Consider the following 72,089-nt stretch of genomic DNA (forward strand, 5'->3'; position numbering starts at 1 on the left):
CAAGAAGCTATAAACTCAGTTGCCTCTTGAATCACATCTTCAAGTAGTGATGTCTTATTTCCAAGCTTTTGAAGCTCCTTCCCACTTTGTAGTACTTTCATTGCCTTCTGCTTTCCAATGCCATAGAGAGTAGGAATTGTATCGCAGCCAGAAAGAGAATGAAGTGCTAGTAAGTTTGAAACAATACCACGGTGTTTGAACACAGACAATCCAATGTCAATAACTCCTCTATGACTTTGAGTTGCCTCCATAAAAATGTTACAAGTAAGTTTTTTGTATGTGGTAGTGGTGCATCAGGAGGACAAGAACATCCGTGTCATCACTAATTACATTTATTGTACAATTTCTGTCCAGCTGATTGGCTACCATCACTACTTGTGTGATAATTATGACATCAGCCTCTTCGTGAGTGTTTTTCATATCTGGACGTTCCTTGATACAATCAACAGTTATTTCTGTTGTAACATCTTCTGGTCCAGTGATGAATAGGCTTTTGGTGGAATCTGATGGCAACCCTTCTGTCATTAGATAATTGCAGATCAGCTGTACTAGTTGTACCTGATTCTTCGTAACATTCAGCACAACTTGTTGGGAGGGCAAGGACGTGTTGAAAGACAATTATGATACCAGCTACATGTTGATCCTGTTCTGACGCTTCTTATTCCTCCTTTGGTGCTGTACTCCTTATATTAGTCAAATATCAGGTACACGTTGCATTTGTTCAATTTTTCAAGCACATATGACCGATACAATTTTATGAAGTCAAGAACAGTTTCGTTAGATGGCCAGTTGATCACCCACAAAACAGCACAACCAAGTATGATAGCATCTTCGTGCTTGTACGATCTCATAGACTTCTCTACCTGTAATATTTGTTTCAGTTTTGAATTACTTTTGCAGAACCTGGGAGTCCCATATTCATCAAACAAAGATGTGAGGACAGCGGCAAGCTCATATGAAATCACTCCTTTAGCTTGAATATCTCTTGTAGATGTGAGTCACATTGCACGCGTGTACAAGAGTTCTGTGTCAATGACACCAATACTAGCTGTTCTTTTGACGTCATGGCAGGAAACATTACGAACCGTTGTTTAGATTGGATCGTGAAAATCAGTTGGTAGTTTTTCTTCGTAAGAACACAACGCTTTCTTACCTATCTCAACATTCACTTTCTGGGAACAAATTTTCCCTGTCACAATATTCACAATAGTTTTTGGGTGATCATCGGTCTTCAGAGGATCTATACAATGAGGCAGCTTTTCCTTTAACTTAATTCGGTCTGCAGCATCTCCTTTTACTCGAGATGGCATTCCTTCCTTATGCTTAGTTATTTTCATATCTCGTCCAGCATCTCTCATGACATAAATGTCATTTACTAAACGACTGCAGATGTGAAGGCTGAAAGCCCATCGCTTCACTGCTGATGGATTTAGTGTAAGTCCGATTATTCCTCCTGGTCCATGACCATAACGCATAAATGTATTCTCAATGAACATGTCTGACCATATAGCATTCTAGATACCTGGTTTGTGACGCAGAATATGTTCGCCTTTCATAAATCGTTCTAGTATTTCACTTGGAAGTATCTCTTATTTTGTTTCTGAGATATTTTCCTAAATTCTATGAAAATGCTGCCATCTGTGAGCACAAAATTAAGATTTTACGATTTATTATTACTCATGTCAGTAATTTTTTTTTTCAAAAATAGGTTTCAGAAATGACAACATAAACTTCTTTTGCAGCCGCCATATTGGGCGCCATATTGAATATCTCGATTAGTATCAATTTCATAACATTTTTGACATTATTATTGGAATCTACAACCCCAAAAACATATAATTTGATACCCATCTTGATAAAATATACAAAAATATTCCTATCACTTTTACAGCCGCCATATTGACCGCCATCTTGAATTACTCAAAATGCTCAAGGTGTACATTTGTACACCCGGCGGATTCAGATTCAGCACCCTCAAATGAGCTAAAAAACGCTGAAAAACATTAGACATACTGAAATTTTTGGTTTGGTCCAAAAGTAGGGTTTTTCCTCCAGACTACTTATTTTATTTGATGGTATTCTTGTCTCATTTTCTTCAATTCCTCTCGGATCTCTTCAAGAGTGCTTAAAGCTTTCTCAAGGCCAATTAGTTTAGTTTGGAGAAGTTGCGATGCGATGTTCAGTTGTGAAAATATTTTTGACAGTACCACAGTCAGAAACACAAAATCGAAGGAACCCATGACTTTCGCCAATTGCTCTGCTTCTGATATCTCGTTAGCTTCTTACTTGTCAGTGAAAGTTTTCGGAGAATGTAAAAGTCCTAAAAGAACTTCTTTAATCTTGACCCGTCTAGAAACTTTGTTTCTAAGCTACCGTTTGCTTCTGTAAAATTTGCATAGCGAATAATGAAACTCATTTTATCTTTCTTTGATAAATCTTGAGTTGCATCAATGTTAATGAGTAAAATGGCACTCTTTTAATTTCTTTCAACAAATTATCTTGTAAGTTTGAAAACAGGCAATGGATGATATGATTTTGAATATCATGGCTGAGATACTTAATCTGACCTTTGGGTAGACTGATTACCTGTGCCATTGTAGGATCATATTTAGGTAACAACTGTACGAGAGATAAACAATTTCCATCGTAGCTTCCATCATGGTCTTTACTGTCTATAAATGCTAATGTGTGTGTAATATCGAAAAGTCCCTCTAGAACCTGGGCCCAAAACTTTGTTTTAAATTTCCTTTCACTCTCCAGTGAATCATCAATGGTTTAATCCATTTTTCGCTTATCAAAAACAAACATGCTGAAATGTGATTTTGAGATTTGCTGTGCTGCTTTATTTTTTTGATAATCCTTGCCAAGTCTCTGATTTCTGTTGCCCACCCACTTTAACTTCTACAACCGAGAATAACCAACATGGGAAGAAATATGCATAATCCAGTTTCTTTGAATAATTCAGTCATTTTACCTGCAATAACTGCCCAGTTTTTGTAATTGTTTTGTAATATGCAGAGGAAAATTCTCTATTCTTTTCATTTTCCGGAAATGGGCCACTAGGTTGACAGGATCCAGACTTCGCAATGAAATGCTTAACTACTTCAGCAGTGTTGCAACTCTTTCAAGAGGCACAATGTGCGGATAAGCTTATTTTTAAATCCCTCAAAAGTAAGACATCTCGTGCATCGTTGTCAGTTCTGGTAGCTCATTACTTGTTTCAAGTAATTAAACTATTGTGAAAATATCATTCTTTTTCAAGTGTTTTAAAAATTAGTATTTACCGACAATGTGCAGGGGAACATTTAAAAACCCTTGGGCCCCTTAGGGTCCCCCCCCCTGCACCGCGGGGTCTTGCGGTTTATAGATCCAGCACTGGTAATAACAATTTTCTAAGAAAGTTGGACATGTGGAGCTGGATTGATTTGGTGCATCCTCCTCTTAACTGATCTTACCTGAAAAGCATACGAGAAATGTATTGGTGTTTCATTCACATAATAGAAATTGAAGGAATCATGCTTTTGAGACTATCAGTTATATACGAAGAGGTACTGGAACTTCCATGGCCTACCTCATTTCCCTTTATTAATTTTAACTTTTTATTATTATATCTTAATATGATCTAACCTTAAAATGTTACAATTCAAATAGAGTTTCCTTCTTGTTCAATGATATGATCTAGATAAAACGCCATTAACAACTGTCCAAGAAGCTTTTATTATTATTATTTATTTATTTATTTATTTAAATGTGCAAGACAACAGTTCCGTACATAAAGCGTATGTTGTGATGAATAATTTGTACTACCTGGGCACTGGATTGGTATCAGCACCTCCTATTTGTTTGACCTAGTCATCTCTGATTATTTCTGGTTTTCCAATTTGTAAAGGCACCTCAATTTCCGATTTACAGGAGTTCAACTGACATCAAAGCAACGGAAAAAGGATTTGAGATACAACAATTTTTCTTTTTTTACATTATTGATTTAATTATTTGTAGAGGTTACAGGAAATACAGGAGCGATATAGAAAATGCTTGACATATTTATAGCACTGACGCTTTATATAAATTATTTTCAAGATAAAGCTAATAACTTAACAGCATCTTCTAACATGAACAACGGGGATAGCAAACATTTAGTTTATTTTGTAAAATGAATTGCAATAGTATACTAGAAAATTCCTATCTATCTTGAAACAAATGGTCAGAACTAGCACAATATGTTTTTCAATCCATGGCAAATCAACGCAGTAGTAGTCCATTCTTCTATCTCTATAATATCGTATAATATTGGTCTTCAAATAAAATATTATATGACGTTATGTCTATGTTAACTCCTTCTTTCATCCAATACACAGCCACGAAGCATTTTTTTACTTGCGGTATGAATTGCATCGGGCAAAATGAAGGAGAATTGAAGAAACCATTCGATGACGAATTTCATTACTTGTCGAAAGAAATTTGTAAAATTTATTTTTTGCTTTTCTGAGAGGAACAGAAGTGGAATCCCATCCGTTGAATGCATTACTTTCTCATATGATCTAATTGGCTCTATATTTCCAATGTCTTATATCCGATCTTCTTTGCCAGCTATACCAGACATTAACATGAATTTTTAATCTGTCGCATGTATGATCAGCAGTAGAAGGAGACTCATATCTTCTCTAAGAAGCATTAATGAACCTGTTGCTATTACTTTAATGGCTCTTGCTGTCTGCATCATCAGCAACTGCTTTGTATACGTAGCATCTAGAAGCTTTTTCAGAAGATGTTGCAGAAGATTTGTGATGCTTGCTTTGTTCGTGTGGTTTGAAAGAAGTTCATCTTTAGATATGGAATTTTAGCATGGTCTTCGGCATTCACCTTAATAGAAGTATGAAAATTTATTATTTGTAAATGGGTCATATCTTTTATGCTGGGTTCTCCTTCATATCCATCAAATACTATGTGGTATCTTCAGTATTGCTGTATGATGTACGTCACATAATGCATTAACATATTTCTTTAATTTTCTGGGCGTTGTCAAGTAACTGCTATAAATGACCACTGTCAATTGTATATGTTGCATAAAATAATAATATGTTGCTTGTTCAAAAAAAATAATTTAATAATATATTAACAAAAAGATGATTTAATGCTCTTCCTAATCGAGATCTTGTTAAACATGATGGTGGTTGTACTGCCAATTCGTAAGGCAAAATTTTTTCAAATCTTCATCACTACGTACAATATAGAACATTTTGAGAAAATTTGTTCCGGGTAGCTAAAAAAAATGATCATGTTCTTGCCCCGGAAATGAACTTCACTGAAAAGCTTACTAACAGTATTCTTGAGAGAAGCAAGTCCAATTTCTAACGTTTTGCAATTTACGGAGTTGTCACCAATGATTCTGCTAGAAAGAGATAAAAGATCAATTGATGATTTGTTGAAAGACTGGTACACACGGAGCAACTCTAACGACTTGTATTCATCTGCTATCTCTCGTTCCTATTTTGACAATCTTAGTTCAACGTGTTGCTCTGATTATGTGTTTGTGTTTTATACTCCGTCGATCTTTTTAATAGCACCCACTACTCTAGATCTTACTGGCATTGTATATATACCTACTTTGTACTCATCGGATATGGTTCTCCTGCTTGTTTCAGAACAAAAAAAAAAAAAAAAAAAAAAAAAAAAAAAAAAAAAAAAAAGAGGGAGGGAGAGATAGCTTACATATTACTTTCAACAGATAGTGAGCTATGTCATCAAATGGATATCTTCAATTTTCGTTCTTCCTCGATGCGATTGATGCTGCGGTTACAAATTAATCCCGAACATTATTGGAAGAAAGAGGAAACAAATATTGAGAAAGGAAGATATCGTTATTTGAAAACTGTTGCCAAGAAGAGAATCGGTAGAAATTTCACCCTTGCAAGTACTTCCTCCCACCTCAAGTGCTTTATGTCAGCATTCCTTGTACGTATACTGTTTGTTTATTGAAGTTTAAGTTTCTTTCAGCACCGAGGGTAAATAAGGCATGGAGTTACAGTTTAAGTTGGAATCCGCATTAGCGTAATGCTCTCCCACCGGCAATCAAACCCGATATTACGTGCACCATAGACGCACGCGTTGACAACTAGACCAGCGAAGAGGGATCATTGTGTGTATACTTGTACTTACATGTGCAATGGGGACATATTGAACTACCACCCACTCAATGGGATTTAAAACTTCAAAATAACGAACTTATATACCAGTTACAACACTGGAAGCAGCTGTTCCTGAAACCTTCTAAAGGTAGTGATGTGGAATTGTAAAACGTCATGTGAAAAAAAATGGTCTTCAGTGTTAATCTATGCGGTCTTTGGATGTAGTAATGGATAATAACGATTGAAGAATGTGAATACTACAAAACATTTTTTCAATAAATGTTAAATTCAACATATACTAATGAAAAAAGCATTGTCGATAGAAGTGAGGAAAGTTCACCTGCATAACGTAAGCGTACGAAATTAAATGTGAAACAACAGTAGTTATTGTACAGGTATCATATATATTTATCGGGTGTTATAAAAATAGCGCCGACGAACAACAAAGCGCTTTCTTCAGATCAAAATAAAGCAAAAATCCTATATAATTGTATACTCTCCAGGAGCTCCTTCGGCCGCTATATGGAATGAATACTATATGGCAAGGCCGCAGATTAATTTGGAACCATTACCATTGCTCCACGAATTCATCAAGCACTTATATCGATTATTACGCTAATAAATGGTGCCAGTGTCAAGGTATATCGACTTTAATTTCCATCTGGAAAGAATCGATGTAACCATTTGATAGATGGTAGATCTTCTCTGCGGTTCTTTATCTGCGACGTTGCCACATAGTGCAATTAGAGTCTCCAAAGGGTGTACAATAATATATATTTTTCGCTTTATTTCGACTTGTAGAATAGTGCTCTGTAGTCCATGGGCGCTTTTTTTAGAACACCATATATATATATATATATATATATATATATATATATATACACTGGTGCCACAGGTCAACTCCATTATGAGTAGGGGCCGCAGTGGCTCAGTGGTAGAGCGTTCACCACTGGTGCATGGGGTCCTTGGTTCGATCCCAGCTCGCTCCAAGTGAGATTTGTAGTGGACAAACACCGTGTGCGTGGGTTTTTTCAGGGTTCTCCTGCTTCCTCTCACTTTCTTCATTCCAGCATTTCATTCATTTCTCATCATCATAGTCTCCTTTAGCCTAGCCAGCATAATCATGGGATGTAAAACTTAAAGAATCCATTTTTCCGTTATGAGTAAAAAATTCAAAATAAATAAATAAAATAAAAAGAGGAAAGTTGTTGAAAATTGGTAGTTTTCAATCTGATATGATGAAATTTTTCAAATCGCACCAGCCGTTCTGGATCCACACAGGCAGAGCATTTGATGTTAAATGAAAAAGCAACGTTGTTAGTTCAGCAGGCTTTCATTGAGCATACCAACTATACGGCATTGGTGGGAAACGAGTTCGACGTAGTTTAAGGTTCCATCATATAACTATGTGCACGTTCCCCCGTGTCATTCCTGCGTGCTCTTACGTTCTGTTCGAAGAGCCTGCTGAACTGGAAACGTTGCTTTTACATTTAACATAGGACTTCTTACAATTGTGGAGCCCAAAAAGCTGTGCGATTGGAAAAAATCCACAATTTTAGATTGAAATAATCTATTTCCCATAACTTTCATTTTCTTGTATTTTTACTCATAACAGAATTGGCCTTTATTATCAGTATTTTTTTTAAAGTTATAATACACTGTAACTTGACATATTTTTAATAAGATTTAAAGAAACAAAACGAGAATGATACCTATTAATTCTCCAAAACATAAAATCAAATAATTCTCTTATTTTTTGAGATAGACAAATAAAACATATGTCCTTATAAAATTACTAGAATGATCTAGAATATTAATGCATGAAAACTTATTAGTCCTCTATAGTCAGGGAAATATTTACGTTTAAACTTTAAAATATATATATTCAAAAAAAAGTAAATTTTTGCATTTATGTGGAAATATTTCAAAGAAAACGTGCGGATTAAATGTTGGAATTTATTCCACACAATTTTATTCATTTCCTTCATTTTATCATAAAAATGAACTTTCTAGCTTCATTGCATGAAGAGTAAATATGCATTTAAAAGTTTCGTTATGAATTTTGGTGGCAGCCATGTTGATGATGTCATAACTCGAAAATCCACAACGGGAATCTTGGGGTATTTTTTTTAGTAGGAAGTACTACATATTCAAACAACTTTCGTTTTGTTATTTTAAATGTCTTGGTTTACTCCCAATTTAGCCTAAGTTTATCTAACCAGAAGCCACTACAAATTTGGAATTAAGTGATTAGTAAAAAATGATCTAGTGATAGGAAATACTATATGGGTCAATTTAAAATTTTAGAACTGTCGATGATTGTAACTATAAATAGGATGTACGACCTGATAGGAATATACAGGGTGTTTCAAAATAACACCGAGAAAGTTTGGGAGGTGATTTCTGACACCAAGATAAGACGAAAAGTATAGACCAACCTGGTGCACAAATGCTTCCTTTCGGAGTTATAGGCTGCCGAAAACATGAAAAAAAATTAAGTTTAAAAGTCGATAGCTCCAAAACTATGGGGTGTACCGTAGTCGGTTCAAGTCTTTACTAAGGAACTAATATGAATTAATATGTGTGCTATCCAAAAATACATGTTTCAGAATCCTAGGGTACTCATGCAACAATTTTTATAAAGGAAGTTTGGCTACGGGTATATAATTTGAAGTACTCACCAACTACCTCTATAAAAATTGTTGCGGAAGTACCGCAGGATTTTGAAACTTGAATATTTGGATAGGGCACATATTAGTTCCTAAGTGCGATAGCTCCCATAGTATTGGAGCTATGGACCTTTAAAGTTAATTTTTTCATGTTTTCGGCAGCCTATAACTCCGAAAGGAAGCATTTGTGCAAACAGCTTGGTCTATACTTTTCGTTTTATCTTGGTATCAGGAATCACTTCCCAAACGTTGCCGGTGTTGTTTTGAAACACCTTGTATATGTTACTGTTAGAAGTATGTGCCCCACTGTTAGGACAAATCGAATAACAATAGATACAAAATACTACTTAACAGTAAATATATAGTACATAAATAAATGAATTGGCAACGAACGACATACTTTTTAACGCCACCAAATTTGTTTCCTTGTTTTCTCTATAACCACAAATGAGAATTTACTTTCACATATGGTATTTTGTTCAGTTTGATGTAGTTTACCGTTTCACAGTATTATTATCAATTATCAGCAACGCACGGCATACGTTTTAACGCCCTATTCTCGATTTACTCGTAAACTATATATGAGAATGTACTCCCACTTCTCCCATTTTGTTCAGTTTGATGTAATCTGTCGATTGATAATGTCTCATCTTTGGGTAACACTACCACTAAAAGAAAATTAAAGTTTAAGAGGCAATCATAATTTTGGACTATATTTAATATGAAACATACTGTGTATTGTCGTCTATCTAGTGTTACAATGAAAAGCTTGATAAGGATATACACTTCAATATTAGTTTCAACGCAATAGATGGCATTGTTCTTGTGCAATATCAATTTTTGGTTTAGGAAAAAGTTCGATTTTCTCAAAAACTACGCATGTGCATTTACATGTAATTTTATTCAGTTCACTAAAATCTATTGGTACAGACTTCGTCTTGCTACGAATAATTTTTCGTTAAATCTAATAATATTGTTGGAATTTTACACCAAGTTTTGACCAGATTCTGTGTGCTTGAGTTACAAAATTGGTGTGTCATATTACCTAAATATTAGAATTAAAAAAAGAAAGAAAAAGAAATTTGATTATTCCCACTCTTTTAACAATTAATAAGATTATAAATAATATAAAATCTTTCTCAATAGTCAATGATATAACGTCAAAGCAAATTAAAAATCAGATTCGCAAATAAACAATGAGGTTACCAGGCAACACCAAATAATGAGGTAATAAAATTCCACCATCAAATGATTAAGGGAGTGACTTAGTTATTTAAACATAAATGGATATTGCTCAGTATTGGTGGACTTCTTCCAAGCAGCTTGTGTATGCTCGTAAGTTTCGTAACAATATGAATAATTATCCAAGACACTCAGTAAATATGAGACGTTCCTTTCACAAGGGAATCAAGTCCACTAGTGGGTCATTTTGGACATATTTCATCTGTAAGATCTCTATTTCTAGCTTTTTTTTTTTAAGAGCTTTAAAGACTCAGGTCGCGATATTTAAATAACTTTCATAATGATAAAAAAAGTGTTAACTTTTCCATCACGTACCGCATAAGTTTTATATCTCTTTTTCGTATGATAATTGAACTTGATTTCCTTGAATGTTCATATATCATATGAACAGAAAGATAATTATAACGTGAAAAAACTTATATAGACTAAATGGCAACCAGTAATCAACGGCAAATCATTTTTATACTTCCATTTTGGTTATAGGCTAATTACTATCTATCACCAATTTCTATCATCATGTTTCTTTAGAGATTTATCTCTAGTATCTTTTGAATCTAGCTTTAACTTGTATCTGAGACTATAAGTGACCACATAACATGAAAACTATTCCCTAGAAATAATATAAAAAGTAGTATCATTGATAAAAAAGAGACGTAATCCATTCGAGTAAGAAAATCCGGGTGGTACGGATCCATCTTAATTTTGTTTCAGGGAGGATAAAGCCGATTATTAAGTAAGATATAGTGTTTGTTATTATTATTTATATTATTATCCCATCTGCTATTCCAGTTGTAGTAACAAAAGTGGCTCCTAGGTATTGTACTGTAATAGAATCCCGTTTCTTTATTACTATTTTACAGAACACAGATAATTATAATTACTAATCAATACAATTTAGCTGGGACTGCTGATAATTGTCTGTACGGTGGACTAAGACATGTTATTACAAAATAATTATTCTAATATTCTGTAAGTCTTCCTGCTAGTCTTATGCAGTCGGTCCCGGGTTCGATTCCCGATGGTACAATATTGAAATTTGATGGCTCGGATTTCATCTTAAACTGCTTATAGCCTTAGTACTGAAGGGAACGCTAAATTCTAATCGAAACATCTAATACTTTTTTTTTCTGTGACACTTCTAACAGGAAAAAATGTTACCTTTAAGAACTCGAATGAAAATAAGTGTTATAAAGATTAGAGTAATAGTGTTTAATTAAAAAAAGATTAATTTAACTATAAAAGCCGGAGAGAGGAAAGTAGGACAAATGACTAATTTTTGGCCCGAGATAGTACTATTAATGACGATCAAAGGCGTTAAATGGAAAATAAAAGCAAGAATAGGAATGAAGAAAGAACCGCCATTGAGTAAAGAGATAAATAAAAAGACCTACTAAATGTTTCATGAGGAGTATTGCATTGTACGAAGCAGAAGCGAGGACATTATAAAAGAGTGATGAAAAGCGACTGGAAGCTGAGGAAATGTGGGCGTGACAAGAATGGAAATGTATCTAGGCTACACGAGAAGTACTACCAAAAAGTTGGGAAGAGATGGACAGTTATAGAAATTATATTTAAAAAGAAAGGAAATGATTAACAATCATTTGAGAAGAAATTATATTTTTGATAGTAGTTTATGGTAGAGGTGGCGGCTTTTGAGGGAAGTCACAGTTGTAAAAATTTAAAATTTAATCATTACAAGCTAAAGGAAAAAACTTATTTAATGTACTGACTATTGTATACAGCTTTCTGAAGTTGTAGGAAATTTTCTTTACTAAATTGTACTAATAAAACATAAATTCTAACCGATGTGACGTCCCTCAAGAGCGCATTAGGTAGAAGGTAAAAGAAGAAGGAAAAGAATGTTACCATTGATGAACGATATTAAAGATCACAATTGTTATGTCAAAACAAATACTTTGGAGGAGAGTCAAAATATTTAAAAACTTTCCAATAGGAAGCAAGTTACCTGCCACTAACGATATAAGACTCATGATAATAATTATCATGAGTTTTATCTTTAAGAATGTTTATTTGTCCTGTTTCCATTCTTTATAATTAAAAAAAAATCATTGCATAATTTTCAAACACTTACAAAATACTAATTGCCAATCCAGTTTCTCTTTTCAAGGTGTTTTATATTTGAAAAGTCTCTCTTCAAAACAATGATATACGTTTAGGCTAACAACTGCTGAACAATAAAACCTCATTTAGGAAAAAAATACTATTTTACTAATAACTTTTGTAAACATTAGAAAATACTTCAGAGAATTAATATTGTAATGCGAAATTGGATGACAAAGTTTACCAGCAACAGATTTTGTTAATGTTATCGAATTTTGGATTATACTGACCATGCACTGATAATGGAAATGCTTCTAAAATTTATTTTAAACGAAACACAAATGTAAAAACGGTACATAACAAATCGAGATTGGTTTTGAACATTATCAACGATACAGTATAACTGTGATAAGAAGTGTTTTCAACCGCTATTCCTCAACGTCATGGTCAATTTTAAAAATCTTCCCTCAGAGTTGTAACAGTTTTATTCAAATTCAGTTGCTGTAAATATTCTACTAATAGAATTGAACAACATTCATTCCAATATAAAATCTACGATAGAAAAAGAGAATTAAAGCAAACTACGTTAATTCAATTTGAAAATATACAAGAAAGATAAATTTGTAACAGCAGTATACAGGAACGAATAGAAGAAGACACTAATGTTTAGGGGAAATATTTTTGTTCGACCGTTCAAGTTAATTTCATTGAAGAAAGATTTAGATAAGAAAATTACATATTTTTTTGAGATGAGTAAAATTAAAAATTACAATCAAAATTAAAAATTACAAAAGTGGCAAATAAATGAAAACTTAATAAATTTACAAAAAGATAGAGGAAACGTCAACAGAATCCGAAATACAAAGAAAAAAAGTAGTGGGACTTTCACGATTAATATATAATAAGACTTAAGTTAAAGAACATTTTGAAAAAGTACAACTTAAGCCTCCGTAACAGAAAGCCTCGTATTAATACAGAGAAACGTTTAAAGATGCAACAATTACTTTCAAGATACAGATATGCAATGGAGTGAAGTAGCGTTTGATTACAACGGATTCCATATAGGCATGACAAAACGGAACATAAAGGCGTTCATTAAAGGATACATAAGAAATGTAAACGGAAAAGACACAGTGTTCCAGAACTCATTCGAATGATTATAACTCTCAACATATCACTTTCAATACCAATCTTTTACACAAATCAAAGACAGGTAGAATAGAAAGCATTTTATAGTCACACAAGAACATCTTCTCTTAATACAGTAAAACGTAATTTAGACAAACCTTGATATGAAATTATCAGTAGGTTCAAAATCAATAAACAACAATAGTTAACACGCCAAGTGTATTCTTTATTTCCACAAATTATCTCAATGATATGCCGAGAAAAGCTACTCAGTTGTTTTCAGAAACTTTTGGAAGGCAAATGACCCGGTAAATTTAAGAACAATGGGGAACAGTGACACTACAAGAAGCCTAGAAACAAGGAGAATACATATTTCCTATATTTATTGTCGTTGAACGAGAAAATGAGAGAGAGAGCGAGAGATAGTGTACATTCAGTGTCCAAGAGAATCAAGTAAACTTTTGGACATTTTAGACTTATTTCAAATTTAAGGACTTTATCTGAAGCCTTTTTCCTCCATGAAGCATAAAAGATCTATGTCCAGATACTGAAATAATTCTTGTAATGCAAAAAGAAAAGTATTATCTTTTACATGTATTTAAGCACACCGTACAAATTTTGTCTCTTTTCCTCACGATTATGGTAATGGCTGTCTGCGTACTTCCTACCCTAACTTTGAAATTTCTTCTTCAGTTATGTAATACTACAAATACATTTATCCATTACTCATCTTTTGAAGAAACATTCAATATTTTTAACTTTATTCCCCTAATTCCTCTTCTATTTCGCTATTACTACGTTAAGTGCTGACGTAGAGGTTAGTGGAAGACAATGGAGCATGGAAGCTTCTCAGCTGCGGCAAGTAACCTGCCAGTAATGGCAGAATACCTATGATGATGATGACGTTAGGTAGTAATACAGTAAATTATACTTCACACCAATATATTTATAATTATTTTGAGTTTTACTGAGCCTGACATAAGGAATATTTATATATTTTTGACCTTATACAGTACTTCCGATTAACATAATTTATATATTTTTCTTTCATGTAAATAAGTAACTTTACTGTATATATGAAGGGGATGGTCATTATTTTGATTTTCGAAAAAAAATGACACAAGAATCTCTACATTTTTAAAATTTTTCTTATCGCTTTCTTCTTCCATTTAAATATTATTTGTGTACCGAAAGAAATATCCTATGATAAAGTGACATGCGAGAAATAAGAGTGAAAATATACATGATTTGCTGTGATTAATAGATTTTCATTTACAAACGTCTCTAATTTACATAGTTCATATTCTACTCTTGACAGAATTTTTCCTGCAATTGCATAGAGTACACATTCCAATTTAATTATGTATCTAGTAGATCACAGATCTAGAGGCATAGTACGTTCCCTCAATAGGAGTGCAATTCGGCAGATTTCTTTCAATGGAATGGAATGATTCTTTCAAGTTCGCATGCTAATTTTTACAACAGCATCCCTTCCTCTTTCCAATTCTCTTTTGACTGCATTTGCAGGATTGCAACGTCTTAACACCCACTGTGTCTGTTCTTTCTCCCCAATATTATGGCTAATATGAAACAACTGTCAGGCAATGTAAGAGTAAGGAAACTGGTCTTGGAAATAGGGAATCGAGAGGACCGGGTTTGGAAATATAGCAACTAAGACTCCACGTGGAGTTGACAAGCAAGAAACTGTTTGAAATGAAAGTTCTAGTTGGCCATTTAGTTATCGGGGGTATTTTCCAGAAGTTTTTTTTTCCGTATGATCGGACGATGAGTTATTTATGGCACGAGTCACAATTCGTAGAAGGCAGCATTCTTTATAAAAGAACCAGGGCCGTGCCGTTGAAAATCAGCGCCCGGGGCGAGAGTATACGACGGCGCCTCCCATACATATATTCCAAGTAAGTTTTCCTTTCTATTGCCCCTTTTCACTCGATTTTTTCGCCCCCCTACTTTGGCGCCCGGGACCGTTGCCCCTCCCGCCACGGCACGACCCTGAAAAGAACTGCACCTCGGTTGAAGAAACGAACTATAACAGAGATAGCAGACCAAAAACTGTGGCTTTACAAGTATATTTTGGGCATGGTATAGAGTGATTTCTTTTAATTCACTATTCATAAATTTGTCCTATCTCTTTTCCGTAGCTAAATTAACTTGGAAAAGTCCACATATGAACAAATGGCGAAATATCACTACCAAAAGACAGACTGAGGACACACATATCACTGATTTTTTTAATAGTAATGTGACTTATGCTTTATTTCATAACACATCTATCTAACTGCTACTACCCTACAAACAAATGTAACGTCTTTAATAAGAAATCACTTACCATAAACTTAAAATTCTTACGTAAGGAATATGTTTTAAGTAGTAGACAACACAGTTGTATAGTATTGTATTTCAGTTCTATTGTTGAACTTATTTACTCTTTCTCTTTTCTTTTAGTACTTATTCTCATCATCAGCCCAGTTCGGTTTCTGACTTCGAAGTCACTCTCTAAGATTGTTCCTCCATTGCTAGCTCTAACGGTTTTCCAAAGCAGCACCATGTATATGGAAGGCTGCATCATTTTAATTGCTTTTCTCATTTGTTGGCTGCTTGTAAAGGTACGTTTTAAGCTTAAAAATTATATTCCGCATTGGTGGTAATGAAACTGATGAGATTAGAAATTGTTAAATATCAGCGCCATCTTTGATTATTACTGTATTGACTTATATATAGATCATTTGTTTTCCTCTTACTCAAACAAATAGAGAATTTAATGTTCTGATTTTGAAGATTTCTTAGTTTATTTGGTTCATTAATATTGATTAAATAATTTGCGAAATATTAATCTCTCTAGATAAAAGAAAAAAGTCCTCGGAATCTCTTAAGAGAGAGATGTCATTTGGTGAAATTTAAACATTTTCATTTAAAATACTTATTTAAAACATGTTTCAGCATTTTTTTTAAATATTTGATCTACAAAGGAAGAAAAAGGACTGAGGTTTCAGTTTTAATAATATGTCCATATCTCGGCATGCCTTAAGGTTAGACACATGAAATCTCGTGTTTATAATTTAGTATCAGTTGGAATAATAACATTTTCTAGTTATGATCACTCACAATGACACCATTTAACTACATAGCATGATAGGAGTAGGGATACAATACAGTCCAATAACGATTGCAAATATAATTTATTTTGTTTTAATTTACCAAATTTTAGTAAATCAATTGGGTTTCCTTGCTTTAAAGATCTTTTTATAGCATTTCAGTTTCTTTTATTTACAATGGCTAAAATAACGTGCCAAATTAACAAAATTAAATTAACTGTCAAATTACATTCCATATATTTTAAGTGGACGTTGCCCTATCTGGAGATATGTAACCCCTCTAGCGAGTGAAAGAGAAAGCAAATAGTTTCTAGGATTACGAACTATTTTTGGAGAAGCTAAGAAAGACCAGATGTAAATTTTGTAACGTACGACAAAAATTAGTATTTTCTGGTTATATTCAGCCACTCTAGGATAAACTGGCTGTTTGAGTAATTTAATAAGATTTTCAGTGTTTTGTTTAACTGTTTAGTACTAAACAGTGGTTTATTTAACCATGGAAAATAGTGACTGGGATTTTATATTAGATGTAAGTCCCAGTTTATTCTGGAGCTGCAAATCTAAACCAGTAGTAAAATTAAACTGATTCCATTTTTATATTCGATTAATAACTATTGTATATTTTGAACGGGGATTACTGAATTTAGACATGTAAAGTGGAATTAAAGTAAGTTTTATTGACAGTTATTCAATTATACACATGAGCAGTTAAAGCAGTTCACAGGCTGCCATTCCCATAGCCTATGCCGACTACCTGAACAAATAATAATAATGTTATGTACAATTCGTAAGAATGCTCGTTAATAGAATTTGGATATTGAATTATAGTACAAAATATTATGTCTCCAGTCACCTAACTTAACCTAAAATGGAATTATGAAACATTAAGGTATTGGACACTTCTAAGTTGATCGTAGAAAATATTTTATAGAAAAATGCAGCTACAAGTGGATTTTACGTAACGTTATATTTTGAATCAAAGTTCGTATTTTAAATTATCTGAAATGGCACTGAGATCAAACTAGACAGTTACTTTTTACAGTACTTCAAATTGCAGTTCTTTCTTATTTAACTATTCTTTCGTATAAAACATTAAACAGTATAATATTCCTTTGAGGTAGAAAATAGTCACTTCGATTTCTCATTAGCAGTAGTAACAAATTTATTTTGCAGGAAAAGTAGCCTATGATTATTTTATATGCGTAGAAATATTTATTTAACGAGAATAAGTAATTTGTTTCTTCGTAATAGTGAAAATGTATGTGATTCTCAATGTGAGTGTATATGAAATGATAATTCATTAAATAACTGAATTATATTTTGGTTCAGCATATGACAAATATATGAAAAGTAATTATTTTCTTAATTGAGCACTGCAAAGTATACAGCCTTTTGATTAACATAGATTTTCGTATTTAATGGATTTCGATTTCCTGTACAACTGGATTATAAATGAATTGTAAACATCTTAAAAATAACAACATAAAAAGTACACTTTCTGTATTTTAACTGAATTATTTTGAAATATTTCTAGATGCTCTGAGAAAGAATTGTAGTATATATATTAACAAATATTATTTATTCCAAATTATGAAAACCACTGAATAGTAGCCCTCTGACATCTGTTACAGAATGAAAAAACTTAAATTAATTTATTTTAATAAATTCAGACTGTAAAAATAAAATTTACCTTGGAAGAAGCAGCCTTGTTCTTTACGAAATATTGAAGTAGCTCTAGTGATATATTTTGTAATTTTAATCTGATTTTCTTTACCAATAGCAATAGAAGGTTCACAGGGCTATGAGCAGATCGTAACTAACTACTGTATATTTAAAACATATTGAAGTTCAGTTCTACATTTGATTTTGGATATTTTTTCTTCAAACTGCTAGTAACCAAAATGGCTCCAATATCTGATAAACTTAAGATTATTAACTTTAAAAAAAAATACTAAATTCAATGAAGATTTCTGTAGTTTGTAAGATGCTCTTCTTTTGAAAGAAAATGAAGCGAGTAATTCTGTTGGAAAATTAGTTACAATATACAATAGAAAATGCTCAGCTGTTTTCTTTTTTTCTGCTTGCCCATTCCACAATCCTTTTTAGTATTGTCTATTGTTTACCTTCTTCTGTGAAAGCAAATTTTTAGTACATTGAACTGAAACATATATCACGGTATCAGATATCACTACCAAAACGCAATGCTTCAGTTTAATGTACTAAAAAGTTCCGAGCTGAATGTTGCTAAAAGATGTGCCCATTGTAGATTGTAAGCTCGCCTGTCGATAAAAAGATAAAAACGTTCTATTAGTATCAGGCAGTGACAACGCATGGGATATCCTTGTAAAGCAGAAAAGGTTCCTGACAATTCTGGGAAGTAAGCGTGGGCATGCGACCACTGATTACTAAAAAGCGACAAATCGTTTGCCAGGTGTTGATGTCTCATATTCCGTGAGTAATTGATCGCCACACGTAATTATGCCCCCGCTACTGCGGCGGTGTGTAATCTTAAGTTGGGTAGAAAGGCGACGTGAGCTACCGAGTCGGCTGAATAATACCACTTATTGGCGGACCGACGAGGTGATGGTGGTATACTCCAACAGCGACGAATGATAATGTGCATTCCTCGGGCTAACGCATGAGACATCAACATCCCATAAACTAATTATCATTTGTTAGTGATCAGTGATGCCGCACATGCTCACTTACGCCCATATTTACTTTCCAGAATTACCAAGAAATCTTTTTCACCCTACGAGGAGCTCTTATCTTCCGCCATTGCACGATTCTGAAACGTGTGGTTTTGGACAGAACGGGTTACAAGTCTACAATGCCCTTACATTGAAACAATATTCAACTCGAAAGTTCATTTTCTGTAGGTTTAGGAACCTTACAAAGCATTACAAAGTAAGTAGGGTTTAGAGTATACGTTATGTACAAATAACTCTTTTATGCAGCATTTAGTGTCAATAGTTTCAATATGCATTAAACGATTTAAGTGTAATTTTTGTTTTAAACGTAGACAATGTAATATTTATTTTGCAAAGAATAGTATATAAATTCAAGTGTTCGTTTGAAGAGCATACATTTTAATCAAATGTTTGAAAAACTGTCAAAATATTGCTCAAAATTTAATCAGTTATGTATCAAGAAACGTTCCTTGGCCTTAAACAGTTTAATAAACTTAGTTTACATTGAAATGGAAAAACAATGTATTTAGTCTAATTCGAAAAAACGGTGACAAATTCCCTTAATTTTCAAATAATTTGAAACTCGAGAAAGAAAAATGTGCATATTATACTTATAATTGGTATTGTAATACTCAATAATATTTTCTTTCCTATACTGAGTTTCAACATTAATATAAATCATGACATTTTACTCATTTATGCACAAAGAAGATTAAAAACTCCATAAATTACAAATATATGTATACATTTCAGTACGAATCGTCTAAATGCAACTCGATGTTACAAGAAATAGAAACAATTTCAGATAGCTTAAAAAGTCAACTTGAAAATTTCGAGAAACAACAAAGCATCATCCTGAAATGTGTAAGTGTTTGAAATTTGTTTCTTTTATTCAATTTTCTTTCTTAATAAAATGTTGTATATTTGGTTAGAATAAGCTCAGTGTGTCTGCAAAGTTATGGCTTGCTTTAAAGTTTGTCTACTTGTATAGCTCTACATGCTTGACTGTTATAATAATCACTAAATGAAAAAGAAAGTTTTTTTTTTTTAAATAAATATTTGCTGTAATATATAACGACACACTAGTTCGATTTGTTAAAATCTTATAGTATACTTCATATAAAAGGATTACATATCAGTTTTAATTGTTAAAAACTCACTATATTTTCTAATAAATATTACTAACTTTACAATAATGTTATTCTCATCTGAATTGCACGACGTGTTGCTGGATATTGTTAATTACTTATAAACAAGTGCTGGTAACGAAACTGTTACCCTAGCAGCTGGATGATTGTCCTAACGATGAGTAAACAACATATTTATCTAGCGACAGAAACATAAAACATTTACAAATCAAGATTATTCATGACACTTTTTATAACATTTATTATTATTATTCTCTTATGTAACTAGTGCCAGGTGAAATAAAACTTTTGCTCTGAATATTAAATAACATAAAAGAAGTAAATACATGTTAAATACACGTTATCGTTGTAAATACCTGTGAAAATTCCGTATGTTACATAGCAACAGTAGCGTACACAGAATATTGTCAAAGTTTATACCCCTTATCCCTCCTTTAGGAACATCACTGCCTACCAACCATGTACACTCAGATTTACCAGAATTTCTTTTCTTCCTTTTTCCCACTAATTTCATTATATAAAATCCTTTATTTTCATGATGACAAAGACCATCTGACATTCCATTTGCTTTTAAAATTGGTGTAATAATTAAAAAATTGTACGTCTAAATTTAATCTATATTATTTTCAAAATTAAAAAATCAACTATTTATATTGACGTAACTAGAAAATTTTGCTGGGGGGAGAAGGACAATCTTTACCTTCTAGTTATGTGTGATTTTTTGGTACACACAAAGAACAAAATAAAATGGGAAATTCTAGGATTGATGTTCACAACAATGGAATTCGAACAACTTTATAGACATGTGAAATTATTCATGTACTTTAAGGCAGGTCGTTATATATATATATATATATATATATATATATATATATATATATATATAGCATTAGTTCTGTAAATAGTCAAAAATACCGTAATTTTAGTGTGATACGTTTAGTACTTATAACTTACCGTTCAGTGAACTGTTGAACAATTAGTTATGTTCATGTTCTTTCATATAGTGAAGTTAATTTAGGGCTCGTTACTTAATGATGCCTTAGACTGATTATAAGAAAAAAAAATCGCAAACGCTATGTTGTTCTAATACATTTTTAAGATAGGAATGATTTTCTTTTCCATATTCAGCATCGCCTTTAGTTTACGTTACGTTTTCAAAATGGAGTACACATCTAAGTGTTTTAAGGAGACTCATTTATCTCAAGGAGTAGAGTATTATTAAGAATTTTATCCTCTGGAAACAGGGACAACTGATAACTTAAACGATACTCTAGCTTTTGTCATATACGTCTAAAAATTTTAAGTGTCATACCGATTTACAATCTATGGACCAAAATTATATCTCCAGAATTTTATGGTTGGTTTGTTTCCCTAGCTGAACAAAAATAAATAAGTAAATGTGCTGATATCGTTGAACTTTAAATAGATTTCTCATATAGCTTTAAGTGAGTCATCATTAACAGATATATAAGTTGCCCAATTCCGAAACGTCTCTTGTCCACTTTACAAAGCTTTCGAGAAATCGTTTATTTATTTTATTTTTTACAACCTTGATTCCTACAGTTCGAAATAAGCAAAGTAAGTTTTGTAAAATGTAAAATATATACCGGAACACATTATATGGGATAAGTTCCGTGAATGTGTCTATATTTCGAATGCATTGTTGTCTTACGTGAATGAGCAGTTACTGTTCTTCGAAGTAATCCCCGACTGCACTTCTGGGAACGGCTGTACAAGTCCTGGAAATTCCTGGCGTAGTCGTCTTTAGGGATGGCCTTCAGCTGGGTTGTAACATTACATTGGATGTCCGAAATGTCTGAAAACCTCTGACCCTTCAGAGTTGATTTCAATTTGGGGAACAAGAAAACGTCCTGAGCAGACAAGTCTAGGGAGTAAGGTGGGTGATTTAGTGATACAACTCCCCTGTTGGCCAGGAACTGCTCCACTAGAAAGACAGTGTGTGGCCGGACATAGTAGTGGAACAGGATCCAGTCACCTTGGCGTACTAGAGGCGTACCCTCTTGATCTGTTGCAGCAGACGTTTCAGTATTTCCACGTACGTAGCGGCATTTAATGTGTTGTTCTAAGGGGGAATTCTTTATGGATGAGATTCTCGGAATCAAAGAATACCACGAGCATTGGCTTGAAGCGGGATCTCTCACTTCGCACCTTCTTGCTTTTCGGCGACCCTGGACCCCGCCATTCCATACTTTGAGCTTGCCTTTGGGATCTTACCTCAGGCACCAGGTCTCGTCACCCGTGATGATGATTTTCAAAAAAATTTGGATCTCGATCCGCTATGTCGATGAGGTCTCCACATGCGTCAAGACGACGTTACATTTGTTCCAGCGTGGGGCACAAGTCGTGAGCAAAGCTTACGTTTACCCAAATCCTGGGTCACTATGAGGTGGACCGTCTCACGACCAATTTCCACTTCCTCCGCTATTATCCGCACTGTCACACGATGAACCTGGTCAAAAATTTCTTTATTTTATGTACGTTGTCCGCGGTGCATGCAGTTGCAAGCCAGCCAGTTCGGAGGGCATTTCTCACTGTGTCCTGCCCTTCTTGAAAACGTTTAAATCAATCATAAACACTCTTCAACGTGACAGAACGTTCTTCGTCAACTGTTATCAACATTTCATGAGTCTCTTTCTTTGGTTTTAGAAGTTTGAAACAGAACAGCATTTTCGTTCGCTGTTCAATTTTGGTATCCAGTTTTGGTTTTAATCGCGCAATGTGCTGTTTACACACGATAAACACACTCACAGCGTCGTCACTTGGGAACTTGTTCAGATATATCTTGACCTGTCCGGCGCGGTATGCGGCGCACTTTACGACCGTGAGCAATATAACGTAATTCAACTTTCTGAGCAGATGTTGTATTAACAAATCATAAACAATGAGAAAAAACCGCACTCCAAAAAAGGGGACAAAAGACTTTTTGGAATTAAGCAATTCATGTAACTTGTTAGAATGTTATTTATACAAATTGTTAGTTTCTTTAAAGTTAATTCCTTATTATGAATGTTATTTTCCATTTACTGGCTATTTATTACCATAAGACGATTCGCTTTATATGAGAATCACACAGTCAAACTTAGGAATATACTAAGCCTTTTCCTAAGTATTCTGAGTGAATAAGTGATTTCATGCGTCATTTTTCTATGATTAGTTGAGTACATAATGAAACGATCATCTAAAGACTCTTTTGGATTGCTTTTCAGCAGGATGTTGGTACTATGTTTTATTAGAATGAATTTCAAAAATTTGAAATTCAACCATTACTTTGCTGGCACACTGTATCTCTGTAATCATATGTATACATTTTTCTTTCTTTTTCTTTTTTTTTTTTCAAATAAGACCCTTATGTATTCTAAATTAAGGTGTTTTTAGAAATAATAGATTAAGTGATTTAGAAATTTCTATAGAGTGAAAAACTGAATATTCTAGCTTGTATTAAAATTTTATTTTATCTTCCCTATATTTTATCTAGGATTATTTTTCTATCTTGGGATTTGTTTTTTAGTTATAAATTAAGATTCAAAATGTACAATTCTTATTACATTTTTCAAACAAAGTTCAATTATTCAAACATCTTTGCTTCCATCATGTCACGTAAAAGCTAGCAAAACGTTAGGATAAAACAAATAAATATATACATAAAATAAAATAAATAATTTTTAAAACTTTTTTTTTTTTTTACTAAAAACAATCGAATAATATTTTCTAAAAGAAAAAGATACCTTAGCCACAGATAATTCAGCATGTCTATTAGATGATGTTGCTAGTGATGCTCTGAATTGTTGAAGCAAGGGATCCTTCTTCTTTTCTCCCACTAACTCCAAGGTATATCAGTATGTTTGTAAATTTTAACAAAATATCCACCATGTTCTATAGATATCGAATTCTTTAAAAAAAAAAAAAAAAAAGAAAAAAAAAGTGCCCTGAAAATATTTATTTTAAATTGGAGGCATGTGAATCTACAGGCAAATAAGGCATATCTCTAAGCAATTATCTGCGCATGAACCAAGAGAAAACTACATTAACGCACTTATTGAAAGAAAGAAAACTAATGTAAAGGAATTTTATGATGTCCCCATGTTCTTTATCTGTACAGAAATTTTCATTATATTTAAGTCATTCCGTAAACGTAAATTGATTTCTATGGCTCACCTTTCAAGGAGAGGCACTGTTACTCCTAACTTTCGACTGTGTGCTTATTTTCAATTTACACCGATATAATAATTAGATTGACAAAATATTTTAGTTCACGTCTACTATTAGTTTGGTTTAACAAAAATATCTATTTTTACTTTCTTTCCTACTTAAATTTTGCTATATCTGTATTGAAATGTTGCACTAGTAATACTACAACAAATAATCACAAAGATCTCCCAATTTTATGGAGTGGATAACTGAATTACATTCTTTTTATTACCAAAACAAATTTATATTTTTATTTATTACCTTATTCTAAAAATATGTACTAAGTTTCGTTAATACATTTGAATTATCTGTTGTCCAGGCGAATAATATTTTGCGTTATCCAACGTGTTCTTGTTGATATATATCGTTTTTGTAGTAAATGTAGATTTGAGCTGTTCAAACTTCATTGATTTCAGCCCATGCAACGTTGTCTGATTCATAAAACTAACAAAAATAAATAAATAAATAAATAAATAAATAAATAAAATAAAATAAAAACGTGGAATGAAGGAAATATTCATCTACTTATTTATCATCACAACCGATGTTACTATCTGCATCCCCTAAAGGGACACTGTAACTTTCGGTTGAATATGAATTCTGTTTTAACTATACACAAAGCAACCTGCTATGTTCTTTAATATACTTTACAATGTTGTGAAACTGTCACATAACATAGTGTGTCACAATGGAATAAATAAAAGTTATCGTTTTTTCTTTTACAGAAAATATGCAAATATGCGTCGTAGTTTAGTCTTTTTTTTTTTTTCTTTTTACGAAAATTGTAGTGAAACATATTTTTTAATTGGGAGGCGAGATAATCCATATCACATGAGGGGACTAAATTCACTGCTCATTTTTAAGTAATTTTAATCCCAATCACAAGGGATTATGGAAAAGAATCATAGAAAGTGTACAACATAATGTGTGAAAACTTAATGAATTTTAGAAAATTTTGTCATTGACCTCTAAAAGAAATAGAGGGGGAGGGAAGGGCAGGATGGTAAATCCAGTACTTTATTCTTTACTGATTTTAACTCCCTGCAGAGGGGATAATTGGGAAGCCTTAAATAATATGTGCATAAAATACTTCATAATGAAAATTATCGTGGAACATGTTTGAAATTCGGTTGGAGGAGGGGAGGGTTAATTCACGTTTTTATTCTTGGTAGATTTTAAATCCACGTTGAGAGGAATTCACAATGCCATGAAGAAAATATACATTAAGTTTTGTTATAATTGAAATATTCTTACGTGGGTTTTATTGGGAAATTGTCTTTCATGTACATGTGTAAAATTGCAATATGGGGTTAATTTCACCTTCTTTTTCTGCCTTATACTTGATAGATTTCAACCCCAAATAATAGGGTTAATTCTGCAACTCGAAGGAAGGTACATACCAAGTTTCATCAAAATCGGATAAGCTTTACGAGAGTTAACGTGGAACAGATGGACAGACATACGCATGTCAATCGAGTTAAATACTAGAAGCTTTACTAATGTTCGCTTCAATTAGTGCATTTGTCCATATTGTTTCCTTCAAATTCTAGAGGCAATTACATAAGAAATTTTAAAGGAATTCGCAATATTGCCAGATATTAAATTTTGTTCCCTAAGAATTTTTTCAAAATATTTCCAATATTTTGAAACAAATTGTCTCACGTTCCGATAAGAATTTTCTCTAAAAAAAAAAAAAAAAAAAAAAAAAAAACTTTCAAAATTTGAGAGAAATTATTAAAATTTCTATAAGAGATTTCCAACATTTTAAGAAGATACTATATCTACTTGTAGTAATAATTTCCTGGAAAAAATCTAAAATTTTGGAATAAATCGTGTAAAATTCCTGTAAGTTTTTATTTAAGTTGAAGGAAATTCAATTAAATTCCCGTGAGAACTTTCTCTGAAAAATTCAAAATTATAGTAGAAGAAAACAATATGCCTCAACACATTGATTATGTTATCATCTGATAAGAGATATGTTACATGTATACGTAGCCAATGTAACCACATAAGAAGTTCTTGAAGAAATTCCACAATTTTGGCAGAAACTTAATTATGTCTCTTAGAAATTTTTCAAAATATTTAAAATATTTTGAAATAAATTTTAGTAATTTCCGCTAAGAATTTTCTTAAAGCATTTCTAATACATTGGAAGAAATTATGTCAGATTCCCGTAAGAATTTTCTCAAAAGGTCTTTAAAAAATAGAATAAATTATATAAAATTCCTGTAATAATTTTTTCTTAATGTTGGAAGAAATTAAATTAAGTTCTAGTAAAAAAAATTCTCTGAAAAATTCCAAATTATAGAAGAAAAATATGGCTCAATACATTGATTATGTTATCATCCGATAAGTGATATGTGTAAATATATAAAAGTATACACAGCTAATGCAGATTCTTTTCTATTTACTGCTAACAATAAAATAGTTAAACTTCATGTTAAAAAACTTGAACCTTCTGTATTCCAACGATCTTTTCAGTACCTCAGACTTCTAACTATTGTGCTGCCAAAATGTCTTGAGCCGTGGCAAAAATGCTAACTAAAGCTCACACCCTCACACACCCACGCGTTGAGCCAATAAGAGTTCAGCTGTTGCTAAGCGAGAGAAAGCGAGTGGAATTCCTTCAGCCGATAGCAGCGCTTGCAACGGAAGACTAGGGATCAAGTCAATGTGGCATTAGTATAGTGATATTGTGCATTGTTGAAGCGACCGATCCTCCCTCCCACTAATTTCAACCTCAAATTATAACAGTATCTCCAATATCTGATATAACACACACACAATGTTCTATAAAAATCTGAGAGTGATTAATAAATATCCAAGAAAATATGTTATACAAAACCCTCTCCCTGATTGTTGTCCCACCTCAACTGCAAGCACTTGAGACGATTGGAAATTCTCAGAAGAAATTAGAACATACTCAACAAAATTGTATATTTTACGAAAGTTACCGTAAAATTTTTATTTAAATTTCCAACGGGGAGTGGTTAAGTGAGTCCTGATAGTTGATTGACTTTAATTGCAAGAGTGGGGATTACGTGAAAACATTAATAAACATATACACCATTTTGTGTTAAAATCGAATAATATTTACTACTTATTATAGAACATATTTAAAAAAAAAACTGGATTGGAAGGGAGTTTACTTTTCAGCTGGGGATTACGGAAAAGAGTCGAAGAAAATGTACATTATATTGTATCAAGACTAAATGAATTTTAGAAAATTTATCGTTGAACTTTAAAAGAAATCAGGGAGAAGGAGTACGAGAATAAATCTACTATTTCATTCTTTATTGATTTAACTTCCTGCAGAGAATATGATCGGGAATCCCGAAAAAAAAAAAAGTACAACATATTATGCCAAAATCGAACACTTTTGATGAAAATTATCGTAGCACATAGTATTGAATTTGAAGAGGGGTAGTGTGAATTCACACTTTCCTTCTTGGCACATTTTAACCCCAAGTTGCGGAATATTCACAATACTATAAAGAGAACATGCACTGAGTTTTGTCATAATTAAAAATTTTTTTGTGGTTTATATTGGAAAATTGGCTTGCGTGTACATGTAAATTTGCAACATGGGGTTAATTGTACCCCCTTTTACCCCCTTTATACGTGATGGATTGCAAATTAAAGATGATTCAATAATCTATATACACATTAAACACCAGAGCTCATTATTAAACTCAAAAAAGTTAAATATTCTTTAAAACATCTTTACAAAATTAAGCATGTTAGATTTTACAAATCTCAGAAAACCATGAATTTTCTCTTAATTTCGGAGGAAAATCAGTAACGACTTTTCTTGAACCATTACGGAGATCCTTGCTTGCCAATGTTAATTTATGTGACACCCATAAGTCGAACTTTATCACCGTACCGATTGGACGGAGCCACCAACCTCCAAACAGTAACTCTTGTTGGCCGGTGTTAACTAATGTGGTAACCATGAGTTCAACTTTATCACCGAACACTATCTGTAATGATGGTTTCGCCAAGACAGATAAAGACTGGATGGATCCCCTTCACCGTAGACCACCAGACTTCTGGGCCACCAATACCTTCTGCGAATGAAGGAGTGATTTGAGTAAACGTGCTGAACATCGGTCACGATTCCCTCACTGTTCTGACCTGATGTTCAACATTGTCGTAATAGATCCACTTTTCATCATAAGTGACAATCTAAGGCAGGAAACCTTCCGGTTATTTCTCATACTCGGAGAACTACACATTTCTAGATGCAGATCCTTGCTTGTCGATGTTAATTTATGTGGCACCCATGAATCCAACTTTATCAACGTACCGATTGGACGGAGCCACCGACCTCCAAACGGCAACACTTCTTGGCCGGTGTCAATTAATGTGGTAAACATGGGTACAATTTTTTCACCTTACCAATTGGGTGGAGCTGCCGAACGACAGTGGTATGACGTATGTGTTCAAATTGGAACATTCTGCACATTTAGCCGGTGCATTTACGCCAGGAGGCAATAATAATAATGCCTAACTTGTCTGCAGTTGTACGAGCACTTTTCCAAGTGTTCGCTTCCACCGTGTTCCTGAGGTGCTCATCCAAACACGCTGTTGGTCGATGGCCGCAGGGCTAATATTTTTAATATGTTGCGGACACAAAACTTCACAAACTGGCTGCATATGGCGCATTCATTTACCTCTCTTGGCGTAAATGTGCAGGATGTTCCAATTTGAACAAACAGAAAAAAAAAAAAAACACTCACAAAGATATGTTCTCCATGGTGCACTTCCATACGACCCTGCTCAACTATACAGTGTATCGTCACTGATTATGCACCCAGTCTGTTTACGGAACATGTAGGTGTTTATGACATCATACGCATGACTTCTATTCATATTTGTTGAGTTGCAGAGGATGATTTCCCACCAGACGTACAATCGGATAAATCCCAATCGCACAAACCCAATAGAAACAACTTAATATCTTTAACTCGCATACTTCAGTTTAAAAGGTTTTGATAAGAGTGCTCCACTGCTCGGAAAAAATAAATAAGGGAAAACCTTTCCTATAAACTTAGTTTTCTTTGATGCTCTAGCATGATATATAAAAATAATGGAAACTTTTATGTAATGTAATCCGTAATCTTTGTGTAACACTGGACATTTACACGCTGTGACTGCTTGTGTTACTGTTGTATTGCGTGTAGTACGCAAGGCAGTGTAGTACGGATTCGTGCATGCAATAGGTCAGACAATAATGACACAAAATTGGAGACCTCTCCGATTTTCAAAGAGGGAAACTTCTGCGTACGCGGTTAGTTAGATCAAGTGTACTGGGTGTATCGAGAGTAACAGTATACAGGGGATCATGGGATAGACGCCTGGTGGCAACACATAATCAGAGAAGAGGAACAATAAACAGAAACCAATACTAGGCGAGGGGAATCATCAAACATTGAAAAAGGATTCTCAAGAGAACCTAGAGTTAATATGGCACAACTGAGAACCAAATCGATCAGAAGCTGGAACGACCTGTTTCTACAGTTACGTCCGACGAGAGATGCATAACGTCGACATCCAAGGTCAGATTGCGATTTCGAAGCCTTTGTTGACCGTCACTAATGCGATAGCGAGAAATATATATATGCTATCGAAAATATGAGACATGGACCACCAATGGCTGGAAGCATGGTTCGATAAATCATCTTTGTCTTTGCTTCCAAAAACAAATCTGATTTTGCTGGCAGGCGCCCACAAAAGATCTATACGTATACTTCGGACCGTCTACTTTCTACCGTTTAACATGGTGGCGATTCTGTGCTAGTGTTCGCTATAATTTCATAGTTTTCCATTCGTCCTATATATTTCCAAAGGACAAGTTACTGCTGGTGATTATGTGGGCATTTTAGATGACTATCTATTCTCTAACAACAATGTAGTCTTCCAAGATGACAATGCGTCAAACCTGTTTAGGCATGGTTTCAGGAACATCAGGATGGACTTTAACATCCCCCATGGCCCGTTTAGTATCCTGACTTCAACATTATTGAACATCTATGGTCACTTTTAGAATAGTTAGCGCAGATTTCCTCTGTCATCGCTGATGCAAGTGAATGTCGTAATCCACTAAGAATTACCAGTATTCCTCTGGAAACAATTGAAGCGTTATATTCCTCAATTTCGCGACAAATTCAAGCAGTACAGCCTAATTGAGTATTAATCAGGTAAGCTATATTTTGTTGGTGTGTTTCGATTATTTGCATAAACACAATATATTCCACAATAAATATTTAACTATGCACAAGGTGGTGCAAGGCGTACCTGTGTGTTGTGTTTTTCGATTAAATGCACGCTCTATGTTACTTTAACCAGTGTACGTACATATAGAAATACCTGAACCTAATTTTGTATTAATATGACATGTTCTATTTGATATCTCTATGTAAAATAAACTGGCATTAAATAAGCTATTATCTTCAGAAGAAAGAAAATGGCAATTTTCTAAATAGGGAATACAATAAAATACAAAAACATTTTTTTGAAAGCATGAGTTAACTCATATTAAAATTTATTATCTATTGAATATATCGTAAGGTTCCACGTATCTTCACTCTATGCTGGATGTAATTATGCGATTCTACCTATGTACACCACGTGTTTGAAATAAACAAACACTCTACAGATAACAGCAACAAAGAAGACCTCGCCCATCATCGTCAACATTCGACAAGTGACGCAGAGGCAAGCTATCACCAACATTTTGGTATAAAAGAGAAGAGCATGCCATAGAAGACATCAATCTCGCCTGATTGATCAAACCACCAATGCTCTAAGACGCCTAGTCATTGAGAGCTACCCTTCCTATACGCTCTAAGACGCTCGGTCATTGAGAGGCACCTAATCACCAAATTCTCTAAGACGCTCGGTCATTGAGGATTCCAACTCCTCTCTCTAAGACGCACGGTCATTTTGAGGCATTTATCTTATACGCCCTAAGACGCATGGTCACTGGGCTCCTCTAAACTTCAGCAACAAACCTCCAAAGATTAGAAGAAACTTGTACTATTTGTAAGATATTGTATTCAAGAGGCTAACTTTTATAATAAAATGTGATGGGAAAGCCCAAACACTCGTGTACCATCTTTTGCTCTACCCTATAGACAAGAAAACATTACAATATATTTAACTTTACGCCGTATCTGTGTTTTAGTTCTGATTTAAATTCGTGTATATAAACCTTTTTATGTTTTTTATTATTATTTTACAGTTAGATATCGTCGATCTCACTTGCAAGGAGTACACTGCCCTTACTTTTATGTTAACGAAACAGGATCCAGTGGTACGTGTTTACTTCTAATTAATTTAAAATAGTTTCTCGTTTATGATCAAGTTAATGAATAAGAACGACTAACGACAAAATGCAACAATAAATAAATAAACAGAAAAGTATTACTATAATTGTAAAAAGACAGTCTCTTTAACATGTCAGTACATTTTGTGAATAGAATTGACAAATTGGCCAATAAGGATATATTTTACGTGTTTAGCAAATACTTGGAGAATAGTGAATAGCATCTATAAAATAAATGCTCTAATTGGAACAATATAGTAAAAACCTGGACGCTGGACTAACAGGAACTTAAACCTCGATATTCCTTCTCTTATTGGATCTTTGTTCTTCCAGGCCAGCTACTAGCGACGTAAATAGTTTTTTTCCTATGATTTTGTACTTCATTACTCAACCCACAGTAATCTTCCATTTACTGGAAATTTGTAGAAGTAAACTACCAGGGGAAATATTTCAGTTGGGAAAATGCAGTTAAGAAGGTTACAGAATAAATTAAGTGTTTCAATTTAACATGGACCATAAGTACCATATTGCATATCTCTTCTCTATATATTTTCTTTTCTTTTTCTTTTTAATGACAAAAAAAAAAAAGGCTCAATAGTTCAATACAGATGATAGATTAGTTAATGCACCTGTACTGATGGAAGCTTAATGGGACATATTAAGTTGGGGCATATTATATTAATAAAAGAAAATCGATATAACAAATTATAACTTTAATAACTTTAATAATTACACTTTCCATTGGCCCCAACGAGCTAACGCTCACATTAAGGGGCAGTACAATACCATTATGTACGTACATATTTGAACAATAATATAACATGACAATATATGCTTGTCATACACTAAAAAGAGACGAATAAAAGAAAGAAAACAATGAAATAGAAAGAAATGGTCATCATTAAATATCCATCAATGCATTAAGCAAACAGATACACACATACAGAAAAACTCTAATTCAAATAAAGAATAATTAGCTACATAATGTAGATAAGTAGGAAAAATATCAATAGGATATTTTGCATATACACAGAAAATACTCAAAACAACAATGGATATTTAGTATATTGTGTCGGATATTGAATTTGAAAATATACAGGATATTTTCCACATATACAGAAAATACCGAAACAACAATAGAAATTTAGTATGCGATACAAGATATTGAATTTGAAAATATAAGGATTCTTTCCATGTACACAGAAAATACACGAAATAATAATATAAATTTAGAATATTGCATAAGATATTAACGAGAATACAATATGTGAATACATGAACAGGAACTTATACATATATTTATGCATTATATATGTAATTTACATTAACAACAAAATTAGGAAAATATCATATAGCGTGATAGTTACTCACAATCAGCTTCATATACTCACTATATACTGAATATATACTCAATGTATACAGTACTCACTACAATAATTTTTTAATTTATCTGGTAGATCGTTATACGTTTTGAGTAGACTGTATTTAACACTCTTTGTGCCTATAACTAGTTGAATTCATTATTCTAATATGTAATGCATCTCTACATTTTGTATTGTATTCATGAATATCGTTGTTTCTTTTTAAGCTTCAGATTAATATGTGTCTGGGAATGTATAATTTTGTAAATTAAAATACTTGTTTGAACTTTTGTAATTAAATTTAGTGGTAATATTCCTGAGGTCATGTGTCATATTCATTCTATATTATAAAATTGAAAGTGACTATGTTTGTGACTCTTAATCTCTTGAACCGACCGACCGATCTCGATCAAATTTCCAACGTAGATGCGGTTCTGGCCTGGGAGTGTTTTTAGCTACTTACTTTGACAGTAGAACTTAGGGGAGGGGGAGATAGAAAAAAGTAAATAAAACTTAATAATTCTTGAACCACCAGACCGATCTTGATCAAATTTTCAATGTAGATTAGGTTTGGGACTGAGATTGGAATGATTTTTATCGTTTCATTTTGACGGAGCAACGTAGGGGAGGGAGTGGAGGGAGAAATATATAAAAAAATCAATAAATATAAAAATAAAAGTGACTATGTTTGTGAATTAATAACTCTTGAACCACCCGATCGATTTCAATCAAATTTTCAACATATATGAAGTTCAAACCTGGGAAGTTTTCTATCATCTCATTTTGACGGTAGATTTTAGGGGAGGGGCAGGGGAGAAGGGGAAATATATGAAAATGAATAAAACTTAATAACTCTTGAACCACACGACCGATCTCGATCAAACTTTCAACATAAAGTTGGAGCGTGGGATGTTTTCTTCATTTCACTTTTACAATGCAACGAAGGGGAGGAAGAGGGAGAAGATATATGTTAAAAAAAGTAAAAATAAAAGTAACTGTCTTTGTGACTTCATCACGCTTAAACCACCCGACCGATATTTAAAAAAATCAATATAGATGAGGTTCGGACCTGGGGTGGTTTTTGTCATATCACTTTAACGGTTGAACTTAAGGGAGGGGGAGGGGGAGAAATCTATACAAATAAATTAAACTTAATAGGTCTTGAACCACCAGACCTATCTTGATCAAACTTTCAACATAGATAGGGTTCGGGCCTGGGATGTTTTCGTCATTTCACTTTCAGGGTGCAACCTAGGGGAGGGGGAGAGAGGAGATATATAAAAATCAATTTATATAAGACTGAAAGTGACTATTTTTGTAACTTAATGACTCTTGAACTATCCGACCGATCTCAATCTAATTTTCCAGATACATGAGGTTCGGATCTGAAAAGATATTTGCAATTTCACTTTAACGGTAGATCCTAGGGGAGGGGGAGGGGAGGGGACATATAAATAAAAACTAATAAAACCGAATAACTTTTGAACCACCCAACCAACCTCGATCAAATTTTCAACATATATGAGGGTCGGGCTTGGGAGTTTTTTATCGTTTCACTTTGACGAGCCAACGTAGTGGAGGCGGAGGGGGAGATATATGTAAAAAAATAATAAAAATGACTGCCTTTGTGACTTCATCACTCTTGAACCACCCGACCGATCTCAATCAAATTTTCAACATACATGAGTTTAGGGACAGGGATTGCTTTAGGCTATTCAGTTTGACAATGCAACGTACGAGAGGAAGGGGAGAGAGAAATTTCAAAATGATCAGAAATGACCGATATTAGAGTTTAATCCATAGTTTTCGGGGTCGATGAGAGAAACAGTGACACTTCTGATGCTGTTTTGAATCCAAGTTCAGTCCTCATAGTTGGGGAGGAGGATAAACATTTAAAAATGATCGAAAATGACTAATATTAGTGTCGAATCCATAGTTTTAGGAGTAGCTGAGATTAACAGTGACAATTCTGATGCTGTGTGTCGCAGCATGGAGGAGGGAGAGGGGAGCTATATATAATAATGATCGAAAATGACCAATATTAGTGTCTAATCCATAGTTTTCGGGATCATTCAGATGAACAGTGACATTTCCGATCAGGTTTAAATCTCAAGTCAGTCCCGCCACTTGGGGAAGGGGAAGAAAGAGATATATAAAAATGATCGAAAATGGCCACTATCAGTGTCGAATTTATACTTTTTCTGGGTCCCTTAGATGAATAGTGGTACTTTCAATCCCGTTTAAATTCAAATTCAAACCCACAACTTGGGGGAGGGGAGGAAGAGATATTTAAAAATAATCGAAAATAACTGATATTAGTGCTGAATCCATATTTTTTGAGGTCGCTGAGATGAACGGTGACACTTCCGATGCCATGGCCCGCAACATGGGGTGTGGGAAATATATATATATATATATATATATATATATATATATATATATATATATATATAGTCAAAAATGACAGATACTACTGTTAAATCTATAGTTTTTGCGGTCGTCGAAATGAACAGTGACACTTCTGATGCTGTTTAAGTCCATTTTCAGCCTTGACACTTGGGGGATGAGGAGAGATGACATACATTAAAATGATCCAATATGAGCAATATCAGTGTGCATTTAAATTATTTGTTTCAACCCAGCGAAGCGGGTAATATATGCTAGTAAATAATAAATTACAACTTTAATGTCGCATGAAGATTCCATAGGTACAGCTGCATTAACATATTTGTCATTTGCATTAAATTTTTGTGAAGTTTTTTCAAAACGAAAAATCCTTCATAGTCCCCGGAAATGAAAGAGATTATGTCATGTTAAATTGAATCCTCTACTCCATACTAGCTGTATACAGGCCGGTAGCCAGCCCAAAAATGTAGGGGGGGCCTGGCTGAAGTTAGGGGGGGGGCGATACAACCATATTATAGTTCATTTTCAATCCCACCGTGAAAATTTTAGGGGGCAGCAAAAAGTTAGAGGTAGCCCGGCCCCCTAGACCCCCCTGGATACGGGCCTGGCTGTATACTCTTCTGCTCCTTTTTACAAATAATAAATGTACTGACTTTAAAATACTGTATACTGGTTAAAATTGAATTTCGTCGGGATCGTAATATTGCAAATTATGAATGCATTAAAATATCAAATAATATTTTCGATAAAATGGATACTTTCAAATATCTAGGATCACTATTAACAGACCAAAACCAAGGAATTTGTGTTATTATTCAGTTCAAAATATTTTATCGTCGCTAATTCTGTCGAGGAACATGAAGCTTAAAATATATAAAAACGATAATCATGCCTGTTCTGTATGGTTGCGAAACATGGTCGCTTATTCTGACGGAAGAACGTAGACTGAAAGTATTTGAGAACAAGATCCTGAGACGAATACAGTAGATATTCGGATTCAAGAGGAATGAGAATTGGGAATGGCGGAAACTTCATAACGAGAAACTACATAATTTATACCGTTTACCAAACATTGTTAGTGTCATCAAATCTAGGAGGGTCAGGTGGGCAGGCCATGTAGCAAGAATAGAAGAAAGTAGAAACACTTTCTAAGTTTTAACTGGAAGTCCAATCGGAAAACGACCATTAGGAAGATCTAGGCGTAGACGGGAAGATAGATCTCGCAGAAATAGGAATACAAAGTAGAAACTGGATCCAGTTTGCTAAGGATATAAGTCAATGGAGAGCTTTCGTAAACGCGGCATTAAATTTCCGGGCTCCATAGGCCATAGGATTAGTTAGTTAGTTAGTATACTGGTTAAAAAGCAATTCAAAAAGTGATTTCACTAATATCTCAAATACTAGTAAACTGTTCGACATTATTAAAATTTATTACGATATGCTTGATGTAGATATATTAGATCTGTCTCTTAATTTCAAATACCCATGCTAGTCTATAAAAGAAAGGATATTAAAGCAAGTGTACTTGGCAATGTAGACTTATAAAGTAAATTCGTGCCTTGATATGATATAATGTACTACCGTATGTATTTAAATTTCTGTTGTGTATACGCTATTATGAATAGTCTTCGTGCAGAAATACATTACGTTTTTTTAATAAATCTCAAAAAATATGTTTTTGGTTCTGGAAACAAATTAATGTAACCATAATAGACAAATCATTATAAAAGTTTACTGTAAAGACTACATCGTTTTGTGTTTCTTGTTCCTCCTCTAGATTCCTGTTGTGCACAAAACAAGGCCTGGAATACCGTCCTTTGGGCAAACTAAAGCAGCCATCTATCTTGGGCACGATGATTTAGCGAATATCCATTTGGATAATAATCAAACAATTGTGGAAGAAATTAGGGTAATTATTATAATCAATTAATATAGTAATATGTTACATCTAGTTTCTTTTTATTATTAATTCATTAATTTGAATATTAAAGCTAAGGAGTTACTTCTCCCTCCATTATACACCTTCAAATACAATATGGTGGAGTTCTCATGCTTTACAAAGAACAAAAGAAAATAGTGTGTAGGATCGTATGACGAACAACGTAGTTAGTGTCATTCTTGTAAAGTAATTTTATTTAATTTGACGCTTTTATCAGTGGTGGGTTCAGAAGGGAAATTTGGGCAATGGCGAAGCGTAGTCCCACAAGTAGGGCCCGACAAACTAATAATACAAATAACATTTAATGTATCATAAGAAAAAATGTAAAATTATAGTCAGAATTCTATTTTCCTTATTGACTTTTTAAAAACTACCAAATCTACTCATTTTAAAGAACTTTCTTAGTTGTATTTCTAAAACTGTTTAGAGTTGAGTTTATGTGCATGTAGGGTCTACACATCATAGTAGTTTTGTTGTTGTTTAATTTAACAAGAAAGAATGAATATACAAGCAAAAGTAAACGGAAAGTAGTCTATTATTATTATTATTATTATTATTATTATTATTATTATTATTATTATTATTATTATTAGTATTAGTAGTAGTAGTAGTAGTAGTAGTAGTAGTAGTAGTAGTAGTATTCAACAAATATTTACATGAGGAAAACACCCAATATGTATTAATGGAATATTCCTATTTAGCTCCTACAAATATTTTGAAGTGCAGTTCAAATTTTCTTCTGTCTGCAATTTGCAGAGGTGATGAAGGAAATTTCCTCTTCACTTGCTGCTTTTATTTCCTGCATATTTTAAAATGTAGAGGGTGAAAAAGAAAACACATTCTTACAGTTAGCTGTCAAATTTCTTGGATAAGTCTTTGTTACTTGCATATCCCACTTTAAAATAAGTACACTATTGCATTTAGTAAATGCATCACGTGCAGGGGTATCATGTAGGAGGGCAGGGAGGGGCAATTGCCCCCTGCGTTTGAGATTTATATAGATTTTATCAACAGAGTAGTAGAAAGTCAGTTTAAAACGCGAAATTTTACTTATATCAAGGAGTCTTGCCCCCCCCCCCCCAAGTAAAATCTGAAATGACGCTCTGATCACGTGATAATGACTTTAGGAGAAATGTCAATGCTCAGAAGGAACTTCATTTGGATCAAAGCAAGATATTTAATATTGTATTCTATGCAACGACTTATTAAAGGGGGTGACTACCGGGCTAAAGCACCCACCGAAATTTTATCGCAAATTTTTATTGTTTTTTATATATTACAGAATTTTCACATTTCCAGGAATAAAGTTACCAAAGCCGCTCGAAACAAAATCGTAAATACATTACTGATTCTATGAAATGGAAAACTCAATTAAAATTACACACAAATATAATTATTTTATCCTTACCTTAGCGTTTGTAAATTTATACATGTGTTTAATGTATCAGACTTGCATTGGACCAGGCCACAGGTAGGAGAAAAACAGCTACTCTGAATAACTCCTGAGAGCACATACCTAAATTAAACAAGTTATCACTGACAGAAATACATAATCCTACTTAGAAACTTCTTACTCTGTGTTAAAGAAATCGTTTTATAACATATTAGCATTGAAAGATACCTTCAATGTTAAAACTATACTCCCAGAGGCGACTTCCCAACAATGCATGCAATCTCAAGAGAAAATAGCTTTGCTCCCTGAGCAGCACAGCCCGTAAACCTGTGTAGCGAGCTTGTGAGGCTCAGACGGAAGGGACTCCGAGTGTTTCCAGCCTACTATTTTGTTACCGAAAAAAACGAAATATTGAAGTATTGACTTTATTTTATAAGAAATCAAATATAAAGAAAAATACGGTAGAAAACAGGTTAGGCCCGGCTTCAGAGCCTCATACTACGCTTTGCCACTGAATTTGGGAAAGGAAATTATTTATATTGTTTACTTATATGTCTCATACAAGAATCTCGAAACTATTTCTGTATTACGGGAATTTTGGGAGAGAAAATTTCTTATTTTTTCAGCGTGGATTAGCATTTATTTTCAAATAGTAGCAATGAAATGAAGATTAGAAGAATTCAAGCTGTGTACTGGCGTTGTATGTGATCTTATTTGTGTAATGAAGGCGCTTTCTTTTTTTTTTAATTGATTGACACTTTATTTAATTGATTTATATTTTTAAATCCTCAGTTATTACGTACTGCAGATTTTTTTGGGGGAGGGGGGGAAGGAAGCGAAATATCTTCTTGTTCACCTCAACCATAGGTTGGTGGGCAAAATGGAAATTTTAAAACTTTTCTCGCCCCTGGGAGAACTGTTTTATACTTTGATAAGGTCTCTTTTTCCTCACTGCATCTAGCTATTTTATCCTTGGTCTTCCTCTTCCTAATTTTCCTTCTGACTTTCCCTCTATCAGCACAGTGATTCAATCGGAGTGCCGAATCAGATGACCAAGCATGCTGTTTCTTCTTTTTCCTATTATCTTCATGATCTGTCGTCTTTTATTAGCTTTCTTTAGTAGGCCCTACGTCTTCATTCCTTTTTCTTTCGGTCAATGATATGAGAAGCATCCTGCGCCAACACTACATTTCAAATGTTTCCAGCTTGGATATTTCAGCTTTTCTCAATGCCCAAGTCTCTAGTCCGTAAAACGCCAAGCTCCATACCAGGGTCTTAATAAATCGTTTACGAACGTCCAACGACACATTTTTTGATCTTAGTAGTCCTCTTTTTATATTAGATGCTTGTTAAGCCTGTGCTTTTCTGGAACTTAAGTCCGAGGATATTGGACTTCCTAAATAGGGGAACGTCTTAAGGTCTTCGATTTTCTCTCCATTTAGCCACTTCCTGCCCTGCTCTTGTGCACTTTATCATTTTGGATTTTTTATTTATCTTTATTTTGCATGTTTTTTTCCCAGTTGGTCGTTTAAATTTGAAAGTGCTTCTTGCAAGTCCTTTTCGTTCTCCGCTATCACTGGTATATCATCAGCAAACCTTATTGCGCTGAAAAAATGGCCATTAACGTTTACGCCTTTCTGGGAGGAGGAATGCAATAAAAGTAATTTCTAATAAATAAATTAGCTGTTTCTAATAAAAGTAAAATATTTTACAACATTTTGTGTGCTATAAGGAAATCAAGGATAGAATCCAGGGCCTAGAGCTGAATGGCACTCACCAAGTTACGACTTCTGCTAATAATGTAAATCTGATAGGAGATTATATGAAGGCAATAGAAAGAAATGCAGAACCTTTATTAAATGCCTGAAAGGGCACAGTTTAAAAATTAATGCAGAAAAAACTAACACATGGAAATTCGCTTAAATGTAATACTGGAAATTATGGATTATTAAATATTAAATAATACTTTTGACAAGCTGAATACTTTCAAATATCTAGGATCAACGTTAAGAGACCAAAACAATATCTACACGTATACAAAGAAATTAAATATCGACTGAAAGCAAAGAATTATTATTATTCAGTATCGAGGAATTTGAAGCTTAAAATGTATAAAACGACAATTACGCCTATTGTGCTATACGATTGTGAAACACGGTCGCTTACTTTGAGGGAAGAGCGCAGACTAAAAGTATTTGAAAATAAAATCCAGAGACGGAATTTTCGGACCCAAGAGGGACGGGAATGAGGAATAGCGAAAATTTCATAACGAGGAACTGCGTAATTTATACCGTTTACTTAACACTGTTAGCGTCATTTACCCTAGGAGGCTCAGATGGCAGGACTCATCCAGAATCGAAAAAAAAAAAAAAAACTAGGAACACTTTCAAAATACTATACTCAAAACCCTACAAGAAAGAAATACCAGTAACAACTCGAGAAAATGATTCTGGCCTGTCTTTAGTCAAGTGGCTTGTAAAATATTTTAGAAAATTTGAAGATTTCAAATAATTACTAAAGTAATAGTATGTCGAAAAAAATGTCTGTTGGTTAATTTCAATAACTGCAAAATTGTATTATTCTGGGTTGTGGACGTACAGGGTTTGAGAGTTCAGGTATCTGGATTTTTTTTTTTAAAAAAATGTGTAAAATTGCGGTATTGGAAATAGAAAAAATCATTATATTTCTGAAAGCTTGAATACAATGTCTAAACTTAAAAATAAGATATATTTTCAGCTAAATGGTTTGACCATTGGTAATACTCGTCTCTGTTTCTAGCCAATAATATTCGTCAAATTAAATCGGAATTTTTGAAGAATTGTAGTATAGGATCATGGATAATGTACTTTTTATTTATGAAAACGAAAACTTATTTTCTATAAAATTTCTTTAATAACGTTCACCATAAAACTAAGATTAATGTAGTAGAAGAAGAAAACAACCGTTTATTTTTAGATTTATTAATATGTAGGGAAGACAAAAAAAAAATGCACGCTAAGATTTATAGAAAGCCTTTTCTTGGTAATGTATGTGTACATTTTTAATCGCAGTACACCTTAAATATGAAGATCATTTGAGAAACTTCTTCCGAATTAGTTTTTTCCCCGTTGTGCTCTGAAAAAGAAACTGGAGAGGACGAGATGAAAAAAAATGTTTTTGAAATCAAGAACAAAAAATGATTGCCCTGCAAAGTTACTTGAAAAATAGTTGATGAAAACTAGGAACCGTAATTCCTTAAAAATTAAGTAAGAATACAAAAATGCAAAGAGTTTGATTTATTGAACTTTTAAACCCATAAACTATAAATTAAGAAAAGTGTTCGAGATATTAGATTAAAATAGACCGCTAACCTAGGCAAAAAGCAGGAAAATACTTAATCGACTAATAAAAAAAAGTTATATTGTGGACAGTTTACAAGGTCCACCACGATATTTCAAAATACAATAATTCACATGATTTAAATTTATAATAATACTAAGTTAGTTATGGAGTTATTTTTATCAAACACAAATATCGGGATTATATTGGGATAGAGCCAACTGTACCAGAGCTGAACTACAATTCTGGATGTTTTTGGATGTAAAGAGCATGCTATCAACTCTAGAGGCCAGGCTGTAGCACAGACGAATAAGAAGACAAAGCCTCTGGAAAGAATTACTTTCGTGAAACTACATACACGTGAGAAGGGTGTATACAATTATTCTTTAAATTTTAGCATTTCTTGATTCTTTATTATTTCAAAAACCTAAAGGTGGATCTCGTGTATGTTCGAAACATTAATTTTTCAGAAATATACAAATAGTAACTGCATGAATACTCCTGCATTTAAATGTATGCAACTTTGGAAAAATTAAGACGAGACCTCCTATTTGTGACCTATGTCATTAAAATAAAAAGTAAAAGTCTAATTTATTTGTTAGCGTACCATTTAGTAATTATATTACCTTTTTTCCCATACTGAATTTTTCTGATGATTTTAAGGAGTTCTCATCTCGGTTATAAAATATTTACTGATGCGAATGTTGCATTATTAGATATTTATATATAGTATTATTTCTTTTAATTAGCAGGAAGAATATGAAGATTCATCTCAAAATCCTGATGACAGCCAAAATTTAGAAGCTGCCAAAGTAAGTTTGTCTTGTACTGAAAGGTATATAATTAAGTAGATTAGTCGTGGTTTTGAAAATATTGAAATGTTAAAGCAAATAGATTTTTGACGATTCCAAACATTCTATATTACGTTTGTAGGTAAATATTTTATTAGACATTTTTTTATAAGTATTTAGTGGTGATAATGTAACTGTGTGGTTGTAGTAACCTTCTATGAATGTTATTATGCACGAGGAAATAGAAAGTAAACAAAATAATAATAATAATAATAATAATAATAATAATAATAATAATAATAATAATAATAATAATAATAATAATAATAATAATAATAATAATAATAATAAGGCACGTAGCCAGGATTTCGTAATAGGGGAGTCCGTGACGAAATACTGTGGTTATCACACCAGGGCACAGTGGTCCAGAAACCCTCAAAACCTGGTCAAAATTACCTTTTCGTGCGAAAAGTTGAAATCTTGTGTTTTTCGTTGCAGAAATGTTATGTTATGCTAAATATAAGACAAAATGATGGAAGAACATGTATAATAATATATTTGCACATATTTGTACAACGAGAATAATATTTTCCACATAAAATACAGCGTAACATTTTATTAACAATAGCTTATGATTTTTACACATAAAGGCTATTCTGATTCATCCTAAGATGACAGCTGTTAATGAATGCGAAACAAGAAGACAAAATGTTTTACTAACAATTTTAATAATATATTTGCACATATTTGCACAATGAGAATAATATTTTTGCACATGAAATAAATAATAAGTTAACCGTTTATGATTTTTACACATTAACCCTATTCTGATTCATCCTCAGATGACAGCTGCTTTTGAACCTCCATCTCTTTCAAAAGGTTCAGTACGGCTGAAGATAAGTTTCTTTTCTTGTGCTTCTGTGCCATGGGATTCCGAAGCGTGGATATCTTCGGGTCGCTTGTTACGAGGAGCCGCAACAACACATCCTTCATTGTTTCTTTGCTTGAGCACTTTTGGGAATGATGCTCCCGATAATGTTTAATATGCTTACGTCGGACTTCTTAGGCCTCCTCCGACATCTGCCCAATGGGTAATAGGCCATGCGAGATTATTGAGGACATATTAGCGAGAATTTTGTGAATGGAGGCGGGCATGTAGAACCACGAATAATGCTTAATGTAGAGGTCCCTGATATCGTTTGCCCAAGCTTCAAATTGTTTGAATCCATAGCCAGTCCACAAGACAAGGATTGCAGCAAAACGCCACACTGCTCAACAATCATTTCATTCAGACTTGTTATTGCTGCAACTTGTTAATAGTTTCCAAAAAATCGTCTGGCTGTATTGCCATCGTTGGGAGTACCATTGCCGTCTTGCCTCGGTTCGTCAATATTGAGGCCTAACTCAGCTTTCATGGCCTCTTGGATCTTTTTTTCTCCTTCACCATGGTCGGTTGGTCCCCTTTCCGCATCTGCTATTTCTTAATTCCAAACGGTATGGCACATGCAGCAACCACTCCATAAATCTATGAGTTGAGTTGAGTTGATTTTGAGTTTAACGTCCCGTTAAGCAACGAGGCTATATGAGACGTGGACCTACTGATTAACGTGGAATCCGAACCACATGAGCTCCCGCCGGGAATCGAACCCGGGTCTCCCACGCCAAAGGCTCGTACGCTAACCGCTTAGCCACGGAGGAGCTCTCTATAAATCTAATCCAGGCATGTAGCGTGGACAATCCGAATCGGAAAGTTTCCGGTATTTCAGTTCTGGATCCCTTCTGGAAGGAATTCATTTATTTTGGATTAGCGCCGCATAAGTAGCAAGTTTGTGCCGATCTTGTTTCTGTCACGGCGTTACATATTTTGCCATCCACCATTGTGAACTGCAGATTGTGTGTAACCTCGAATTCAGTAGTTTCTATACTGCAATCTCCTAACAGCGGAATACTGATGCAACTTGGAGTCAGGCACCTAATTTGCTCTTCCATTAGGCTAGCTTCTTGCCTTGAAAGTTCTTCAGTTTCTTTCCTGAATTGTAACTTTATCGGCCGACAATATCTTGTCGATGAGGGACGTTGATTTTGCCACACTACAACTCTAACCCTTTTTTTCTCATAATAAAGTTGCAGAGGCACAGCTGACGTGAAAAAGAAGTCGCTGTCTTGAAAGCCCACCTCTCGAGCTGTCTGTTTCTTTGGGCTTGACCGGAGGTTCAGTCATATCCCCATTTGGTAATCAGCTGCAGAGATTTCTGATACTTTTCTGGGATGGTTTCGAGCACAGGTTCCTGTACAGTTGTATGGTCGAGGAGAGGTTGTAGAGCTACTTCAGCTACAGATTCTGTGACGTTAATGATTTCAGGATAGCAGTCTTTCTTTGCGTCCAGAACATGGTTGTAAGCAAGATATATATTGTGATCCAAGTCCTTTGCCCCGTATCTTAGCGGCTGATACTGGTGACGTGTCAGTGCGTGGCGGTGGTGTGTGTCAGATCCCCTTCGAGTATCAGTGCTAAAGCCTCCTCTGGGTTGTAAAATTTTGGATTCTTTTTTTGGGTATGTGCCCATGACTTTCGATTCTTGCCAGCTCTGGTAGGCGATTCTTCCATTTCCTGAAGAAGTTTCGTTTTTTCCAATTCTCTCTCCTCTCTATATTTCATTTGAATAGCATAAGCAAGAGTAGTACAGCTGAATGAGGAGCGCAATGTTCCTGTTTTTCTCCTCTTCGAGCGCTCCCTGCTCACAGAGAAAGCCACCTCTGGTCGTCCCGGTCCAGCTACACCTGCTGAAGTCCATGGCCCCCAGTCGTCTTCACTGACAGGTTCAGTCATCATTAATAACCCACCGTTTAGCCAATCCACATTCTCCTCTTCCAATTTTTGGTAATTACTGTTGCACTTGTCAAGCATGTGAAACAATTTCGAGCACGTGTACACTCTGCTTGCCTTCCTTTGACAATTCAGCAGATGCTTTATCTTTGAGATACGTGAACAGGTGATTCTTTTTCACTGCTCTGTCTCCTTTTACCCTCAAAAGGACCTCCAATAGCTGTCTTCTTGATGTTTTATAGGACATGGCTGAAAAATGGAAGAAAAAAATACAGTACAATAAATTTTGCACTTTGTACGATGAGTCTTATCTACAACAAAAATATTTCACAGACGAGCAAAAATGAGCAAGTTTGGTTTACGGTTTCTGAAAGAGGAAGTGTTGAACTACTTCCAGAGTGCGATACCAAAGTGGAAGTACGTGGAAGTCAAAAGATAACTCTACGAGAACAAAAAAATACAGATAACATTTCTTGCTCCAATTTACTTGCATTTCATCCCCGGTAAATCGATAAATTTAATAGCTACACACTAATCTAACCTCATCATCATAAATAATAATATTTATAGATGTGACAAAAGTATTTCATTCCGCCTGGCTACAGGAAGACTAGGTAGAAAACATTCTCACACTTTGTTGGTGCTAACTTAGAAATCTTCAGTAATTAATGCACAAGGTCAACCTCTCACTTCGGAAGTCAATTTCTGACTAAGGGGTGACAATTTCTTTAAGACCCAGGTAGGTTTGAATACCCCAGGTCATTGACTTTCAAACACATTTGGTTGTTTGCTATTTTTAAGGAGTTGGTTTTTGGCCAGGTTTTGGGGGTTTCTGGACCACTGTGCAGGGGCTCGATCATTCTAAACTATTTTCCTGGCAACATATATTGGTTCGCTTAGCCATGATTACGTAATGGGGGGGGGGAACGTGACATGAAATACTGTGATTACACACCAGGGGTTCAATCCATCTAAACTATTTTACTGGCAACATACCCATATTGGTTTATTAGGACAATAAAATGAGGATATGTTAGTATTTTAATAACAAACTATGAAGAAATCTCGAGTAAAAGAATGTCAAAAAGTATTGAAAAAGTTATAATCTTCCGAGGTCATTCAAACTCGGTTCTTCTTGTCTTCTTTTTTCTTATTTTTCTTATCTTCGTTTAATGCCGTCAAGGATAGCAACGAGATCTCTTTCGGCAGTAAAGACATCCTATAAAATAGATTAGTATTGCCGCGAAATTTCTGTAACAAGTGTAACTGGAATCTACGGTGTATGTTGTCATGCTCATATTATTGGTGATTGAGGGTATTTCTTAAGTTCTACTTGAGTGTCTATCTAATCGAATCGGTTTATCGATCGACATTTGCAGTCCGTAGGATTAGCATGGAACTAGATGGAATTCGGAATGCTACGTTACAATAATATCAATTTTTAACTTAACCCACCCCACCCCCATTTCCTCCACACAAAGCTCCTCATAAGAAAGAGCAATCAAACGCTTGCTGTGGCTTTTTATTTTAACGCTGGTTCTTTTTCTGGTTTCTTTTCGTTTCATCTTTCCTTAATATTTTTTTTCCATTTCTGATCCCCGGATTCACGCCTTGACTACGTGCCTGTATTATTATTATTATTAATTTTAAGTTACTGTAAATTTGAGAGACGAAACCATCTGCACCCTTAATTGTTGATTCTTAATCATATATGATCAGTAATTAAGCTGAAGTTTTGATTAAGCTTTCTAATTACATTATGCTAAAAAAAAAAAAAAAAAAACTTTCAAACTGACATTTTTCTGCACACGTCGAGATTTTAGATTGAAACACCACAGGTAGTACTTTTCCACGTTCCAGTACTATTTCTGCCGTGGTATATGAAGTAAAAACTTGGTAGTTTTCATGCATTTGGTCTCTAGTATAGTTACTAGACCAACACCTTAAAGGAGCAGTTCGAGTTAAAAACAAGTTTGGTGCAATAGAAAGAGTAACAAAAAATAAGAGACCTGTATTTTTTTATATCTTGATAGGCCGTCTCGTTCAGCTTCTACAGACATTTGTTTTTGATGAATCGTAAATGGTGACGTCATGGGTGGGATACGCGAGAAACTCAATGTGAGTCAGCAGCCACTCGCTTGTACGCAGCTGATAAACCTTTAATAGTGCATTGGATTTAATAGATTGTGTTTTGGATTTGTTAGCAGTCTTGCTCTGTGTTGAATTCTTGAGAAAGTTTTTGTTAGTTGTTTTTCCTATAGTATTAATATAAAAAAAGAGTAGAGAGAGAGAGAGAGAGAGCAGTAATTACGTTTGTTGTGCGAAACAGTGTTTCTTCCAGACAAGTTTTTACGGTGGCACTGTCTCCCGGAGCTCTGAGAGATTTCCCTGGAGGAGACCAAAATAATACGTCTATAATATAATAAATACAATAGTACTGTGTAAAAATAATGTGCCTCTCCGAATACTAAGTGTCCCCTCCTCCCCGGATTTTTTTCTGAAAGAAACACTAGTATGAAGTAGAAAACACGAGTTAGTACAGCGCGTGCTGTGTCTGTGAAGTAGAAATGCCTAACACCTGCTGTGTTTCGGTTGTAATTCTTGTGCAATTTAAGCTGAGGACGTAAAGTATCTTTTCTTACGTTTCTAAGTCGTGAGAAATCACCAGAGCGATATAAATTATGGCTCAAGAAAATCAATGGGAAAAATGTACCAAATAAAACCATTCGTGTTCCAAACATCTTGAAGAGCCTGCCTTCGAGAAGTCAAGTTTACAGAAAGAAAAGTTAATGCTAGTGGCGGATCTAGGCTGGGGCCGGGGGCCTAGGCCCCCCAGTTTTTGAGTGACAAAATTGATTTAAGCTATTATTTAGATATTTTTGAAAGTTTTTAGTAAACATGATATACATATCATAGTCTGGGTTCTGACTCCCCCCCTCTGAGTTTTTACCGTCTAGATCCACTTCTGGCTAATGCTGTTCCAAGTATATTATTGAAAGGTTTAAAATCCGAGCCATTGAACGAGCACTGATATATGTCCAGTTACCAATGTACAAATATCGTACAAGACGCAATTGACGGTTGTAGTCAAGACGAGGCATTAGAGAGTAATAGAGACAATGTAACTCATGATTCTGAAGATACTGCTTTAGAAATAAGCTACACAATGTGATTTAGGGAGTGAAATATACCGGCTTGTAGAAGGAATCAGTGACGATGACTGTTCCTCATGACATTGACTCATCGTTTAATTTCTCTGTATCATGTGATAATGATGATGAAACGGGTGATGAAAGTTGTTCCGCGGACAGCTATGCGAATAAAAGAAATTTAACCGGTGAAGTGTTTTTCGTATTCTGGCAAACTTTACAGATGGTATTTCATTTTTGCCTTTTATGTTGCGCTCCTGTACCTACCTTGAAGCACAAAATTAAAGTCAGCGTTAAAAATTGCAACAAAATGTGAAAATGAACATACTTATGTTTGGAAATCGGAAGAATGATTAAAGAAAAGGTACTTAGGTGTTGCAGCAATTTCGTCCGCCATCTATTTACATATTGGTTTCGATTTTTTTTTTTTTTTTTTTTTTTTTTTTTTGAAAGGCTGAACTCATGCTTTATAGGATACGGTTTATAATATTATAAAAACGTTTGTTCAGCCCACCATCAGATATCATTTTCTACATGCAGATGATATTTGTAAGGGTTGCAATGAGTTCTGGAAAAGGAAACCGCACTTAGAACGTGCCACCGCACCTCTCACAAACGAAATGCTTGGTACTGTGTAGTATGTAAGCCTGCTCTCGCTCCTTGCCCACCTATGACTTCATCACAAAATCTTTCTTCCTCTATTACTCGCTAACGACTGAACGTATCGTGATCAAACAAACACCATTCCTTTTAGAATTTTCAACTCTACAAATGGGAATAAATTGTAAAAAATGCATTTCTAAGTCGAACTGCTCCTTTAAGGTGGATCACCACCCGGAAGTCAATATATATTTTAGCTCATTCTCTTAATTAATGCTCGATGAAACGTCACATATTATAAATATTGTACTATAAGATAGAGTTATGTTTCAGCTACAACACAAAACACTGGTTCGTTTGGTTGTGTCTTCTGATATCGAAAAAGATAACAAACAAAAGAAAATAGTTGATTCGTTTTACAATGAGCACACAAGATGGCACTCGCTGCTAGATCTTACTAGAAGTGCTCAGTTTTATGACATGTTTATTTGAATGTGAAAAGTATTTTAAAGTAACGATCCTATTACGAAATAGATATATTGTTCGACCGTTTTTCGTGTTATGTTTCACATTTTATTTAAATATTAATTTACATATAAGGAAATAGATTTTGAGAAGAAAATTGCGCAGAGCGCCATAATGCGTTGTTGCTAAATTTGAACGTTTACTGTGATAGTCACAACAAGAAAATTCCTGGATTATAGTGTTGCAGTTTGAGAAGCGGAATTTAGCTATGAATTGCGGCAAAAAGTCGAAAACTAATTTCTCCAGTAATTATCCAAGCAAATTCCATCATTTCTTCCTTTATTATCTGGCATCAGTAAACTCGACACTATCTGGCAACGCTGCACTATTCAAGCAACGTTTAGCATAGCATCGAGAACATCTAGTGATCCACCTTAACCTTTCAAAAATAAACAGTCGAGTCCGCAACGCTAATTCTAAACTGATCTTATCCTATAAAAAGCATCACTGTCAATTAGCATCTATCTTCATTCTAAGTTTTACTGGATAAGTAAAATCCAGTGGACTTCGCTTCTAATCTCATTCATCAATATACAAAAACAAGTCGCTTTCTCCTGATTGGCTGCTTTCGTTTTCGCCATGAATGTTGGCTCAAAATATTGCGATCTTATTGGGCGGAGTGGGCACAGTGGGGGGGGGGGTGAATCTGTGATGTATTGCTTCAAGATTTTGTTGTAAAGGCAGATTTTCTATTTTATAACATCCTTTGTTTTTATGCTCGAAAGTGTGCAAGAGTACTAACTGCAGCGGGTTATAGTTGGAGCAGGCTTCGTAAAATTGACCTCTATAATTATTTGCTCATTATTATCTTAAACTACTTACTCTAATGGTGTGAATTCCATGATGAAACGTGAAATTTTACATAAATACAACTTTAGAGATTATCGTTATCTATGGTCATATTAAATTAAGTAATTCATTTCAGGTCTTAATTAGGTAAAGACATGTATTAATTGCAATAATATATTTTTTGTCATTACAGGGTGAAAACGCCTGATGAGATAAAATAGCATATATTTATAGTTAGCAAGATTTAAATGAATAATTAAATTAATATTTTGTAATGCAAAGCTTAAACACGAATCTGTTCTTACCTGCTTAACTGTAAATAAATTTATTTCCTCCTGATTTGTGTCTTGTTTTCTTGTTATTATAAGAATGAATATTTCCTTGTCATTAAAGTAAGAAATTATATCGATTTTGAAAAAGAAAAGTATTGGATAAATTAAGTTTCATATTCAATAATATAAGAAGGGATTATGCAAACAAAACGGCTCTACTAAACACCAATCTTCGGTGCTATTTCAGTTTAGTTTCCATAGATTTATAAAATTTAAAAAATACCAAAGGTTGTCTCGAAAGAGGAATATATAAATAGTAAAAAGAATATGGGGATCTTACCTCTTAGCTACATCCCAAATAATGTTTTAAAAACGTAATTTAAGCACGTAATGATCCATAAGGAAACCATAGTAAACTGAATTGATATGCCTATGAGTATACTAAGTCATGATCCGTAACGATAAAGTTGTTTTGATGTATAAGGCCTCTATTAACGAGGAACAAATACTTTCCACTATCCAACTCATGAGCATTCGAAGAGTCGCTAACGCCCCTGTTTCTTTTGACACACGTCTGCGTGGGCCCACCAGCTTCGCCCTGCTCTGACTAGGTTAGATAGCATTCGTGCATTCTAGTATATACTTAGCACAAGTCTTTTGGTGCTTTTGGAGTCATTTTTATAGCATATATCTGCACGACGTGTATGATATAATGGTTAAACCCTCCTAAAGTGAATTTCCACCCATAAATGCAATTTCCCTCATAAGAAAGAATTTATAAGGCTCTAGTAGAGACCTGCACGGGCCGGGCTTGGGCGGGCCGACTCTGTTATTTCTTTGGACCGGGCCGGGCTTGGGCGGGCCGATTCTGTTATTTCTTTGGGTCGGGCCAGGCTGGGGCTGATTAATTGCAATTCTTTAATAATTATTGACTTTCGTTAAACGATAATTGGAATAAAGCCAAACGTTGAAGAAGCGTGCCTGTGAATAATGTTACAAAGAATGCAATAGCTATTTACAGTTTGTGTTGCCTAGCGGTTCCACTTTCACTATAGAGGATTGCAGGCATTGCGCGGTAAATTGAGCTCTGACCTTGATCTTCACTGAACCCAAAATATGACAAGAAGGGGTGGGAAAGTTTTGCTTGTCGCTAAACAATATTGCCATCGTCACTTTATGCTAAAATCAATTAAGTTAGATTTTTGTTACAGGATATAGAGTTTTTGTTCTCTCGATGACAGGCAAAGTTCTAGGAGGCAATGGTACCATTCGGGGGGCAAGCGTCAGGTTGTCAACCAGAGTTTAGAAAATGTTTCTGAGGGTTAGGTCAAGTTTAATACTAAATTTTGAGAAAGATTGGGGCTCGAGCTAAATTTTTTAAAAATTTATCCGGGCCGGGGTCGGGCCAAAAACTTTTAAAATTTATCGGGCCCGGGCCGAGCGTGGGCCAAGAATTTTCAAAAACTTATCGGGCCGGGCCGGGCTCGGGCCGAAAATCTCCAAAATTTTTCGGGCCCGGGCTGGGCCGGGCCTAGGTACATTCGGGCTGGATTGGGCTCGGGCCGAAACATTCGGCCCGTGCAGGTCTCTACGGCTCTAGTAGTCCATTACCTGAAGATAGAAGTCATAATTCATGAACTCAAGTATGGATATTTAAACTGGATAGTAGATCCTACGCACCCGGTACTTCTTCTAGGAAGACAAAATGAAGAAGTGCCAGGTGCGTAGGATCTACTATCGAACTGAATTAGTTATAAAGTAGCAACTAGAGGCGCAAATGGCGCTGCAAACGCCTTGCCTTTTCAACCGTAATGGTGTACGCGTATGGCAAAACACGATTACATGGCACTATGTGTTGTGTTATGAATGACGTTTAGGGGGAACGGTGGTTCAGTGGTAGAACGCTTGCTTCTTTTGCGTGGGGTCTCTGGTTCGATCTCGGACCAAGTAAATTTGTAGTGGACACATCGTTGTCGTGGGTTTTCTCGAGGTACTCCCGTTTCCTCCCACTTTCCGCTAATTCTCCCATTAATTATTTACTTACCTTAAGACCGTGTCCAACACTCGGAACCCGATGGAATTTCCCTATATAGTAACATAGCATACTTCTTTCCAAAATATTATGAAAACTATTTTTTTATACATTTCGAAATTCGTCCAAATGTTTATTAGTATGAATATTGCATGTTCACTTTTACTTTTTCTTGATGGGGTGATATTAGAGCGCGCTAATTAAAAATTAAGTTTCTTCCATTTAAGTACTGTTTAATTTATGATCTTTATGTTGCAACAGCGCAGAACAGCAAATAAGAGGCTAACCAGGTTAAATTTCTTTCGTTCTCTGCCCCCGCTAGGTCACATGCGTGAATTTCGGATTGTCTCTAAAGACAAACAAACCGATGGAATGCAGATTGACAGCAGATAAGAATAAAGTCTGTTTTCTCTTTCTTCATAGATCGTAAAGATTTCATTGGTTCTACGTAAACATCTCTGCGAATAGTTACCTGCAGAGGCATAGAGCCTATTGGAGCTAACGACGTAGGTACGAAAGTTTCAGAAAAATATGTTGATATCAAGTGAGGGAAGTGTTAATCTTATAAAATAAGTTTCGAACTGTATAGTATACATTAAACTCGTTTATTTGTCGCATCAACTGATAAAAGTTTACATAGAGAGAGGATTTACCCTGTTGGGGTGGATAGCGAACTGCAAAATAGTAATAAATGTGTAAGAAGAAAACGATCGAGAATTCATTATTCAAAACTGCCAAAGAAAAAGTCTCGCCAAGGATCTGTTTTTCAGAGATATTGGAAGGAGAAAAAAAGAAAGCTTGAAAAGAGAGTTTAGCGTCCAATTCAGTAGCGAGACTATATGAAACGTGGACCTACCGCTTAATGTGGAAGCCGAACCACATAAGCTCCCGCCGGGAATCGAATCCGAGTCTCCCAAAGACGCGTATGCTATCCACTAGCCCTGAGGGAGCTCTATGGAGTTATGTGAGATCAATATTGAAACCAGAAGAGTGAAATTGTTTTACCATTTCCGGTTTCAGTAGAGAGATACAGTTGAAGATGGTATTTTTCTTCAGATGATCAATTGATTTTCGAAAACTGTCACTCTCTACTACCAATTTATTTTTATGGCGATTGATGTTAAAACTGAAAACGGTTGATTTCTAGTACTTTTGGTTTGAATACAGGGTTAACGGAAGAAAGGGAACCTATTCTTGAGACGTTGTATGACTTCCCGAAAACTTCTCGATATCTCTGAGTTTTTACTGCATGAAAACCAATATTAAAATAGTAAATTCCGGTACCACTTTCGGTTTTAATAGAGAGATAGGGATGGAAATGATATACTGTCTAGAGACGTTGAATCAATTCCCTAAAACCACTTGTCGCTAGCTATTATAGTTTTTGATTTATGGCCTGTAAGTGGTCGATCTCTATCACTTCCGATTTATATAGAAGACTGACGGAGAAGATGGAACCTATTCTTAGGACGCTAAATCGATTCCGGAAAACTCTTCTCAATATCTCTTACCGTTTTTGGTCTGATACCTGTTAACAGACAGACGGACATAGCCGTTCTATTAGACTTCCGATACTTATGTATGGCATAATCTGAAAATCTAATAAACCCAGGTAGAAAAAATATTATTCATCAAATCTATTTTCGTGCAGATTAAGAATATGGGAATTTCAAGATTTTTTTTACATCAGTTATTATGCCCTAATGAGTAACGGAGACCGCGGTGGCTCAGTAGTAGAGTTCTCACCTATGGTGTGTGGGGTCTCTGGTTCAATCCCAGCTCGCACCAAGTGGACTTTGTGGTGAAAAAACACCATGTGCGCAGGTTTTATCGGGGTTCTTCCGTTTCCTCTCACTTCTTTTATTCCACCATTTTATTCATTTCTCATCATCACGGTCTCCTTTAGCCTAGTCGGCATAACTGTGGGACGTAAAACTCGAAGATTTCATTTTATTTCTAAATAATAGCCTAATGCATTCTACAGTGTTCTTTTCTCGGCTAGTACCCCAATAATAGCGTACAGATTGATTATATGCTTGCAGAGTGATATCGATTATTCATGAAAAAAATACACCAACATTTGCCAGGTAGGCACTACAAGAAAGAGTGATATCTATTTCGTTCGGATAGTGTTCTCCATGAGACGAGACGAGATGAGAAGTAAGGTTTTCTCCGTCTCGTCTCCTAAATTTAATAGGTCTCGTCTAGTGTTGAATCTCGAAGGCTTCTTTCGCTCTTGTCTCGAAATTTTATTGTTCCGTTTTGTTAATTTATGTTAAAAAAAAAAAGCCCTACTGGAAGTTATTACAACCGTTCCGCATCACGATTGGTCCACGAATAGTGTGATATAACAACATTTAAACCATACTTATTATTGGAGTCAAGTGTAATGTCTTGCACATTTCAAACTTAGATAAATGCTCTTCATTGCTTTCGTACCATCATTTTATCAATTTGTAGCTTTTTACATATGAATCATATAACACTAAAACAGTGTTTGAGATCCAAAACTTGGGTGAATTAGTGTTGCCCAAGGGACTCGAGAAATTTCTCGTTTCGAAAACGAGACGATAATCGTTGTTTCTTACTTCGTCTCGAATTTAAAGAGGTAAAAAGGTACAATACAGGGGAGTCATTTAGGGGAGAAGGGAGGGGCAATTGCCCTCTCTGCGTTACAGATTTATATAGATTTTATCAATAGAGTAGCAGAAAGTCAGTGAAAAACGCGAAATTTTACTTATAAGAAAAATATAAGAGCCTATAAAAGCCAACCGAACTGTTAAACCTGTATTAGTAGAGGAAAGTACCTAAATATGGAATACCGATCCATTTTTTGGCAACTGTAGCTCACCTTACACGTTTCTACATATGAAAAAAATTGTGTGCATTCTATACACATATGGTAATAACTTCTGCCATTTTAAGTCAATCAATAATAAAAAAGAGACCCCAAAAATAAATGAAAATCAAAATAGTACAAAATTGTTACTCGAAAAAAAGTGCTCTAAATATGGAATACCATAGACAACTCTCATGAAATATACCAGAATGTTCTACATGCTTCTAATATAGATATGCTAAGTAAAACAAAGGAAGTTGACAATAGAAATATTTTAATTACATGATATAAAGATGCAAATAATTCCAAAAATCATTTGAAAAATGCAAAAAATGTAGTAAATGAGCTGTAAAGTTACAAAAAGAAGCATAGAAGCAAAATTTGCAAAGAGACATTTATATCTTCGAGGAGTTGTAAAGTTAGGTAAAAGAAAAAATATTAGATACGCTGCCTAGTGTTAGATATGCTGCAAAATATCCAGTGAGAAATCTATGTCTATTTGCAGAAGTCACAGATATAAACACCTTCGTCATATCCAGCACATTCATTGTGAACCCAGGATTGGCACATCATACACTTTTCACCGTCTTTATCTTCAGAAAATTTTGATAAGCAGAAGAGGCACTCAGCATCTCCTGTCTCTGGTTGATCATTATCGGGAATGCTACTAAACGTTGATGAGTGATCATCATATGCGCTGATGGACATAGATGTTTCGGAATCTGAAGTTTCACTTTGGGGACGACTGTCATCACATTTATTTCGTAACGTACTTTTCGTGCATTTCTTAGTTAATTTTACCTTTTCTTTTGTTGCATTCTTCTGTGTCTTACCCTTGTTTTTTGCACTTTTCCTCATTTTTAATTTTTTTCCACTATCGACAGCTTTCACAGATTTCTCTAACTGATTTTTGTGATGTGATGAAGTAATTATGACTGCAGAGCTAGCCTTTCTTCCTCGACTGCCTTCTCTCTTCTTAACTGCGGGCACTGGTGATATTTGCCATGGAGTTATACTGCTGCCAGATGATTCACTTCCTGAAGCTTGAATTGCGATTGGACAAGCAGAGGTAGTAGAAAGGTTGTCTGAAGTACATGAGGGAGAAGTGTTTGGTATGATTGATGTAGAAGGAGGAGGGAGTCCAGATGAGGGTTCAGAGTCTAGTAGTGGTATAGGAGGGGAACAGAGATCTCGTGAAGGTTCAAAGCCAGGTACTGATCTATGTTGTTGTGCGTGCTTTGCTTCAAGAAAGTCACTATCATTGAGAATGTGAGGATTGAGGAGCCAAATTCCCGTCGTTCTAAAACCATTAATGGCGTTTGAAGCAGTTTGTGCTTTCACGTACGCTTTTCCAAAGAGTTCTTCTACCTCAAATGCAGAGAGAGGCCGCACACAACCGTCTTTTGTCTTAACAGTTCTCGTCCAAACCCTGATCTCTTCACTGTAGTACGTTTTTAAGGGACTCATGAAGGTTCTGTCAAGAGGCTGCAGTTTGTGCGATGAGTGTGGAGGAATACAAAGTATGGAAGCATTATTGCTTCTCGCCAAATATAAAACTTCTAAATTCTTTGAGTGGGCATAATGGCCATCAAGAATGAGCAACACTGGAGATTTTTCAGATGGCCTTGTGTGTTTAATAAAATATCTGAACCATTCAGTGAAGAGATTACTTTGTACCTACCCAGAAGGTTGACACGCTCCAATAGATCCTTCAGGAGCACCACGCATGAGGTGATTTGACTACATTTCCTTGGAAATATTAGCATGGGAGGAACACAAATACCTGTGGCACCAATACACGTTATTACGGTCACTAAAGAGCCTCGTTGTGCAGAGCTAACTGCGCCTATTTCCTTTGTGTGCAAGAACTTGATGAATTTTTGACGGAACGACAGTCAGGCCTGTCTCATCAACGTTAAATATGCGATCAGCAGAAATGTTCTTATTATCAGCCTCCGATTGCAAAAAGGTCAAAGAAGTGGGTCACTTTATCTTTACAAATACCAACGGTTCAATTATATGAGGTTTGTGTCGGTTTTCTGAAAGAAAGTTTTCCCTTGTGTCTCTTCATAAAAAATTTCAGCCAAGTCTTTCCTGCAAACTCGTGGCACTTTGAAAATGAGTATGCGAGTTCATTCTGTTTCGCTAATTGATATGCCATAGTTCGCACATCCCTCGGAGTAAGACCAAAAAATCTGTCTTCCATAACTAACAGGTATTGGACCAGTTCCTCCTCCATTTCCTCCAGTTCCTCCTCCTAGCTTCTTCACAACAGCTTCTTCAGGACTCAATTTAGATGACGCCAAGCGAAAAAGTGTTGTCCGAGGTACATTCTATATCTTGGCCGCCCTCAAAAATCCCATTTTTTTCTTCCTCACATCTGAATTGCACTCCTCATTGCGTTGTGATCCCAAGTCTTCCGCTGTTTATTCATCTGGGAAACGAAACAAAAAGATTGCATAAGACTCTAAATATGGAATACTATTCCATATTTAAAACCTTATGGTATTCCATATTGCAAGCCTCGCCATATTTTCTTTCATAACCACAAAAATGGTACTTAGCCTCGGTATAAAATAATCTAACTTGCATAGCCTATAGCTAGAAAACACCAACTTTCCGCGTGATTCATTGTCAATAATTTCAAATTACAATGTAACTAAGAAAATTACTTCTGAAACACTCAGCTTCGATAATCAACAATTGCGAACATCCACTCCTTGAAGTATTACGTGCAACAAACTGCTTACTTAACCACAAACTGACCAGAAACGCATGACTGGATACATAATGAAGCGTTTCTGGGCACCTTTACGAAAGTGCACCACCCGCCAGGGTAGATACGGTGGTATTCCATATTCTCAACCCTATTCCATATTTAGGTACTTTCCTCTAACTGTTTACACCTGTATAAGACTTTACTTCCATACTTTTATTACGACACTAATTATACATATTAATCCCACATAACATAATCTTTGACCAATACTTTACTCAGTACTCTTTTTTATATAAGTAACCTCCTTACAACTGAATCATCTACAAACCTCTACGACAAGATCCTTGTTTCTTAAAAATCACAAACCAAACATTCACCTAACAACGACTTTTTCTTTTTCTTTTACAACTAGTATCTTATTATTCTTTAAACACTTTTATCCCGAGCTACTCCCAACACGAACCTAATTTTCCTCCTGTTCGTTTGCGGTGCTTGTCGTACACGTCAAGCCTCCCAAAGATAGCCGAAAAAAGGGAAGGGTGGAGGAACATTGCCGACTAATACAAAACTGAAAAGCATGTTGATTCGACCTATTGGGAGACTAGGATGAAAGGTCCCCTTGGAAGTGTCGCCCCCCTCCCCGCATTGCAGGGCTTCGCGCCATTACACCACTGTACTTAAGATTAGTGATAGTCAGAAACGTATGCAGAGGGTGGATACTGGGGCTTGGAGTCCCGAAATCCCGACTTTTCTGTAAATTTAATCTGGTTTCAGGGGTAATTTTATAAATTCTAATATAATTTATCCTAATATCGAATTTGGACCTCCCGAAATAAATTCCCGCGTACATCCTTGGAGACAGTGGCCACATTAATATTACAAGAAGTGTAAGAAGGGCAGAACTTGAATGTATGGTTGCCGAAGGGAATCAATACGCCCCCCCCCCTGAAAAAATTCTAGCTACGCTACTGTGTGGTTCGGATTCCACGTTAGCTGTAGGTCCACGTCTCATATAACCTTGCTACTGACACGGATGCTAAACTCAAATCCAATTGTAACCAAATGCCTTAGCCAATTGACCCCAAAGTTGAATATATCCAAACTGTCTTGAGTGCTTTAATGCATTGTTGTATCATGTCAAACGTTTTCAGTGAATTAATAGGGCCTAATTGCTTTTACTGAGGTAACCTGTCACTGGAGTCAAAAGTATATTTATAGATTGGTTTGAAGTCTGTTAACAGTAATTATCTCGACATTAACTTTTTTCAAGTGAAAATGTAACCATGGAATCTAATGTACACTCAAGTCCAAAATTGTTGTCGCATATCGATTAAACACGTACTAACATTATAAGAAATACCGGGCGAATTCGTTATCAAATTATATCCCTACAACAACATATTTATAGACATGCGACAATAATTTTGGACATGAGTGTACAATTACGCTTCAAAATTACCCGCACTGCTTGTAATTAAAATCAGTAAAAGTAAGGAAGTGAAGATATTGGAAGCTACCCTTAGGATTTTAAAAACAACTTTCATTCTAAAAATGTTCAATTTTAATAAATATAGTATGTCTACTTACGTTCGTCGAGGCTTTAGTATGATTTTCACTGCTAAAAACTGAAATCAGTCAAAATGAGGGGTCTCACTGACTTAAAAATATAATATATTTTATCGTACTTTCCGTATAAGTGTTCTGAATAAACGTACTTTCCGTACGAACGAAAGAGCGGTATATAGGTGGTGAGGGTCTCACGTACTGATAGACGTATGCAACATATATAGCTGACTATACGGGAGACTGTTAGATGTCAGACAACCTGTAACGGAATGATGTAACATTTAAGGGCAGTGCGTATGTAGCATATGGATAACGCATGCTTCGTACTGATTTCTATAGCAAACATAAGGATTTCGTATATTTGTACAATATATCGCTGTCCGGATAACGGATTCTTCTGTGTATGTTTATCCGAAACTTACATAAGAAGTACTTAATTTTGGTGCAACACGGAAAGAAATTAGACTTTTCTAAAAACTGTTTTACAGCGTTAGTCAATCTAACAGTAACCTAAAGAAATAGCACATATACTCACAAGTAAACCTTACGTTTGGGTGAATCGAGTTGCTGACTGAGACACATATGAGAATGTAGTACTAAATGTGGCCAGTATTTCAGTGAAGTTGTAGGTGCGAAGCTCCAGGGGTTTAGGAGATACAGCTACCAGAACATCACATGGAAGTACAGAATAGTCTTCATACAGTTGGAGGTAAAAGCTCTGTAAGACCTCTTGTAACGACAAAAGGTGAATAACAAATATATGGGTACATATTAGGACTAGGGGGAAGTCATATAGTAAGGGTATACCTTACGGCGGCCATCTTGAAATCCGCCATTTTGAATTAAGGTTAAGTTTTTAAAATAGGAATAGGGTCATGTGATACATGATTTAGGGCGCAAATTTAATCAGAAGGACAATGGTGACGTTAATTTTGATTTACGCGTAATTGGTAAAAAGTTACAGGGAAATTAAATATTGTTGCAGCATATGTATTAGTCCTTTACCCCACCTTGTTAATTTTGTGTTAATGATAATAATTAAATAAAAAAGCAGGTGGATAAATATTAGGTCTATGGTAAGAGTTGCCATGTTCAAATCCGCCATTTTGAATCAGACAAAAGTTTTAAACAAAACGCATAACATTGACACCTTATTAATAGCAAATTTTACCATAAATCCAACGGTATAACCATTTTTGCTTTATCATTTACCAGCATTTGTTATCGCATAAACAAGTTGCTAATTTAAGGAAAAATGACCAAAGTGGAATTGAGTCATAATTGAACTTGGGTCTTTCTTCCAGAAAAGTTCTCAATTAGTACAATCAATATGTAGTTCAGAAAAGAGTGCATGACTTGCACAAATGCTCTGCTCACAGTGAGCACACCTGACAAAGGCAATCGAGTTACTCTTCACACATTTGTCGTTAACAATTCCGTCAAAGCAGTAGTCGTAAGGAGCGATCCATTTAATTTTGTGCTGGTTAATGATAAAGCAAAAATTGTTATACCGTTGGAGTTATGGTAAAATTTGCTATTAATAAGGTGTCAATGTTATGCGTTTTGTTTAAAACTTTTGTCTGATTCAAAATGGCAAATTTGAACATGGCCGCCATCAAGGCAACTCTTACCATAGACCTAATATTTATCCACCTGCTTTTTATTTAGTTATTATCATTAACACAAAATTTACAAGGTGAGGTAAAGGACTAATACATTTGTTATTCACCTTTTGTCATTACAAGAGGTCTTACAGAGCTTTTACCTCCAACTGTATGAAGACTATTCTGTACTTCCATGTGATGTTCTGGTAGCTGTATCTCCTAAACTCCTGGAGCTTCGCACCTACAACTTCACTGAAATACTGACCACATTTAGTACTACTTCCTCATATGTGTCTCAGTCAGCAACTCGATTCACCCAAACGTAAGGTTTACTTGTCAGATTGAAAATCATGGTATAACTCCTATCTGGTCCTAAATACTCATGAAAGAGTAAGGTACCCTTCCATAAGACCATAAACACACATACATAAGCATAGGACCAAAAGCTCCATCTTATAGTATAAGGTGTACATGATTGGCCCATCCCACCCATTCAAAAGAAAAGCAGGGATACGTAACTGGCCCTCGACACCCATTAAAGAGTATCTCCATAGTACCATAAGCACTCATAATAAGCATAGGACGACAAGTCCCACCTTAGAGCATAAAGGATGTAGTATTGGCCCACCCCTACACATCAAAAGGAAAAAAGTAGACCACAGGGGTACGTATCTAATTCTCAACACCCATGAAAGAGAGCGATCACACTACAGAGAACAAATAACGCCAAAAACCCGAAATTGTCGATTTGTACCCATCCAAGGGAACGAGCTAAGACTCCCAAATGTTCAGAAGTACATATTTAGGACTCAAATTCCTCCAGGGGGCGCGGTGGCTTAGTGATAGAGCGTTCATCTCCGGTGCTTGGGGTCCCTGGTTCGATCCCAGCTCGCGCCGTGTGGACTTTGTGGTAGACAAATACCGTGCTCGTGGGTTTTCTCGGGGTTCTCCCGTTTCCTCCCACTTTCTTCATTCCACCATTTCACTCATATCTCATCATCACCGTCTCGTTTAGCCTAACCGGCATAATCGTGGGACGTAAAACTTAAAGATTTCATTTTCATTTTTTCAAATTCCTCCAAAATATTTTAGTCCCGAAGAGTTCGAAATTTAAGGTTTATACCATGTGAACTGAGTTAATGAGCGGAGGTTACATGACCTGTGGCGTCATACCCGCGAATTTCCAGCCTACGCTTACTATTCTATGTTGCACGGTCATGCTTTCAGCATTTACTTCCTTGTAGTGTTTTATTTCATTGAGATATTGCCTTCGGCAAAAAATACAATAGATTTGATTTTTTTTTTTTTCACTGCTCTTGTAAGTCAAAAATTGCCCCTTTCTCTTCTGAAAATATGTATTGCAAATTTCCAAATCGAATGCCATCGCAAAGTCTATCATTCTTCCTCCTTCCTTGTTCCTTTTCTCCACAATTCAGTCACCATTTATTCTCTGAATCCTTTCCCTGTTTCTACTGACATACCTATTCAAGTCACTATCCGCAATTACACTTTTCTCTATCAGGATGCTGCGAAGTTCTTGGTCCAAATCATTTCAGAATTCTATCTTAGTTTTTTAACTCTTCGCAGCCTACTTGCGTAGCATGAGCACGCTACATTGATCATTTCTTCCCGAATATGTGGATACCCATCACTCTGTCGCTCCTATTCACACCTACCACCACAGATATTCTTTGTCTGTGTCTACCACACTGTCTTTCAGACAAGGACAATCACCATGACGTTTCTTCCTTGTCGATTTGCTCCGCTATACGGCAACTTCCAGAACCAGTCGTCAAACAGGGCCGGCTTCGAGCATGAAGTAATTCTCTGTATATGGTGAAACTACGAGAGGGTAATTCACTTGGAGTTCATTCCTAACGGTCATACCATCAATGTCGTCTTTTATTCTGAACAGTTGATGCGGATGTATGCTGCACTATGCCGAAAATCTTGTATCTTGCATTAATGTACCGAAAACGCTCCCTGCTGCAAAGGAGAACGAAAAACCAAACTCTGCTCGAAAAACGGAATAAAAATGCAGGAACGTGATGATATCGAAGTAACGCCACACCTGGCATATAGTTCTGACCCTGCCCCTTCGTATTACTACCTGTTTCAGACCATTATCCACGGCGCATTTCCTGAAATTTGGATGCTTCACGAACCAGCAAGAGATTGAAGTAGCATTGACTGACTTCTTTGCCTCTAAGGACAAGATGTAGTAACAATGTGGGATCGGGAAAGGGGCAGTAAAGTGACTACAAACAGTTCAACACGAGAGGTTACCTTTCGAATGAAAACCTACTTTCCTTGTACTGTATTAAATACAGGTATGTTGTGTACTAAAATATTGGAAGACACATGACTTAACCCTCGCTAAGGATAGGGCTGTAGCCGGCTTGAAGGTTTGGTCGGGAAGGCATTGTCTCGGGTCGGACTCTAAAAATTAATTTATAAACAAGATTGAGAAATGCATTTTTTTTAGGAGAACATAGAAAACAATTACAAATTATGTTCAAAGAATTATTATTCGATATACTAATGCGACCATGGAATTTTTAGATTGCAGTGAGAACAATTTTGAAGAGCACTGAAAAAGTATTTAATTATGATTACTTTTGTAAACAGGTCGATTACACTCAGTTTCCAATAACGATTCATTTTTCTCAAAAGAAGTACGGGAACAGGAAACAAGAAATAACTTAGTTACAATGAGGTATTTATATACCTAAAAAATCAGAAGAATACATATGCTTGTCCTCTGGAAATAACACAGTTTACCAACGGTTATCAATACAATTAAACCTTCCTGTTCTGTCTGTCATTGATTTACGAGGGAGATAATCGAAGTTAATATTTTCAGTTCATTTTTTCTTTCTTCTTTTTGCTTTTCTTCAAAATAAGAAGTACTTATACAATACGCTAGCTTGGCGTCTGTGTGTCATTGATAACTTCTCTGTTTGTTCAGGTTGATAAGAACAGAGAACATCGATTCAGCATTCACTGTGATCATCCAAATGTTTTGACAAATGCAAGTAAGTCGAATGGTATGTGAAAACAGCACGTTATTTGAATACACTCTGTAAAGAAAAAATAGCGACACCTCAATTCTCAAACTAACTTACACAGAAAACCATAGTTGCAGCCCGTTAGAAGAGGAATAGAAGGAAATGAAGAGTGGGATAGTTCATTTGCGTTATCTGTGACACCTGTGGTGAAGGACATCGCTTGTCAGTTGTTTGTGTATCACTAGTATTTTCGATAGATGGCACTGAGTGCGTCTCGTAAATTATTGTAGTAAGAATTCTGCATTGCATTTGTGATGTGTAGGCTGAGGTAAATAGCATTTTATGATTGTTCTTTGCTTTCTCATTGTTTGGACAGTGTGTCAAGTGGCAAAATTTTTGTTGTGCAGTGTTGTTTGTGTGTGATATTGTTGCTACATGTGGACTGTAAACAAATAAGATGGGTAAGAAATGTGAGTTGTGGCAAATTTCTAAAGGAATAGATGGAATTCTGAAAATCCATCATTCTACGGCAGGAAGAGTAATTCACAAGTGCAAAGAGCATAACAAATCGTCCCTTCGTCAACAGTGTGAAAGAAAAAAGAAAGCATCACCCAGAGCAGATTGCTAAATGAAATCAATAGCACCGCAGATTTAATGAGTGATTTCCCAAAAAATCGCTTTTGTAGTTTGACATGATCTTGGAACTGCAGTTACTTGTACAACTGTATTGTCTCTACTGTATGAAGAGAATATTACAAAGAAAAAACCGCGTAGAAAGTCGAAACTGACAAAACACAGAGGACTTCAACACGTAGTTTTGTGAGTCGATATGCAACTTGGACTTATGACAACTGAAAGCATGTCGTTTTCTTCATTGAAAAGAAGTTTAGAATAGTGGGAAACGATAGTGGTGTGAAGTTGTGGATACGAACAAGCAAGGAACTTGACAAGGATTTTGTTTAAGAGATTCAAATATTCAGTTACTGAGTGATGATATGGGCATGGTTCACCGTTAAAGACGTCAGAACGACGGATATATGTGAAGGATCGTTTGATGCACGAAAATATCATCAAATTCTGGCACGTAAAGTTCTTACAACAGCTAAAGATGACTTTTCTGAAGAAGATATGGACTACTTCCTTTCCCAGGACGATAATGCTTCATGTCACCGAGCCAAAATTGTTAATACGTGGTTCAAGAATATGACTATTTAGAGACTCGTGTGGCCTACAAACTCACCCGACATGAATCCAGTTGAAAATTTGTGGATCAATATGAGTAGAAATGTCAATAGACAACTATCTCAAATAGAATGGAATTCAAGGAACAGATAATCCGGGTGTTATTCCGTGATATCGAGGTTGCATTTTGCAATAGCTTTGTTACCAATGCGGGAAGCCCATGGTGCACATACAAAATACTAGTATGGTGTATCGTACTTCTCGATGTTTGCACACAATATGTCTTACCCTAAAGAAATTCCATTTCTTGTTTTCTGCTATTGTTGTTGATCTTTTTCAGTTTTATGAATTACTCTTCCTACAAACGATTTTGCTCAAAACACACATAGCTACTTATATATGCATATAAATTCACCAAATTCATGTCAAAAGCCTGAAACTCTGGCGCAAGTATTAAGAATGAACTGCTCATTAGGAATATGCCTTGTAATATTATCAGGAATTCTTGTAAAAATTCATATTGATTAAAGTATGTTGAGAAAACCATATTAGAGCAAGTGTCGCTATTTTTTCTTTACAGAGTGTATTTCTCGGAAGATAACCCTACTTCCGACAATGTTCTGCCTCAGTAAATATTCCTTCAAAACGAAAAGTTGTTCTTTGGACAAAACGAAGATTTCTACTTATCAAAAATACTTAATTTTTTCAAGATCAAAAGCACACACAGTTTAATGCTTCTATAAGTTCACTGTTTTCGTAACTCTTAAATCCATTGATGATAATGCTCATGGCTTAGTAAAATATCCTGTTTAGAAAATTTTGTGAGGATTATGAAAAAGGCCCAGACTAACACCAGTTATAATAAAATCATCCATTGTGCCATTCTTTCTCTATAGGTTCGATTTCTGAATCCTTCTTACTGTTCAAAGAGATATACGCTTTACTCAACAAAAATTAAAACTTTTCTGGAGAATGAAAATAACAAATTCTTTTTTTTTTTCTTTTTGAAAGACAATGATTATCACGTTATCTGTTAAACTAATGGCACGACTGTATATGACTTGATCCCTAGTCTTCCGTTGCAAGCGCTGCTATCGGCTGAAGGTCGCTTTCTCTCGCTTAGCAGCAACTGAACCCTTATTGGCTCAACGCGTGGGTGTGTGAGGGTGTGAGCTTTAGTTCGCATTTTTGCCACTGCTCAAGACATTTTGGCAGCACAATACCATGATTGCTCCAAAAGTCTATCTTATGAGCCTTTATATAGAGTAGCTACTTTCAGATGCTGTAAACATTTATAAAGCATTAAACACTGATCATGAAAGTAACGTATTTCTGAAACTGCATTTGCTATCATTAGGTGCAATAGATGATTAAAACAGTTATGCATTTTTCTTTTTTAAAAAAACTTATGTTGAAATAAAGCTTGAATTTGAAACATTTACTCTTTTGTCACTTGTGACATTGCTCCGTCGACTAAGCAAATTCTGAGAACCCAACTCGTTGTCTTTTAGAAAACTGAGGTGTTTGATTGGTGAAAGAAACAATGTCAAGTTTTATAGTTGTCTGTGGGTCAATTTGATACTCTTGTATTATCCCATCCTAACAATTTTCCTTGTTTATTCTCTAGTTCCACCTTCAAGTAAAGTAATGTGATACATCTCTTGTTTTTATTTCTTTTACCACCTCCTCGAACAACAATTTACAAGAGTCGCGGTAGCACAGTAGTCGAGCGCTCACTTCTGGCCCGTGAGGTCCGTGATTTGATCCCAGCTCCCGCTAAGTGGGCTTTGTGGTGGACAAACACCATGTGTGTGGTTTTTCTCTGGGTCAGCAGCCGGTGTTCCTTCTGCTCCTGGATCAGCAGTCTGGTGACGAACTTCACAACAACACTGCACATGTTCAAATCACATGTGAGGATTGCCTACACTGTCCCGTATGACACATCACCAATGAAAACAATGTTGTGGATTGTTCTCTGACAATCCTCCTGCACAAGTTGGCGAATAGCTTCGACATTTTCAGGTGTTGTGCTCTTTGAAGATCGTCCTCATCTCTCGTCGTGTTCCAGTGATGTTCTTCCGCTCTTGAAGTGCACGTGCCACTCAAAACACCTCAAACGACTCATTCCAGCATCGCTGTATACTTGCTGAACCATATCAAGTGATTCTGTGGCATATTTCCGCAGTTTTACACAAAATTTCTTGTTCGCGTGTTGTCCTAATTTGCTGTTCATGATGAAATCGAAGCCGTGGTTAGAATAACACCAGCTGCACAACTGCCGATGTACGCAGGACGATGTCTCTTCGCACATTGAAGGTCAGTGCTCCTTGTCCCTGTGCGTACAACCGTGTGCTGCAATTTGTTGGCGTGTTACAGAACTAGTCTCGAAACTTTTTGATATCACCTTGTATATTGAACAGTTTTTAAGTTTCTGAATGTATAGTTGTTTCGAATTATTTACTTGGATCAGCTGAAGATAACTTACCAGTTTTTCATTTCGACTCTTTGTACTATCCTCAATGCTTTGACCTTAAGCTGATACAAGCTATTCTTTTTCGATACTTGGGAGCGTCTTGATGAATTGGAGGTGAAGGGGACAAAAAAATTATTTCCTTTCCGCATTTTAGCTCCACGATGATTGACAACCATCCCGAGGAAAACAGGTGCTCGGTTAGAATCTTCAAAAGTTGCAGAAACATCCTTATTCATTTTCTGATAACTTTTCCTTTCATTGGGATCCAATTCAGAAATATATATACAGTATATCTTTAGGTAACGAAACTGAATGCTCGTGTGTTTACCTGCTTTCGTGAATTCATTAAACAAGATTGAAATTTCTTACGTTAGTTTCTCACTGTCTACGAATAGTCCTGGTCCATACACTATTTATTATGTCCTAGTACCACGCAATTTATATTTATTTTTTAAAACGTTTCTTTTTTTTGGTTCTAAGGAATTTACATATGATAGATCTAGTTCTATTAGGACATTTTTTCCTACGCAATAGCTACACATGCTGCAAATACTGGCGCAAATACCGGGAGGATAAGGGGCATGCCCCCTCCAATCTTGGAACTGGCTGATTTGAAATGAGTTTTTTTGGGGAAGCATCCCAGATGGCAAAAATGACTTGCAACAAACTTGCAGCAGATTTGCAATTCAATTCTGGCAAACTTCCAGTAGACTTGTGATGCAAGTCTGCAAGTTTGATGCAAGTTTAATATAAACTTCCTAGTTGACGCTCTTCGAACTTGCAACACGCCTGCAGTGCAAGTGTATGGTAAGTTTGCAAAGCAAGTTTCTGCAAGGGATTTACTTGCACAGCAAGCCTACTGCAAGTTTCCATTTGCACAGCAAGCCTACTGCAAGTTTCCACTTGCACTGCATGTGCACAGCAAGTCGGCAGCAAGTTTGTAGTAAGTCTTCTACAAGCATATACTTGCATTGCAGGTCTACAGCAGGTCTTCAGCAAGTGAGTGTAGTAAGTCTTCTGCAGGTATATATTTGCATTGCACTGCATGTCTTTTACAAAGCGAACATTTACTGTATACGAACAATCACACAGATATTTTTCTCAACAACTTTATCAAACAATACACGTTTAAAATATAAATTATCTCTACATACTGGATACTTACGTAATTATCTTAATTATCCACTTGTTTGAATGCTTCACACACTTCGCACCTACTACAAATGGCGGCCTGGCGGAGAGATTTCTAAGATTAGACTTTTGTGCCACCTGTTGGTTGAAACTAGAACTGATACACTTGCTACAAAGTTGCAGCAAGCCTCCGAGGCAAGTAAAATCTAGCAAGTGAAAATCAAATTACGACATTTGCGAGTAACTCTTTCAAAACGCCTGCGGCAGGTGAACATTGCACGGAAAGTCTAGCAAGTTAAAATCAAATATAGTGAAAGACTTGCTGCAAACCAACATGCTATTAGGGATGTGATGATTTATATCCTTGCCACAAAGGAAAATGAGATATAATTGATGTCCCCCCAGGATAAGAATCAAATCTGCCCGCCTCCCAATGTTGAAGACAACTCTGCTCCCTTGATCCTCCACGGATTGTTTTTCAACTTCATAAATATTTTAAGCATCGTTAAAAAAAAATTATGGAAACGGTCTTACCTGTCCCCTCTTCCCCCCCAATGTTGAAGGCAGATTTGTGCCGCTAGCTGCAACAGCTCGTTGTCAACTCCTAATTGAAATTTCTATCTCGTGAAACATCACATACTTTCTTCTCTGTAGTGATCTATTCTCAAGGTCATCCGCTTTCAGCTCAAGGAATTTTACGTAGCTATTACTGTAAGTAAATCACGCACTTCATTTGACACTTTCACGAATTCCGTTTCTACAGTGTTCATTCTATTCGCTAACTTCGTTACAGTTTCAGGCAATAATGGAACTTCAGTCACTAATGTATTATTTGGCCCGCGAAGAGATGTCAAGTTCTCTTTAATTTCTGCAACGTCACATCACTTGAAATTCATAGGACCAGGTTGCTGTTCCACATCTTTTCTAACCTACCGTACTTTAATTTAAAAGAATTGAAACATTTTCAGAATCATGCTACATTTTTTTCAGTTTTGTTGTTGAGAAAACTTTTTACGTTTGTCTCAAAAATTACATAGGTGTAGTTTCAAAATACATGTTTACATTGAACTTCCTCGAAAATAGGTAATTCTAAAAACTGAAATCAACATGTCGGACGCTGACCTTGTTTGATCGGAATAACCACACCAGGTTTCCTCTGGGAACTGCCCTCGCTGAGGGCACTCCCACATTGACCTTGCAATATTTCTACTTTTAATCACCATTGTCGAAAGTTATAACTCTCACTCAGGCCTGTGCTGGGATATTAAAGAGGGCGGTGGACAGGTCTACCAATAGGGTGCCCATACAAACGTGGTAAGGGACTTATGGTCCACCCTATATATATATATATATTGTGTGTGTGGTGTAACTTAATAAATGCAGGATCGAATAAGCGCCAAACGGAATGTCCATTATTTTTAGTCTTACTAGGGATGTACTTGAACGTGTACCCACAAAATGGGGGTGATGTATATATTTCCTGAAAGCTTGGGTCAAGGTAAGATCAAAACCAGGTACCAAAATTGGGGAGGTTTCATGCATTACACTTGGGGGCTGCACTTTACTCAGTTTTATTAAAAATCTTTAAGCGTGTCCATAAAGTTCGTTGCAACCCGAAAAATCTGGAACGGTGAGACAGATTTAAAAACAGAAAAACACGTCTTTCATCATTTCAAATGTACTACGTTCCAAAGTAAAATAAATTGTCCCAGGGTTCCCCGCAGGATCCCAGACGGGGTCCAACTCAAAATTTTTAAATAAAAGGGAGTCAACTTGCATATCGTATGAAAGTTGGTGTTAAATGAAAGAAGATAAATCAAGTCTCGACTTTCTACGATAAGCCTGTGCAAAATAGCTGTGGATCAAAATATCAACAGAATCTTCATTGCAAAGTCTATAATCAATGGTATGAATCTGAAACGGTGGGGTAGGTGTAAAAACAAAACACAGATGTCATTATTTCAAAAGTATAAAAAAAATATTCCAGGGTCCCTCGCAGGGTCCCAGACGGGGTAAAACTCAAAATGTTGAAATGGGAAAGGTATTCAAGAAAGCTGATTTTAAGCGAAAGAAGATGAAACAAATCTCAACTCTTGATGATAAGCCTGTGCAAAATGACGGTGGGTCAAAATGTCAACACAAGCGTCACTGAAAAATCTATGGCCACTCCTATTAATCTGAAGCGGTGAGACAGGTGTAAAAAGAAAAAAGAAAAGAAAAAGAAAGAAAAGAAAAGAAACTAGAATGTATCAAAATAAAAAAAAAGAAATGTCCCAGGGTCCCCCGCAGAATTCCAGACGCGGTCCAAATCAAAAGTTTCAAATGCCAAGTGGAATAAATAAGCACCTTATGTGAAAGCTCGTGTTAAATGATACAGAATTGGGCACTGGATAAGTCTCGACTGTCGATAAGCAATGAAAAATGAGAGCGGGTCAAAATATACTAAT

General features: G+C 35.3%; 1 protein-coding gene across 2 annotated transcripts; it reads left to right on the plus strand.

The window, feature by feature from the left end:
• The first annotated feature begins 9,999 nt into the window (after positions 1-9,999).
• Positions 10,000-51,155, plus strand: LOC145673234 (uncharacterized). Of its 2 annotated transcripts, none has more exons than XM_081742730.1 (7): positions 10,000-10,132; positions 15,692-15,852; positions 19,785-19,895; positions 31,635-31,706; positions 37,263-37,394; positions 42,885-42,947; positions 51,010-51,155. In XM_081742730.1, exons 1-7 carry the CDS (start codon positions 10,081-10,083, stop codon positions 51,022-51,024), a joined length of 606 nt encoding a protein of 201 aa, XP_081598856.1. In that variant the 5' UTR covers positions 10,000-10,080; the 3' UTR covers positions 51,025-51,155. The 2 variants fall into 2 exon arrangements, with proteins under 2 accessions (XP_081598856.1, XP_081598857.1); XM_081742731.1 differs by having other exon boundaries at positions 42,888-42,947.
• The last annotated feature ends 20,934 nt before the right edge of the window (positions 51,156-72,089 follow it).

The sequence above is a fragment of the Thermobia domestica genome, chromosome 16 (assembly GCF_964235325.1).
Source record: "Thermobia domestica chromosome 16, izTheDome1.hap1.1, whole genome shotgun sequence".
Lineage (NCBI taxonomy): Eukaryota > Metazoa > Arthropoda > Insecta > Zygentoma > Lepismatidae > Thermobia > Thermobia domestica.

Coding starts and splice junctions, on each gene's coding strand:
- LOC145673234 (XM_081742730.1), top strand. CDS start 10,081: ATGGATATTGCTCAGTATTGGTGGACTTCTTCCAAGCAGCTTGTGTAT. Junction 10,133..15,691: donor CAAGCAGCTTGTGTATGCTC/GTAAGTTTCGTA, acceptor CTTTTCTTTTAG/TACTTATTCTCATCATCAGC. Junction 15,853..19,784: donor TTTGTTGGCTGCTTGTAAAG/GTACGTTTTAAG, acceptor TATACATTTCAG/TACGAATCGTCTAAATGCAA.